Source organism: Dromaius novaehollandiae, chromosome 32 (genome assembly GCF_036370855.1).
Source record: "Dromaius novaehollandiae isolate bDroNov1 chromosome 32, bDroNov1.hap1, whole genome shotgun sequence".
Taxonomy (NCBI): Eukaryota; Metazoa; Chordata; class Aves; order Casuariiformes; family Dromaiidae; genus Dromaius; species Dromaius novaehollandiae.
The window spans coordinates 1-64,866 of NC_088131.1; the positions used below are offsets into that span (position 1 = coordinate 1).

At 72.6% G+C, this 64,866-nt stretch overlaps 7 protein-coding genes across 10 annotated transcripts in view; 4 read left to right on the forward strand and 3 right to left on the reverse strand.

The window, feature by feature from the left end:
* Positions 1-544: 544 nt before the first annotated feature.
* On the reverse strand, positions 545-5,533 carry LOC135324524 (kinesin-like protein KIF1C; the record flags this gene model as incomplete). Its single annotated transcript, XM_064501077.1, has 5 exons — positions 5,326-5,533; positions 2,783-2,898; positions 1,912-1,988; positions 1,655-1,834; positions 545-700 (listed from the first exon to the last, which is right to left on the reverse strand). Coding segments are annotated over exons 2-5 (519 nt in total), but the record flags the coding sequence as incomplete, so codon positions are not given.
* A 7,585-nt stretch (positions 5,534-13,118) lies between these two features.
* Positions 13,119-28,953, forward strand: LOC135324525 (calmodulin-binding transcription activator 2-like). The gene is given in 24 exon segments (XM_064501078.1): positions 13,119-13,278; positions 13,373-13,473; positions 14,780-14,847; positions 14,932-15,067; positions 15,159-15,230; positions 16,079-16,232; positions 16,313-16,435; positions 16,514-17,265; positions 17,798-17,924; positions 18,590-18,676; positions 18,679-18,723; positions 19,706-19,824; positions 20,690-20,919; positions 22,325-22,403; positions 22,489-22,714; positions 25,420-25,466; positions 25,469-25,640; positions 25,710-25,905; positions 25,997-26,150; positions 26,989-27,060; positions 27,335-27,355; positions 27,629-27,822; positions 28,222-28,296; positions 28,410-28,953. Coding segments are annotated over 24 exon segments (3,345 nt in total). The 5' UTR covers positions 13,119-13,247; the 3' UTR covers positions 28,474-28,953.
* Positions 28,954-29,670: 717 nt separating this feature from the next.
* Positions 29,671-33,414, forward strand: SPAG7 (sperm associated antigen 7). Its single transcript, XM_064501144.1, has 7 exons — positions 29,671-29,826; positions 30,861-30,928; positions 31,072-31,160; positions 31,396-31,480; positions 31,594-31,683; positions 32,152-32,308; positions 33,192-33,414. Exons 1-7 carry the CDS (start codon positions 29,736-29,738, stop codon positions 33,308-33,310), a joined length of 699 nt encoding a protein of 232 aa, XP_064357214.1. The 5' UTR covers positions 29,671-29,735; the 3' UTR covers positions 33,311-33,414.
* A 495-nt stretch (positions 33,415-33,909) lies between these two features.
* Positions 33,910-42,529, reverse strand: LOC135324516 (beta-enolase). The gene is made up of 12 exons (XM_064501063.1): positions 42,491-42,529; positions 40,632-40,718; positions 40,311-40,406; positions 39,662-39,720; positions 39,487-39,556; positions 39,260-39,393; positions 38,194-38,416; positions 37,208-37,405; positions 36,478-36,679; positions 35,527-35,635; positions 35,052-35,110; positions 33,910-34,131 (listed from the first exon to the last, which is right to left on the reverse strand). The coding sequence occupies exons 2-12, from the start codon at positions 40,714-40,716 to the stop codon at positions 34,062-34,064; spliced, it is 1,305 nt and encodes a 434-aa protein (XP_064357133.1). The 5' UTR covers positions 40,717-40,718; positions 42,491-42,529; the 3' UTR covers positions 33,910-34,061.
* Positions 42,530-45,341: 2,812 nt separating this feature from the next.
* Positions 45,342-51,158, forward strand: PFN1 (profilin 1). The gene is made up of 3 exons (XM_064501122.1): positions 45,342-45,607; positions 47,732-47,924; positions 51,039-51,158. The coding sequence occupies exons 1-3, from the start codon at positions 45,476-45,478 to the stop codon at positions 51,134-51,136; spliced, it is 423 nt and encodes a 140-aa protein (XP_064357192.1). The 5' UTR covers positions 45,342-45,475; the 3' UTR covers positions 51,137-51,158.
* Positions 51,159-52,790: 1,632 nt separating this feature from the next.
* LOC135324558 (E3 ubiquitin-protein ligase RNF167-like) lies at positions 52,791-58,300 on the reverse strand. Of its 4 annotated transcripts, none has more exons than XM_064501139.1 (10): positions 58,171-58,294; positions 57,401-57,493; positions 57,180-57,260; positions 56,984-57,103; positions 56,815-56,902; positions 54,653-54,743; positions 54,441-54,546; positions 53,773-53,866; positions 53,141-53,221; positions 52,791-53,050 (listed from the first exon to the last, which is right to left on the reverse strand). In XM_064501139.1, exons 2-10 carry the CDS (start codon positions 57,473-57,475, stop codon positions 52,857-52,859), a joined length of 930 nt encoding a protein of 309 aa, XP_064357209.1. In that variant the 5' UTR covers positions 57,476-57,493; positions 58,171-58,294; the 3' UTR covers positions 52,791-52,856. The 4 variants fall into 4 exon arrangements, with proteins under 4 accessions (XP_064357209.1, XP_064357207.1, XP_064357210.1 ...); XM_064501137.1 differs by having other exon boundaries at positions 58,133-58,294; XM_064501140.1 differs by lacking the exon at positions 58,171-58,294 and adding an exon at positions 57,817-57,967.
* A 1,663-nt stretch (positions 58,301-59,963) lies between these two features.
* SLC25A11 (solute carrier family 25 member 11) overlaps positions 59,964-64,866 on the forward strand; it is an 8,644-nt gene continuing 3,741 nt past the window's right edge. The window contains exons 1-4 of the mRNA XM_064501121.1: positions 59,964-60,180; positions 61,828-61,980; positions 64,451-64,657; positions 64,742-64,832. Of these exons, the coding sequence (XP_064357191.1) occupies positions 60,104-60,180; positions 61,828-61,980; positions 64,451-64,657; positions 64,742-64,832 (528 nt within the window). The 5' untranslated portion in view covers positions 59,964-60,103. The remainder of the gene's footprint in view (positions 60,181-61,827; positions 61,981-64,450; positions 64,658-64,741; positions 64,833-64,866) is intronic.

Here is a 64,866-nt window from a genome sequence, read left to right on the forward strand (position 1 = left end):
AGGGGGACGGGAGTGCCGGGGGCTGGGAGCTGGGAGTGCTGTGGGGCCGGGAGTGCTGCGCTGTGGGGCTGGGAGCACCGTGGGGGCAGGAACTGGCAGGGCTGGGAGCACTGTGGGTCTGGGAGCCAGGAGCGCCGGGGGGCTGGGAGTGCCGCACCGTGGGGCTGGGAGCTGGCAGCGCTGGGGGCTGGGAGTGCTGTGCCGTGGGGCTGGGAGCGCCGTGGGGCCGGGAGCACCACGCCATGGGGCTGGGAGTGCTGTGGGGCTGGGAGCTGGGAGCGCTGTGGGGCTGGGAGCGCCGTGGGGCTGCGCCCTGAGGGCCATGGGGCCAGGAGCACTGTGGGACTGCGAGCGCCGTGGGGCCGGGAGCACCATGGGGCTGGGAGTGCCACAGGCTGCGAGTGCTGCGCTGTGGGGCCAGGAGCGCCGTGCCATGGGGCCGGGAGCACCATGGGGCCATGAGTGCTGTGGGGCTGTGAGTGCTGTGCCACGGGGCTGGGAATGCCACGCTGTGGGGCCAGGAGCACTGTGGGGCTGGGAACACCATGGGGCCGGGAGCGCCGTGGGGCCGGGAAGGCAGCACCGTGGGGCCGGGAGCGCCGCGCCGTGGGGCTGGAGCAGCGCGTGGCCTCACCTCCACGGAGTAGGCGAGGTCGGGGCAGCCGTTCTGGCGGACGCGGGCGAAGAGGTCGGCGCAGAGCTGCGGGGGGGGGGGGGGGGGGCGGCGCTGAGCTGGGGGGCTGGGCAGCCCCACGGCACCGAGGGGCCCCCCATAGCGTTGCGCAGCCCACGGCTCTGAGCAGCCCCCACGGCACCGAGGGGCCCCCCATAGCACCGCACAGCCCCCCACGGCTCCGAGCAGCCCCCACGGCACCGAGGGGCCCCCCATAGCACCGCGCAGCCCCCCACGGCGTCACGCAGCCCCCCACGGCACCGAGCAGCCCCCACAGCGTCACGCAGCCCCATGCGGCACCGAGGGGCCCCCACGGCGCCGCGCAGCCCCCCACGGCACCGAGCAGCCCCCCGCGGCATCACGCAGCCCCCCACGGCACCAAGCAGCCCCACGCGGCACCGAGCGGCCCCCCACGGCGCCGCGCAGCCCCCCACGGCACCAAGCAGCCCCCCACGGCGTCACGCAGCCCCACGCGGCACCAAGCAGCCCCACGCAGCACTGAGGGGCCCCCCACGGCGTCACGCAGCCGCCCACGGCACCAAGCAGCCCCCCACGGCACCACGCAGCCCCCCACAGCGTCACGCAGCCCCCCACGGCACCAAGCAGCCCCACGCGACGTCACGCAGCCCCCCACGGCACCAAGCAGCCCCACGCGGCACCGAGCAGCCCCCCGCGGCACCGAGCAGCCCCCCACGGCACCAAGCAGCCCCCCACGGCGTCACGCAGCCCCACGCGGCACCAAGCAGCCCCACGCAGCACTGAGGGGCCCCCCACGGCGTCACGCAGCCGCCCACGGCACCAAGCAGCCCCCCACAGCGTCACGCAGCCCCCCACGGCACCAAGCAGCCCCACGCGACGTCACGCAGCCCCCCACGGCACCAAGCAGCCCCACGCGGCACCGAGCAGCCCCCCGCGGCACCGAGCAGCCCCCCACGGCACCGCGCAGCCCCCCGCGGCCCCCCCCCGCCCGCCCCCCCGCACCTGGGGGATGATGCCCTGCTGCCCGGGCTCCTGGCGGCCCATCATGGTGTAGGACTTGCCGGCGCCGGTCTGGCCGTAGGCGAAGATGCAGACGTTGTAGCCCTCGAAGGCGTGCAGCAGCATCTCCGCCCCGATGTCGCGGTACACCTGCCGCTGCGAGGCGAAGCGGGGGTCCTCCTCCTGCGGGGGGGGGGGGCGCGGCGGTGAGGGGGGGGCGCCGACACCCCCCCGCCGCCCCCCGCCGCCCCGCGACTCACCGACGTGTGCGACCAGTACGAGTAGTCGAAGGTGAAGTTCTTGGCGCCGTCCTTGGGCAGCCTGGGGTTGGTGATGCCTGCGGGCGGGGGGCACCGTGCCGGGGGGGGGCCGTGCCAGAGCCCCCCACGGCCCCTGCATGGCTGCCGGGATCCCGCCGGAGGCCCCGGAGCGGCGGCTCATTCCTCGCATAGCTCTCATAGCTGCGGCGCTCGGAGGCGCGGGGCGCCGTGGGGCACCGTTACGGGCACCGCCGCGCTGCCCGGGGCGCTTCCCCCTTCCTGGCACGCTTCCCAAGGCGCTTCCCGAGGCGCTTCCCGCTTCCTGGGGTGCTTCCCGGCATGCTTCCCACTTCCCGGGGTGCTTCCTGCTTCCCGGGGCGCTTCCCACTTCCCAGCACGCTTCCCGGGGTGCTTCCCAAGGCGCTTCCCGCTTCCCGGGGTGCTTCCCGCTTCCTGGCACGCTTCCTGCTTCCCAGTGAGCTACCCAGGGCACTTCCCGCTTCCCGGGGCGCTTCTCGGCACGCTTCCCGCTTCCTGGGGCACTTCCTGGCATGCTTCCCACTTCCCAGGGTGCTTCCTGCTTCCTGGCACGCTTCCCGGCATGCTTCCCACTTCCCAGGGTGCTTCCCGCTTCCCAGTGCGCTTCCCGGGGTGCTTCCTGGGGCGCTTTCCACTTCCCAGGGCGCTTCCCACTTCCTGGCATGCTTCCCACTTCCCAGGGCGCTTCCCGACGCGCTTCCCAGGGTGCTTCCCGCTTCCTGAGGTGCTTCCCACTTCCCGCTTCCCGGGGCGCTTCCCGAGGCGCTTCCCGCTTCCCGACGCGCTTCCCAGGGCGCTTCCCGCTTCCCGGGGCGCTTCCCGGGGCACTCACAGGTGGTCCTGCCCTGCATCTGGATGACGCACTTGGCGTCGCGGCTGCTCTCGCGGGAGCTGAAGGGCCGGACCCGCACGGCCACCTTCACCGAGGCGCCCGCCATGGCGGCTACCCTGCGGGCGGCACACGGCGTCGGCACCGGCACCGGCACCGGCATGGCGAGCCCGGAGCCCGGAGCCCGGAGGCGGGAAGCGCCGGGCACTCGGCAGCGCCGGCTCCGCGGGTTTTCCCGGCCCGACGTTCGCGCTGCCCTCGCACCGGCACCGGCTCGGAGCCGCCGGCACACGCACACACATCCACGCGGATCCGGGCGCGCGGCGCCGTTCCGGGGCGTTTTGCCGGATTAACCGCCGTTTCCCACCGGGGGTTTCCCGCCCGGATGCGAAAGCGGCGCCCGGGAAAGGGAGGCGGACGCCGGCGCGGCACGGAGCGGCACGGAGCGGCACGGAGCAGCACGGAGCGGCACGGAGCGGCACGGAGCGGCACGGAGCGGCACGGAGCGGCGGCGTTTGCCGAGGGAGGCGGCGGCACGCGGAGCTGGCCGGCGGCCAGGGAGGGTGACGGGGCCCTTCCCTTCTTTGGGAAGCGGCCGCGCCGGCATCGCTCCGGCGTCGCTCCGGCGTCGCTCCGGCGTCACCCCGGCTCCCGGCCCCCCGCCGAGCAGATCCGGGTCGCGGCAGCGGGAAGCAGGAAGCGGCCAGGCCCCGGCGGGATCCGCGGCGTTCCCGGCCGGCGGGAGGGGGCCGGGGGGGCCCCGGCGCTGTAACCCAAGCCGCGAGCGGCGCCGGAGCCGGCGGCATTCCGGGCAGAGGGCGCCGCGCGGACACGGCTAATTCGGGCCACCGGCGCGTGACCCCCGCGGCGGCCGCCCCGGCACGGCGCCGGCAGCGGACGGTTCTCCGAGGAAAAGGCGGACGCGGAGCCGGCGTCCCGGCTCTGCCCCCGGGACCGGGGACCGGGGACCGGTTCGGTTCGGCGGCTCCGCTCGGGGCCCCGGGACGACCCCGGAGCCGGAGGGATCCGAATCCCGGCGGCTTCCCGAGCCGCGCTCCGGCCCGGAGCAGGCCGAGGCGACGCCGGCCCCGGTGACCTCCGCGGCTCGGAGGCCGAGCTCGGCCTCGGCGTTCCCGGCGGCCGCTCCGGAGACGGGAGCGGGGAAACGGGCGGTTTCCCCGGAAAACCCGGCGCCTCCGGTGCCGCCGCGGCTGTGCCGGGACCGGCGGTGCCCCCCCCGCGGCCCCCCCCCGCCCCGCGCCCGGCGCTGACCTGATCCCCGAGGGTCGGCGGCCCCCGGAGCCGCCCGTGCCGGAGCCGCCGGAGCCAGAGCCGGAGCCGCTCCGGGTCTGATGAATCAGAGGGCAAAGGGAGGAGGGAGCCGCGGGGGGGGGCGGGGGGGGGGCGAGGAAAGGGCACCCGGCGCTAAAAATAACCCCGCGGCCGCGACGGCCCCCCCCCCCCCCCCCCCCGCCGCGCCCGGCTCAAGGGCACCCGGGGGCACCCGGCGCGGCCCCCCCCCTGCGGCCCCCGGTGCCCCCCCCGCGGTCCCCGCCCCCCCCCGCGGAGCTTTTCCGGCGCCGGCGTCGCCCCCGAAGTGTCCCGGCCCCCCCCGAAAGGTCCCACTTACCTGCTGCTCCCCCATACAGGGGTTGACCCCCCCCCCGGGCCCCCCCGACCTGCCCTCCGGGCCCCTAAGGCTGCCCCACACCTGGCCTGACCCCCCCCAACCTGCCCCCCAGCCTCCTGGGGCCCCCCCACACCTGGCTCAGCCCCCCCAAACCCCCCAGCCTGCCCCCTGGGCCCCTAAGGCTGCCCCACACCTGGCCTGACCCCCCCACCCTGCCCCCCATGTTCCTAATGTCCCCCCACACCTGGATTGACCCCGCTGGACCCCCCCAACCTGCCCCCCAGCCGCCTGGGGCCCCCCCACACCTGGATTGACCCCCCCAAACCCCCCAGCCTGCCCCCCGGGCCCCCCTAAGGCTGCCCCACACCTGGATCGACCCCCCCCCAAACCTGGCCCCTGTTTTCCTAAGGCTGCCCCACACCTGCATCAGCCTCCCCATCCTGCCCCCCCCATCCCTAAAGCTCCCCCCACACCTGGATTGACCCCCCCCAACCTGCCCCCCAGCCTCCTGGGGCCCCCCCACACCTGGATCAGCCCCCCCAAACCCCCCGACCTGCCCCCCGGGCCCCTAAGGCTGCCCCACACCTGGATCAGCCCCCCCGGATCCCCCCAACCTGCCCCCCTCCATCCTACGGCTCCCCCACACCTGGATCAGCCCCCCCGGATCCCCCCAACCTGCCCCCCTCCATCCTACGGCTCCCCCACACCTGGATCGACCCCCCCAACCTGCCCCCGCTACCCTAAGGCTCCCCCCCCCGATGGAGCCCCCCGGGACCCCTCGACCTGCCCCCCACATCCCCACGGCTCCCCCCGCCTGGATCGGCCCCCCCAGTCCTCAGGCCCCCCCTCACCTGCTGCCCCCCGCCACCCGGATCAGCCCCCCCCGGGCGCGGTGCCCGCCGAGCCGGTCGCTCACCTGCCCCGCGGCCCCTCATGGCCTCCGGCCCGCAGCGGGCCGATCCCCGGCGCTAGCCCCGCCCGCGGCCCCGCGGCTGCGGCTGCGGCATCGGCATCGCCCCCGGGGCGCGGCGCGAGCGGGGCGGGCGGCAGCGGCGGGAGCGGCGGGGCCGGGCCGGGCCGGGCCGAGCGGCGGCGGCGGCGGGGCGGGGCGGGGCGGGGCCGCGCGCGCGCCAGGGGGCGGGGCCGGGGAGGAGCCACGCCCCCTCCGGCCGTTAAAGGGGCAACGGGAAACGGGGGGGAGGTGGGGCCCACCGTTTGTGTGTGCGTGCGTGCGTGCGTGCGTGCGTGCGTGCGTGCGTGCGTGTGTGTCTGTCTGTCTGTCTGTCTGTCTGTCTGTGTGTACATGTGTACGTACTACGTATGTGTGTACACGCGCATCTGTGTGCACACGCATGTGTGTGTACATGCACACCTGTGTGCACGTGTGTATCTGTGTGTACACGTGCGTCTGTGTGCACGTGTGTGTACATGCACATCTGTGCGCATGTGTGTGTGCACACGGACATCTGTGTGCACACGTGCATGTACATGCGCACCTGTGTGCACGCGTTGCGTGTGCGTGCACGGCAGCAGCATCACGCATGAAGCGTGCACGTGTAGGGCACTGTGTGTGTTGTAAGCGTGTGCATGTGTACACCCATGGGGGGGGCCGCGTGTGCACAGCTTGCGTCGTGCGTCGCGTGTGCGCACACGGCAGCAGCACCACGCGTGAAGCGCGCACATGTGGGGCATCACGTGTGTAAGCGTGTGCGTGCGTGCACACCTTGCGTCGTGCATCACGCGTGCGACACGCACACACGTGGGCAGCGTCACGGGTGTTGTCACACGTGTGTGCACACGTACCTGTGCCCGGGTCCACCTGGGCTCGCGTCCGGGGGGACGAGAGGCTCCGCGGGAAGGAGCCGCTCCCCCCTGCGCCGCGTTTGGGGACTTTTCCTGCGGCTGGAAATGCTCCTTTTCTGACGGCAGGTCGGAAAATGGGCTGAAGCCCAGCAAAGGGGCGGCGGAGACGCCCGGGTGCCGGCGCAGGGTTCTGACATCTAGCGAACGGCGCGGCTGCTCCGTCAGCGACGCGCGGATCCGTCCCGGAGACGGACCCTGCTCCTGCCGGACGGCAGGCAGTTTTCAGAAAAAAGGTAGAAATTGGATGAGGTTTTTGAGCAGGATCTGAGCAGCACGGCCGATGAGGCCACCAGCACATGCCCGGGGTCCAGCTCCAGGTCCCATCCGATGGGAAGGAGCCCGGAGCGGAGGGCTCTCCAACGGTGTCCGAGGAAATCCACTGCATTTCCTCTGGGCAGCGACAGGGCAGGAAACACATGGCGCGGGGAGATGTTTGCCTGTAAAGTGCCTAAAAATCACTTTTGAGGTGGCCCCGGAGGGTCAGTCCCTGTTCCCCGCCGGCTTTCCCTCGTGTTCCCGACCCTGCTCCTGCCGTCGTTCCGGATGTTGAACGCCGCAGATGCTCCGGCTTTCCCACCTTCGCGCGGACAGGTCGACCCCGCGGTTCCCCCCGTTTCCCTGCCACGCGTTTCCCTCCATTTCCCCTCCTTTCCCTTACGCTTTCCTTTCATTTTCCTGGAGCACTTTTCCCTCCCTTTTCCCACCACACTTTTTCCTTCTTTCCCTCTGTTTTCCTGTCACACGTTCCCCTCCATTTTCCCTCCTTTCCTTCACATTTTCCCTCCTTTCCCTCACATCTTCCCTCCTTTTTCCTGTCACGCTTTTCCCTCCCTTTTCCCTCACACTCTTCCCTCCATTTCCTTTCTTTTCCCTCATACCTTCCTTCTCTTTTCCTGACAGTTTTCCCTCCATTCTCCGTTTCTCTGCAACACTTTTCCTTCCATTTTCCCTCCATCTTCCCACCCCACATTCTCTCCCTTTTCCTTCTCTCTCTTCCATTTCCCTGCCACACTTTTCCCTCACACTTTTCCCTCCCTTTTCCCTCACACTTTTCCCTCCCTTTTCCCTCACATTTTTCCCTCCCTTTTCCCTCACACTTTTCCCTCCCTTTTCCTGACACACTTGTCCCTTCATTCTCTCTGCTTCTCTGCAACATTTTCCCTCCTTCCCCTTCATTTTCCCTCCTTTGCCTCCCACACATTTCCCTCCATTTCCCTGTAACACTTTTCCCTCCGTCCCCTTTTCCTCTCACACTTTTCCCTCCGTTTTCCCTCCTTACCTCATACTTTCTCTCCACTTTCCTGTCACACTTTCCCTCCATTTTCCTGTCACACTTTTCCCTCCATTTTCCCTCCATTTCCTCTCACACTCTTCCATTTTCCTGTCACACTTTCCCTCCATTTTCCTGTCACACTTTTCCCTCCATTTCCCCTCCATTGTCCCTCCTTTCCCTCACACTTTCTTTCCATTTTCTCTCCATTTTCCTGTCACACTTTTCCCATTTTCCTCCCATATTCCTTTTCCTCATACTTTTCCTCCCTTTTCCTGACACACCTTCCCTCCATTTTCTCTCCTTTCCCTCACTCTTCCCTCCATTTTCCCTCCTTTTCCTCCTACCTTTCTTCCATTTTCCTGACACACTTTCCCTCCATTCTCTCTCCTTTCCCTCACACTTTCCTTCCAGTTTCCTGTCACACTCTTCCCTCCATTTTCCCTCCTTTCTCTCACATTTTTCTCATTTTCCCTTTCCCCTCACACTCTTCCCTCCATTTTCCTGTCACACTTTTCCCTCCACTTTTGTATCCCATTTTCCCTCCATTTTCCCTCCTTACCTCATACCTTCCTTCCATTTTCCTGACACACCTTCCCTCCATTTTCCCTCCTTTCCCTCACACTCTTTCCTCCATTTTCCCTCCTTACCTCATACCTTCCCTCCATTTTCCCTCCTTTCCCTCACATTCTTCCCATTTTCCCTCTTTTCCCTCATACCTCCTGTTTTCCTGTCACACTCTTCTCTCCGTTTTGCTGTGTTACCTCATACCTTCCCTCCATTTCCCCTCACTCTTCCATTTTCCTGTCACACTTTCCCTCCATTTTCCCTCCTTTCCCTCACATTCTTCCCTCCATTTTCCCTCTTTTCTCTCATACTTTCTCCTAATTCATTTCTCTCACACTTTCTCCCTCATTCATTCTTCCCTCCATTTTCCTGTCACACCTTCCCTCCATTTTCCCTCCTTACCTCACACCTTTCCTCCATTTTCTCTCACACTTTTCCCTCCATTTTCCTGTCACATTTTCCTTCCATTTTCCTTCCTTATTTTATACCTTCCCTCTATTTTCCTGTCATACTTTTTTCTCCATTCTCTCTCCTTAGCTCATACTTTCCCTCCATTTTCCTGTCACACCTTCCCTCCATTTTCCCTCCACAGTCCCTCCTTTCCCTCACACTTTCCCTCCATTTTCCCTCCCTCACATTCCCTCCATTTTCCGCCAACCTTTTCCCTCGCGTTTCCCTCGCGTTTCCCCTCCGTCCCCCGGCAGCATCACGAACGACATGGCGCGCCGGCCCCACGCCGCCTTCGGCCCCTCCATGAGCTACGTCGGCCCCGGGCATCACCGCGGTGAGTCGGGGGAATAAATACGGGTTTCGCGGAGGTTTTTTCTCCGGGGACGACGGGGCAGAGGGAGGGGAGGCGGCGAGGAAGGACATTTTGCGCGCCGGGTCCCTAGAAAGCGCTTCCAGCAGGTGGCACGGATGAGTCGAAGCTGCCGGGAATGGAAACACCACCGCGCCGGCGCCAAACGCCTCCCGGTTCCCCTCCGCCCCGGCCACAACCGGCGATTTCTGCACCGGCCACCAGAAAGGGAGATAAACAGGGGAAGAAAACAAAAAAAAGCCACGGGGAAAGGCCAAACTCCACGTTGCTGCGGCAGACGAGGGGGAAGGAGCCTCCTCGTTTAATGATTAAGTGCCATTAAACGTAATGGCTCCATAAAGTAATAGCGGCTCTCAAGGAAGCGCAGAAATAGCTTTACAGCCCGTATCCTGGCGCCGGGGAGCGGCAGGACGGGTTTCGTACGCCCAGAGTCGATTTTCCTCGTGTCTCCTTCGATTTGGAATAAGCGATTCCCAATCCGCGTTAAGGAAACAGAGCTTTGAAAGCCCCAAAAGAAAGAAAAAACATAATTGAATCTGAGCTCACACATAACGCTGCCAGAAACACTTCCCCCGTTTGCTGCTGGTTTTAAGTCCAACGACTTTTGCCGAGTTAAAACATTTTCCATCAAGGCGGCCGGGAAAGGGGCACATTTTTTCTTGTTTATTCAGTTTTTGAGCAACCTGCTCGTTAAAAGCCTGTTTTTAATTTCCAACGTGAATCCAGCTGCTTTCCCCCGGCCAGACCGTCTCGGTGTTCTGCAACGCCAGCCCGGTGCGGTGGTTTTGTCCCCATTATTATGTTTTTAAGCCCAGTTTTTCTTCCAGTCTGGCCTGCCGGAAACACTGATGTGAGGAATACCCCTTTCCTGCCCCGTGCCGGCGCGGGGAGCACCAAACGCTGCCTCCGGCGATGACCGAAGCCGCCGTGAGTCACGCGAACGCACCCGTGTCAGCTTGTGGATCGCCCTAACCCCGCTTTTCCGACCCCAAAAGCCAGCCCGAGCTGCATGGCCCCCCCCCCCCGCTCCATGTCATCACCTCTAATCGACGGGGAGGCGAGGAAGGCCGGGAGAGCCGCCTCCAGCTCCTGCCGAGGCCGTGAGGGCGCAGAGCTGAGCGCCGGCGGGTGGGAAAACGGGCCGAAAGCGGGAAATTGGGGGTGGGAAAGCCGGCTACTGCCCACGGCTCTGTGGTCTGCTCCACGTGGAGACCGGCTGCTTCGCCAGCTTGCACGAGGGCCCGCAGCCATCTCACATGGAGGCCTGGCTCGCACGAGGGCCCGCAGCCATCTTGTACGAGGTCTTGGCTTGCACGAGGGCCTGGCTTGCACGAGGGCCCGCAGCCATCTCGCACGAGTGCCTGGCTCACACGAGGGCCTGGCTCGCACGAGGGCCCGCAGCCATCTCGCACGAGGGCCCGGCTCGCACGAGGGCCCGCAGCCATCTCGCACGAGGGCCCGGCTCACACGAGGGCCCGTGGCCACCTCACACGAGGTCCCAGCTCGCACGAGGGCCCGCAGCCATCTCGCACGAGGGCCCGCAGCCAGTGACCACCTCCCCCGCGGCCTGGCTCTTCCCCCCCCCCCCCGCAGCCCCCAAAGCTGCGCTTTCCACCCCAAAACGACCGCTCCGCGCCGAGCACACGGGGGCGGGGGGGGAGGAGACACAGGGCGCGGAGCCCCGCCCACCCCACCGAGGCCCCGCCCACCCCACCGAGGCCCCGCCCCCGCCGCGGAGGCCCCGCCCCGCCGTGCGCGCTGAGGTCACGCGCCGGCGGCGCTGTCACCGCGCGGCGCCGGCGGCGCGGGAACATGGCGGCCGGCGGCGGCGGCGGCGGCGGCAGCCCCGGAGGAGGCGGCGGCGGCGGCGGCGGCGGCGGCGCCCCATTGCCGGCAGGTGGGGCGGGGCCGCGGGGCGGGGACGTGGGCCGGGCCCGGCGCGGGTGCGGGGGGCTGCGATGCCGGGGCCGGGGCCGGGGGGGGGAGCCGTGGGGCAGGCGTGTGGGGCAGGGAATGAGGGGGGTCAGTGCATGAGGTGCTGTGGGGCGGGGATGTGGGGCGGGGATGTGGGGCAGGGAATGAGGGGGGTCAGTGCATGAGGTGCTGTGGGGCAGGCGTGTGGGGCAGGGAATGAGGGGGGTCAGTGCGTGAGGTGCTGTGGGGCGGGGATGTGGGGCAGGGAATGAGGGGGGTCAGTGCGTGAGGTGCTGTGGGGCGGGGATGTGGGGCAGGGAATGAGAGGGGTCAGTGCGTGAGGTGCTGTGGGGCGGGGATGTGGGGCAGGGAATGAGGGGGGTCAGTGCGTGAGGTGCTGTGGGGCGGGGATGTGGGGCAGGGAATGAGAGGGGTCAGTGCGTGAGGTGCTGTGGGGCGGGGATGTGGGGCAGGGAATGAGGGGGGTCAGTGCATGGGGTGCTGTGGGGCGGGGATGTGGGGCAGGGAATGAGGGGGGTCAGTGCATGAGGTGCTGTGGGGCGGGGATGTGGGGCAGGGAATGAGGGGGGTCAGTGCGTGAGGTGCTGTGGGGCGGGGATGTGGGGCAGGGAATGAGGGGGGTCAGTGCGTGAGGTGCTGTGGGGCGGGGATGTGGGGCAGGGAATGAGGGGGGTCAGTGCGTGAGGTGCTGTGGGGCGGGGATGTGGGGCAGGGAATGAGGGGGGTCAGTGCGTGAGGTGCTGTGGGGCGGGGATGTGGGGCAGGGAATGAGGGGGGTCAGTGCGTGAGGTGCTGTGGGGCGGGGATGTGGGGCAGGGAATGAGGGGGGTCAGTGCGTGAGGTGCTGTGGGGCGGGGATGTGGGGCAGGGAATGAGGGGGGTCAGTGCGTGAGGTGCTGTGGGGCGGGGATGTGGGGCAGGGAATGAGGGGGGTCAGTGCGTGAGGTGCTGTGGGGCGGGGATGTGGGGCAGGGAATGAGGGGGGTCAGTGCGTGAGGTGCTGTGGGGCGGGGATGTGGGGCAGGGAATGAGAGGGATCAGTGCATGAGGTGCTGTGGGGCAGGGATGTGGGGCAGGGATGTGGGGTGGGGAATGAGGGGGATCAGTGCATAGGGAGCCATGGGGCTGGGATCTGGGGCGCCGTGGGGCAGGGATCTGGGGTGCCGTGGGGCAGGCAGTGAGGGGGATCAGTGCATGGGGAGTCATGGGGCGGGGATGTGGGGTGCTGTGGGGCGGGGATGTGGGGCAGGGATGGGGGGTCTCCTGGGGGGGATGTGGAGGTGTGGGGCAGGGATCCTGGGGGTTTGGGGCAGGGATGTGGGGCAGGGCTCTGGGGTGCCGTGGGGCGGGGATGTGGGGTGCCGTGGGGCGGGGATGTGGGGCAGGGATGGGGGGTCTCCTGGGGGGGATGTGGAGGTGTGGGGCAGGGATCCTGGGGGTTTGGGGCAGGGATGTGGGGCAGGGCTCTGGGGTGCCGTGGGGCGGGGATGTGGGGTGCCGTGGGGCGGGGATGTGGGGCAGGGATGGGGGGTCTCCTGGGGGGGATGTGGAGGTGTGGGGCAGGGATCCTGGGGGTTTGGGGCAGGGATGATGTGGGGCGCCGTGGGGCAGGGATGTGGGGCAGGGAAGGAGGGGCATCAGCACATGGGTGTCCCCCCCGGTGTCCCCGTGTCCCCCCCCCCCCGTCCCCACCGGCCCCAGTGCCGCCCCCTGCGTCGGACCACCGTCCCCCCCGTGCTGGGGGGGACACGCTGGGGACACGGGGGGGGGACACACCGCCGCGGGGGGGTGACGGGGGGGTGACAGGGAGGTGACAGGGGGTGACATTGCCCCCCCAGGAGCCATCCGGTCCCCCGCGCCCCCCCCCCCGGCGGAGCCGCCCCGGCCCGGCGCGCTGAGGCACCTCGGTGACGGGGGGGTGACACCACCCTGGGGGGGTGACAGGGAGGTGACAGGGGGTGACAGGGGGTGACATTGCCCCCCCACCCAGGAGCCATCCGGTCCCCCGCGCCCCCCCGGCGGAGCCGCCCCGGCCCGGCGCGCTGAGGCACCTCGGTGTCGGGGGGTGACGGGGGGTGACACCACCCTGGGGGGGTGACAGGGAGGTGACAGGAGGTGACAGGGGGTGACATTGCCCCCCCACCCAGGAGCCATCCGGTCCCCCGCGCCCCCCCGGCGGAGCCGCCCCGGCCCGGCGCGCTGAGGCACCTCGGTGTCGGGGGGTGACGGGGGGGTGACACCACCCTGGGGGGTGACAGGGAGGTGACAGGAGGTGACAGGGGGTGACATTGCCCCCCCACCCAGGAGCCATCCGGTCCCCCGCGCCCCCCCCCCGGCGGAGCCGCCCCGGCCCGGCGCGCTGAGGCGCCGGCGCAGCCCCGCCATGAGCAGCAAGGAGCCCGCGGAGCTGCCCGGTGAGCGCCCCGCCGCGGGGGGGGGGGGGGCAGGGGGGGCCCAGGCGTCCGGCCCCCCTCACCCCCCCCCTTTCCCGCCCCCCCCCCCCCGCAGAGAGGCCCCCCCTGAAGGTGTTCCTGCCGCGGCAGCTGGTGGAGAGTCTGCCCAAGTGCCCCGTGCTGCCGGCGGAGCGCCTGCGCTGGAACACCAACGAGGTGCCGGCGGGGACGCGGGGACACGGGGACAGCGGGGACACGGGGACATGGGGTGACGGGGACAGCAGGGTGATGGGGACACGGGGACAGCGGGGTGACGGGGACGTGGGGACATGGGGTGACAGGGACAGCAGGGTGACGGGGACACGGGGAAAGCGGGGACACGGGGATGTGGGGACATGGGGTGACAGGGACAGCCGGGTGATGGGGACACAGGGACGTGGGGACATGGGGTGACAGGGACAGCAGGGTGATGGGGACACAGGGACAGCAGGGACACAGGGACGTGGAGACATGGGGTGACAGGGACAGCAGGGTGACGGGGACACGGGGAAAGCGGGGACACGGGGACGTGGGGACATGGAGACATGGGGTGACAGGGACAGCGGGGTGATGGGGTCACAGGGACAGCGGGGACACGGGGACATGGGGTCACGGGGACATGGGGTGACGGGGACAGCGGGGTGATGGGGACACGGGGACAGCGGGGATACGGGGACGTGGGGACATGGGGTGACAGGGACAGCAGGGTGACGGGGACACGGGGAAAGCGGGGACACGGGGATGTGGGGACATGGGGTGACAGGGACAGCCGGGTGATGGGGACACGGGGACAGCAGGGACACGGGGACATGGAGACATGGAGACATGGGGTGACAGGGACAGCGGGGTGATGGGGTCACAGGGACAGCGGGGACACGGGGATATGGGGACAGGGGCACAGGGGCCTTGGGGACACGGGGATGGGGGACGGTAGGGCCTTGGGGACATGCTGACAGGGACATGGGGGCTTTGGGGACACAGTGGCAGGGCCCAGCAGGGCCTTGGGGGACACTGGGGCACCAGGGATGGGGCCTTGGGGGACACTGGGGCCTTGGGGACATGATGACAGGGGCCAGCAGGGCCTTGGGGACAGGGTGAGGGAGGACATGGGGGCCTTGGGACACAGTGACAGGGACATGGGCATCTTGGGGTCGTGGTGATGGGGGACAGCAGGGCACCAGCGACAGGGAGCCGGGGGACAGAGGAGTCTTGGGGACATGGTGACAGGGACAGGGGGCCTCGGGGACATGGCGATGGGGGACACGGGGGCCTCGGGGACAGGGTGGGGGGGACACGGGGGCCTCGGGGACATGGTGACGGGGACATGAGCTCGAGGACATGATGATGGGGGACACGGGGGCCTGGGGGACACGGGGACCCCCAGGACATGGCGATGGGGGACACGGGGGCCTTGGGGACACGGTGACAGGGACACGGGGGCCTCGGGGCCGGGGGGGGCCGCCCTCACACCCCCCCCCCCCAGGAGATCGCCTCCTACCTCATCACCTTCGAGAAGCACGAGGAGTGGCTGTGCTGCGCGCCCCGCACCAGGTGGGCCGGGGGGGGGCCGGGGGGGTCCCAGCGCGCCGGGGGGGGGCCGCCCGGCCTCACCCGCCCCCCCCGCGCCCCCCCCAGGCCCCCCAACGGCTCCCTGCTGCTCTACAACCGCAAGAAGGTGAAGTACCGCAAGGACGGCTACTGCTGGAAGAAGCGCCGCGACGGCAAGACCACGCGCGAGGACCACATGAAGCTCAAGGTGCAGGGCGTGGAGGTAGGCCGGGGGGGGCCGGGGGGGCCGCACGGCGCGGGGGGGGCCCGGGGGGGCCCTCGAACCGGCCCCCACCCCCCCCCGTGCCCCGCAGTGCCTCTACGGCTGCTACGTGCACTCCTCCATCGTCCCCACCTTCCACCGCCGCTGCTACTGGCTGCTGCAGGTACCGGGGGGGGGGGGGGGGCGTGGGGGGTCCTTGGCACCCGGGGGGGGTGCGGGGGGGGGTCCTCGGCACGCGGGGGTTGCAGGAGGGGCCCAGGCGGCCCTAATCCCCCCCCAAAACCCTCGGGAAGGACCCAGGGGTCCTTATAGCCCCCCCAGGAGGGTCCCAGGGGTCCTTATACCCCCCCCAGCCCCCCCACGAGGGTCCTAGGTGCCCTTTTACCCCCCAGCCCCTGCCAGGAGGGTCCCAGAGGTCCTTATAGCCCCCCAACACCCCCCCGGGAGGGACCCAGGCGGCCCTAATCCCCCCCCAGCACCCTGGGGAGGGTCCTAGGTGCCCTTTTACCCCCCAGCCCCCCCCAGGAGGAACCTAGGGGTCCTTATAGCCCCCCGGGAGGGACCCAGGCGGCCCTAATCCCCCCCCCAGCCCCCCCACGAGGGTCCTAGGTGCCCTTTTACCCCCCAGCCCCCGCCAGGAGGGTCCCAGAGGTCCTTATAGCCCCCCAACACCCCCCCGGGAGGGACCCAGGCGGCCCTAATCCCCCCCCAGCCCCCCCCAGGCGGGTCCCAGGGGTCCTTATAGCCCCCCAACACCCCCCCGGGAGGGACCCTGGGGTCCTTATCACCCCCCCAGGAGGGGCCCGGTGGTCCTGACACCCCCCCAGCCCCCCCAGGAGGGACCCAGGGGTCCTTATAGCCCCCCAACCCCCCCCAGCCCCTCCCAGGGGTCCTTATAGCCCCCCAACACCCCCCTGGGAGGGACCCAGGCGTCCGGGGCCCTGCGGGGAGGGACCCAGGTGTCCGGGGCGCCCGTGGGGGGGGTCCCAGGCGTGCCCCCCCCCCCCGCAGAACCCGGACATCGTGCTGGTGCACTACCTGAACGTGCCGGCGGCGGAGGAGGGGGGCAAGGCCTGCGCCCCCCCGCTCTGCGCCCCCGGCCCCGAGCGCCGCGAGTGGCTGCGCTGGTCCCAGGAGGAGCTCGTCGCCCAGCTCCGCCCCATGTGTAAGCGCACGGGGGGGGGGGCCCAAGGGGGCCGGGGGGGGTGCGCTGGCCCCCCCTGACCCCCCCGTGCCCCCCCCCAGTCCACGGGGTGAAGTGGGCGTGCGGCCCCGGCGGCGGCGTCTCGCTGGAGCAGGCGGTGCGGCAGGCGCTGGAGAGCCAGCGGGCCCGGCCCGCGCCCCGCACCCACGCCTGCCTCTGCCCCGGTGAGTGCGGCGCCGGGGGGGGGGGGGCCACGCCGCGCCCCCCCGCCCCCCCTGACCCCCCTGACCCCCCCGCCGCAGGCGCCCCCGGGCACAGCTGCAGCAGCACCAAACACCGCATCATCTCGCCCAAAACGGAGGCCTGCGCCAAGCCGGGGGGGCCCAAGGCGCCGTCGTCGCCCGACACCACGCAGCCCTCGCCCGGGGGGGGGGCACCCCCCCCGCCCCCGCCGCCGCCCCCCCCCGGCGCCCCCGCCGTGGCCCTGGGGCTGCCGCTGCTGCTGGTGGCCCCCCCCCCGCCGCCGCCGCCGCCCCCCCCGCCGCCCCCCCCCAAGCCGCTGGGGCTGACGCCCAGCCAGCACCTGGTGGCGGGGGAGGCCGGCGGCGGGGGGGGCGCGGCGGCGGTGGCGGTGGCGGTGGCGGTGGCCCCCCCCGGTGCGGCGGTGCCGGAGCCGGAGCCGGAGCCGGGGGGGGCCTCGGCCTTCGACCCCGACCGCTTCCTCAACAGCCCGCGGCGGGGGCAGACGTACGGGCGCGAGGGGGGGGGCGGGGGGGGGCCACCCGCCCCCCGGCCCCCCCCCGCCGCCGAGGCCGCCGGCCCCCCCCCGGCCAAGGCGCTGCCGCTCGACGGCCTCCTCGCAGAGCTGCTGGCGGAGGGCGGGGGCTGCGCGCGCCCCCCCCGCGCCCCCCCCGGCGGCCCCCCCCCGGCGGCGGCGGCGCCCCCCCCGCGCGGCCCCCCCCCCGCCGCCGCCACCGCCACCCCCGGCGGCCCCGCCGAGCCCCCCGCGCTCGTGGCCATCACCGACTTCTCCCCGGAGTGGTCCTACCCCGAGGCGAGCGCCCGGAGCGGGAGCGGGATCAGGGAGCGGGGAGCGGGGTCGGGATGGGATCAGGATCGGGGATCGGGATCGGGAATCGGGAGCGGGATGGGATCAGGATCGGGGATCGGGATCAGGGATCGGGAATCGGGAGCGGGATGGGATCAGGATCAGGGATTGGAGATCGGGGATCGGGATGGGATCAGGGAGCGAGGATCGGGATCGGAGATCGGGGATGGGATCAGGATCGGGGATGGGCCTCGGGGATGAGGTGGGGGATCAGAATTAGGGATTGGGAATGGGATCAGGATCAGGGGTTGGAGATCAGGATGGGATCAGGGATGGGGCCGGGGGGGCTCTGACACCCCGTGTCCCCCCCCGTTGCGCGCAGGGCGGCGTCAAGGTGCTGATCACGGGGCCCTGGGCCGAGGCTGGGTTGGGAATGGGGATGGGATCAGGGATGGGGCTGGGGGAGATGGGATGGGGCCGGGGGGGGGCCGGGGGGGCTCTGACACCCCGTGTCCTCCCCCGGCCCCCCCCCGCGCAGGGCGGCGTCAAGGTGCTGATCACGGGGCCCTGGGCCGAGGGCGCCGGCGCCTACAGCTGCCTCTTCGACCGCCTCGCGGTGCCGGCGGCCCTGGTGCAGCCCGGCGTGCTGCGCTGCTACTGCCCGCGTGAGTGCCGGGAACAACGCCGGGAACAACGCCGGGAACAACGCCGGGAACAACGCCGGGAGCGGGGCGGGAACGCCGGGATCAAGGCGGGGAAACACCGGGTATCGGGTGGGGGAAGATGCTGGGATCGAGGTGGGAAAAACACCGGGATCAGGGTGGGAAACGCTGGGATCAGGGCGGGAAAAATGCCGGGATTGGGGAGGGGGGGAGATGCTGGGATCCAGGTGGGAAAAACACCGGGATCAGGGTGGGAAAAATACTGGGACTGGGCGGGGGGGAATACTGAAATCGGGGAGGAAACGCTGGGATGGGGGTGGGAAAAATACCGAGATTGAGGAGGAAACACTGGGATGGAGGGGGAAACGGGGATGGGGGGAAATGCCGGGATGGGGGAACGCCGGGATGGGGGAACGCTGGGATGGAGGGATGCCGGGATGAGGGAACGCCAGGATGGAGGGAATGCTGGGATGGAGGGATGCCAGGATGGGGGAAACGCTGGGATGGAGGGAACGCCGGGATGGAGGGATGCCGGGATGGAGGGATGCCGGGATGGGGAAACGCCAGGATGGAGGGATGCCGGGATGGAGGGATGCCGGGATGGAGGGATGCTGGGATGAGGATGCCGGGATGAGGGAACGCCGGTGCTGACGTCGCGGCGTTGGCAGCGCACGAGGCCGGCCCTGCTGCCCTGCGCGTGGCCGTTGCCGCCCGGCTGCTCTCGGCGCCGGCGCCCTTCGAGTACCGGCCCCGCGGCCCCCCCCGCCGCCCGGCGCCCCCCTCGACTGGCTCTCGCTCGACGGTGCGTGCCGCGCCCGGACGCCTGGGCCCCGCGGGGGGGGAGCCTGCAATCGCCCTTATCCCCCGCGCCCGGACGCCTGGGCCCCGCTGGGGGGGGACCCCAAAACCGCCCTTATCCCCTGCGCCCGGACGCCTGGGCCCCGCTGGGGGGGGGACCCCAAAACCGCCCTTATCCCCTGCGCCCGGACGCCTGGGCCCCGCTGGGGGGGGGGGCCCGGAATCGTCTTTATCCCCCGCACCCGGACGCCTGGGCCCCGCTGGGGGGGGACCCCAAAACCGCCCTTATCCCCTGCGCCCGGACGCCTGGGCCCCGCTGGGGGGGGACCCCAAAACCGCCCTTATCCCCCGCGCCCGGACGCCTGGGCCCCGCTGGGGGGGGGGACCCCAAAACCGCCCTTATCCCCCGCGCCCGGACGCCTGGGCCCCGCTGGGGGGGACCCCAAAACCGCCCTTATCCCCCGCGCCCGGATGCCTGGGCCCCACTGGGGGGGGGACCCCAAAACCGCCCTTATCCCCTGCGCCCGGACGCCTGGGCCCCGCTGGGGGGGGGGACCCCAAAACCGCCCTTATCCCCCGCGCCCGGACGCCTGGGCCCTGCTGGGGGGGGACCCCAAAACCGCCCTTATCCCCTGCGCCCGGACGCCTGGGCCCCGCTGGGGGGGGACCCCAAAACCGCCCTTATCCCCCGCGCCCGGACGCCTGGGCCCTGCTGGGGGGGGACCCCAAAACCACCCTTATCCCCTGCGCCCGAACGCCTGGGCCCTCTCGCAGCAGGGAGCGGGTGCGTGGGGGGGTCACCCGGACGCCTGGGCCCTCTCACAGCGGGGAGGGGGCGCGTGGGGGGGTCACCCGGACGCCTGGGCCCTCTCACAGCGGGGAGGGGGCGCGTGGGGGGGTCGCCCGGACGCCTGGGCCCTCTCGCAGCGGGGAGGGGGCACGTGGGGGGGTCGCCCGGATGCCTGGGCCCTCACCCCCCCCCCCAGACAACCAGTTCCGGATGTCGATCCTGGAGCGCCTGGAGCAGATGGAGAAGCGCCTGGCCGAGATGGCGGCCGGGGCCCAGGGGCCGCGGGGGGGCCCCGGCGACCCCCCCCCGGGGCAGGTGAGGCCGTGCGGCGCCCGGACGCCTGGGCCCCTTCCCGGGGGTTTCGGGGGGTTCCAGGGGTTTCGGGGGGTTTTTCCAGGGGGTTTCTGGGGGGGGTTTGGGGGGTTCCCGGGGGTTTTCCGGGGGGGTTTCTGCAGGTTTTCCGGGGGGTTTCTGGGGGATTTTCCGGGGGGTTTCTTGGGGGTTTTCTGGGGGGTTCCTGGGGGTTTCTGGGGTTTCCTGGGGGCTTCTGGGGGGTTTTCCTGGGGGTTTTGGGGGGGTTCTGGGTAGTTTTCTGGGGGTTTTCCTGGGGGTTTTCTGGGGGTTTTCCTGGGGGCTTCTGGGGGGCTTCCAGGGGGTTTCTGGGGTTTCCAGCAGGTTTTCCGGGGGTTTCCCAGGGTTTTCCGGGGGGTTTCCTGGGGGTTTCCCAGGGCTTTTCCAGGGTTTTGGGGGGTTTCTGGGGTTTCCCAGGAGTTTCCGGGGGTTTTCTGGGGGGGTTCCTGGGGGTTTTCTGGGGTTTCCCAGGGTTTTCTGGGGGGCTTTGGGGGACTTTCTTGGGGGGTTTCCGTGCGGTTTCCTGAGTGTTTTCCGGGGGGTTTTCCGGCGGTTTCTGGGGGGGTTTTCCGGGGTTTTCCCAGGGGGTTTCTGGGGGCGTTTTTTGGGGTTTTCCCGGGGGATTTCTGGGGGTTTCTGGGGGGTTTTCCGGGTGGTTTCTGGGGGGGTTTCCGGGGGTTTCTGGGGGGGTTTTCCGGGGGTTTCCCGGGGGATTTCTGGGGGTTTTCCCGGGGGGTTTCTGGGGGGTTTCCGGGTGGTTTCCCGGCGTTTTCCGGGGTGGTTTCGCGGGGTCCGCGCCGCGGTCGTGGTGGCTGACGGGCGTGTGCAGGGGCCGGGGCCGGGGCCGGGCGACGCCTTCGAGCGGCGGGTGGTGGCCGTGTGCGAGGCGCTGATGGCGCGGGGGGGCCGCCCGGGCCCCGTTGCTGTCCCCGGCCCCGCTGTTGTCCCCGGCCCCGCTGTTGTCCCCGGCCCCGCGGCCGCCCGCCGCGGCCTGACGCTGCTGCACCTGGCGGCTGCCCAGGGCTACGCCGGCCTCGTCGACACCCTGCGCCGCTGGAGGTGGGGACGGCGCGGCGACGGCGGCACGGGGACCGGGAAACGGGCGTGGAAACCAGGGAAACGGGGACGGGGACGGGGACGGGGGACGGAAATGGGGACGGGGGAAACGGGGGAACAGGGACAGACTGGGGAAACGGGGACGGGGACGGGGGACGGAAATGGAGAAACGGGGGTGGAAACAGGGGAAACGGGGACGGGGAAACAGGGACGGGGAAACAGGGATGGAAACGGGGACGGAAATGGGGACGGGGGAAACGGGGGAACAGGGACAGACTGGGGAAACGGGGACGGGGATGGGGGGGGACGGGGAAACAGGGATGGAAACAAGGGAAACGGGGACGGGGAAACGGGGGAAACGGGGACAGGGAAACGGGGGAAATGGGAAATGGAGACAGGGACAGAAACGGGGATGGAAATGGGGGAAACGGGGATGGGGACATGGGAAATGGAGACAGAAACGGGAAACGGGGATGGTGGAACAGGGACAGAAACAAGGGAAACGGGCGGAAACAGGGACGGGGAAATGGGGACGGAAATGGGGGAAATGGCGACAGGGAAATGGGGACGGGGACGGAAACGGGGGAAATGGGGACGGAAACGGGGATGGGGAAATGGGATGGAAATGGAGGAAACGGGGACGGAAACAAGGGAAACAGGGACGGGGGAAACGGGGATGGAAACAAGGATGGACGAGGGGAAACTGGGATGGAAACGGGGACGGAAATGGGGGAAACAGGGACAGAGAAGGGGATGGGGACAGACGGGGAAACGGGGATGGAGATGGGGATGGAAACAAGGGAAATGGGGATGGAGGTGGAAACGGGGGAAACAGGGACAGAAATGGGGATGGGGATGGAAATGGGGGAAATGGGAACGGGGAAATGAGGATGGGGACAGACGGGGGAAACAGGGACAGACGGGCGGAAATGGGATGGACATAGGAACAGATGGGGGAAATGGAGACAAAAATGGGGGAAAACGGGGACGGATGGGGGAAATGGATGGGGATGGATGGAAACGGGGACGGGGGAAATGGGGACGGACGGGGTGGAAACAGGGATGAGGACGGATGGGGGAAACAGGGACAGGGATGGAGGAGGGGGACGGAGACGAAGGGGGGAAACTGGGGACGAATGGGGGAAACAGGGACGGATCCGGAGGGGGAGAAATGGGAACCACGAGGACAGATCCGGCCGGGGGGAGACGGGGAGGGACCCGGAGAGGGGAAACGGCGCTGGATCCCGCCGGGGGGATGGGAAATGGGGCTGGATCCAGCCGGGGAGAGACAGGGAGGGACCCGGAGGCGGGAAACGGGGCTGGATCCCGCCGGGGAGGTCGGGAAACGGGGCTGGGGCTGGGGATATCCGCCGGGATCGTCCCTCACCCCCTCCGTCCCCCCCGGCAGGGCGCTGGCGGCCGAGAGCCCGGACCTGGAGCGGGAGGTCGACCCGCTCGGCGTGGACCACTTCCGCTGCACGCCCCTGGTGAGACGCACGGACACGGGGCGCGGGGGGGGGGCACGCACGGACACGGGGGGGCCGCTGACCGCTGTGTCCCCCCCCCCCGCAGATGTGGGCCTGCGCCCTGGGGCAGCGGGAGGCGGCGGTGCGGCTGGCGCGCTGGGAGCGGCGGGCGCTGGCGGTGCCGGACGCCCTGGGCCGCCTGCCGCTGAGCCTCGCCCGCGCCCGCGGCCACCGGGGCCTGGCCGCCCGCCTGGAGCGGCTGCAGCGCCGCCGCCGGCCCCCCCGCCGCCCCCCCCGCCTGCCCTCCCCGCTCGCCCCCAGCCCCGACACAGGTACGGACGACGGCGACGCTCCCCCGGGTCCCGCCGCGACGTCCCCGAGGTCCCGCTGGGGTGTCCCCGAGCTCCCCCGGCCGCTCTGGGGTGTCCCTGGGCCCATCTGGGGTGTCCCCAAGGTCCCCCAGCCACTCTGGGGTGTCCCTGCGCCCATCTGGGGTGTCCCCAAGGTCCCCCGGCCGCTCTGGGGTGTCCCCGGGCCCATCTGGGGTGTCCCCGGGGTCCCACTGGGGTGTCCCCGAGGTCCCCTGGCCACTCTGGGGTGTCCCTGCGCCCATCTGGGGTGTCCCCAAGGTCCCCCGGCCGCTCTGGGGTGTCCCCGGGCCCATCTGGGGTGTCCCCGGGGTCCCACTGGGGTGTCCCCGAGGTCCCCCGGCCGCTCTGGGGTGTCCCTGCGCCCATCTGGGTTGTCCCCAAGGTCCCCTGGCCACTCTGGGGTGCCCCCAGGTCCATCCGGGGCGTCCCCAAGGTCCCCTGGCCACTCCGGAGCATCCCTGGGCCCATCTGGGGTGTCCCCAAGGTCCTCTGGCCACTTCAGAGTGTCCCCAGGCCCATCCAGGGTGTCCCCGAGGTCCCACTGGGGTGTCCCTGAGGTCCCCTGGCCTCTCTGGGGTGTCCCCAAGGTCCCCTGGCTGCACTGGGGTGTCCCTGGGCCCATCCGGGGTGTCCCCAACGTCCCCCGGCCACTCTGAGGTGTCCCCGGGCCCATCCGGGGTGTCCCCAAGGTTCCCTGGCCACTCCGGAGCATCCCTGGGCCCATCCGGCGTGTCCCCAAGGTCCCCTGGCCACTCCAGAGTGTCCCCAGGGCCATCCAGGGTGTCCCAGAGTCCCTCAGGGGTGTCCCTGAGGTCCCCTGGCTGCTCTGGGGTGTCCCCAGGCCCATCCGGGGTGTCCCCAAGGTCCCCCAGCCACTCCGGAGCATCCCTGGGCCCATCTGGGGTGTCCCCAAGGTCCTCTGGCCACTGCAGAGTGTCCCCAGGCCCATCCAGGGTGTCCCCGAGGTCCCCTGGCCGCTCTGGGGTGTCCCCGGGCCCATCTGGGGTGTCCCCAAGGTCCCCCGGCCACTCTGAGGTGTCCCCAGGCCCATCCGGGGAGTCCCCAGGTCCCTCAGGGGCGTCCTCACATCTCTCGGGGGTGTCCCTGAGGTCCCCTGGCCGCTCTGGGGTGTCCCTGGGCCCATCTGGGGTGTCCCCAGGTCCCTCAGGGGTGTCCCCAAGGTTCCCTGGCCACTCCGGAGCATCCCTGGGCCCATCCGGCGTGTCCCCAAGGTCCCCTGGCCACTCCAGAGTGTCCCCAGGCCCATCCAGGGTGTCCCCAAGGTCCTGCTGGGGTGTCCCCGAGGTCCCCTGGCCACTCTGAGGTGTCCCTGGGCCCATCTGGGGTGTCCCCAAGGTCCCCTGGCCACTCCAGAGTGTCCCCAAGGCATCCAGTGTGTCCCCGAGGTCCCACGGGGGTGTCCCCCAGGTCCCCTGGCTGCTCTGAGGTGTCCCCGGGCCCATCTGGGGTGTCCCCAAGGTCCCCTGGCCACTCCGGAGCATCCCTGGGCCCATCCGGCGTGTCCCCAAGGTCCCCTGGCCACTCCAGAGTGTCCCCAGGGCCATCCAGGGTGTCCCTGAGTCCCTCAGGGGTGTCCCTGAGGTCCCCTGGCTGCTCTGGGGTGTCCCCAGGCCCATCCAGAGCGTCCCCAAGCCCATCCAGGGTGTCCCCGAGGTCCCCCAGCTGCTCCAGAGCATCCCTGGGCCCATCCGGGGTGTCCCCAAGGTCCCCTGGCCACTCCAGGGTGTCCCCAGGCCCATCCAGGGTGTCCCCAAGGTCCTGCTGGGGTGTCCCCGAGGTCCCCTGGCCACTCTGAGGTGTCCCTGGGCCCATCTGGGGTGTCCCCAAGGTCCCCTGGCCACTCCAGAGTGTCCCCAAGGCATCCAGTGTGTCCCCGAGGTCCCACGGGGGTGTCCCCCAGGTCCCCTGGCTGCTCTGAGGTGTCCCCGGGCCCATCTGGGGTGTCCCCAAGGTCCCCTGGCCACTCCGGAGCATCCCTGGGCCCATCCGGCGTGTCCCCAAGGTCCCCTGGCCACTCCAGAGTGTCCCCAAGGCCATCCAGGGTGTCCCTGAGTCCCTCAGGGGTGTCCCTGAGGTCCCCTGGCTGCTCTGGGGTGTCCCCAGGCCCATCCAGAGCGTCCCCAAGCCCATCCAGGGTGTCCCCGAGGTCTCCCAGCTGCTCCAGAGCATCCCTGGGCCCATCCGGGGCGTCCCCAAGGTCCCCCGGCCACTCCAGGGTGTCCCCAAGGCCATCCGGGGCGTCCCCAAGGTCCCCCGGCCACTCCAGGGTGTCCCCAAGCCCATCCGGGGTGTCCCCGAGGTCCCCCAGCTGCTCCAGAGCATCCCTGGGCCCATCCGGGGCGTCCCCAAGGTCCCCTGGCCGCTCCGGGGTGTCCCCAAGGCCATCCGGGGCGTCCCCGAGGTCCCCCAGCTGCTCCAGAGCATCCCTGGGCCCATCCGGGTCATCCCCAAGGTCCCCTGGCCACTCCAGGGTGTCCCCAAGGCCATCTGGGTCATCCCCAAGGTCCCCCGGCCACTCCAGGGTGTCCCCAAGGCCATCCGGGGTGTCCCCGAGGTCCCCCAGCCGCTCCGGAGCCCCTCGGGGTGCCCCCGTCCCCCTCGGGGCGTCCCCGGGCGCCCCGACGGCCCTGGCGTCCCCCCCGCAGGGCTCAGCACCGCCAGCAGCGTCTCGTCGCCCTCGGAGCTGTCGGACGGATCCGGCTGCGGCTGCGGATCCAGCTGCGGCTGCGGCTGCGGCTGCGGCTGCGTTCGGCGCAGCTCGGCCTGCTCCAGCGCCTCGGCCGCCCGCCCCTCGCCGGCCCCCAGCCCCGAGAGCCCCATGGAGCTGGGGGGGCCGCCCAGCCCCGCCCTCGCCGACGGCGCGCAGGTAGGGCGTGGGGGGCGGGGGGGGGCCCAGGCGTCCGGGCCGGCGGCGCGGCTCACCCCCTCGGCGCAGGTGGACGTGGCGGCGCTGGCGCGGCAGGTCCTCGAGGCGACGCCGGAGCGCATCAAGCACGAGGCGGCGGCGGCCCCGGCGCCGGGGGGGAGCGGGAGCGGGAGCGCCCGGCCCCGGGGGGGCTCGGCGCCGCCATGGCCTGGCTGGCCCCCTACCTGGAGGGGGCCGACCGCCCGCCCGGGGCCCCCCAGCGCAGGTAGGGCGACGCGGCGGCGGCGGGGGGGCGTGGGGGGGGATGTGTGGGGCGCGCCGTGGGGCGGCCCCGGTCCCACGCCGCCCCCCCGCAGCCCCCCGGAGACCCCCGGCTGGGCCGAGTTCCTGCGGGCGTCGGCGGGCGGCCGGGTGGAGCGCGACCTGGCGCTGCTGACGCTCTCGGACCGCGAGCAGCGCCAGCTCTACGAGGCCGCCCGCGTCATCCAGAGCGCCTTCCGCAAGTACAAGGTGACCCCCCCGGCCTGACACCCCCCCCACACGCCCCGGCGCGGACGCGGGATCCCCCCGGCGCGGCCCCACGACCCTCCCCGGCATGGTGGGATCCCCCCCGGCACGGCCCCGGGATCTGCCCGGCATGGTGACAGGATCCCCCCCGGCACGGCCCCGGGATCTGCCCGGCATGGTGACAGGATCCCCCCCGGCACGGCCCCGGGATCTGCCCGGCATGGTGACAGGATCCCCCCCGGCACGGCCCCGGGATCCCCCCCGGCACAGCGGGATCCCCCTCGGCATGGCCACAGGATCCCCCCAGCACAGCCAGAGGATCCCCCCCGGCACAGTGGGATCCCCCTCAGCACGGCCATGGGATCCCCCTCGGCACGATAGCGGGATCCCTCCCCCCGGCACAGCGGGATCCCCCTCGGCATGGCCACAGGATCCCCCCAGCACAGCCAGAGGATCCCCCCCGGCACAGTGGGATCCCCCTCAGCACGGCCACGGGATCCCCCTCGGCACGATAGCGGGATCCCTCCCCCCGACACAGCGGGATCCCCCTCAGCATGGCCCTGCAATCCCCCCCGGCACGGCCACAGGATCCCCCCCAGCATGGCAGCAGGATCCCCCCCCCAGCACAGCGGGATCCCCCCCAGCACAGCAGGATCCCCCCCAGCACAGCGGGATCCCCCCCAGCACAGCAGGATCCCCCTCAGCACAGCCCTGCGATCCCCCCCAGCACAGCCACAGGATCCCCCCCCAGCACAGCCATGGGATCCCCCCCGGCAATGCAGCGGGATCCCCCCCAGCACGGTGGGATCCCCCGGCTCTCACCTGTCCCCCCCCCCCCCAGGGCCGGCGGCTGAAGGAGCAGCAGGAAATGGCTGCGGCCGTGATCCAGCGCTGCTACCGCAAGTACAAGCAGGTAACGGGGCTTGGGGCCCCCCGGATCCCCTGGATCCCCCCTCAGATCCCCCTGGATCCCCTCAGATCCCCCCTCAGATCCCCCTAGATCCCTCTGGATCCCCCCCAGATTCCCCCTGGACACCCACCCCCTTGAGATCCCCCCAGATTCCCCCTGGACACCCACCCCCTATGGATGCCCCTGGACCCCCCCTCCAGATCCCCCTGGATCCCCCCTTGGATCCCCCCGGATCCCTCCCGGCCCCCGCTAACCCCCTCTCTCTCTGTCCCGCAAGCTCACCTGGATTGCTCTGAAGGTAACGGGGACGCCGGGGCCCCGCCGGGGCTGGGGGGGCGGCGCCCGGACGCCTGGGCCCCTCCTCGAGGGCTGGGGGTCACCCAGATGCCGGGGCCCCGCCGGGAGGGTGGTGGGGTTCGCCCGGACGCCTGGGCCCCTCCCCAAGGGCCACCCGGATGCCGGGGCCCCCCGCGTTGGCTGGGGGCTCCCCCGGACACCTGGGCCCCCCCCGCTGAGGGCCGCCCGGACGCCGGGGCCCGCTGACCCCCCCCCCGCCGTGCCCCCCCCGCAGTACGCGCTGTACCAGCGGATGACGCGGGCGGCCATCCTGATCCAGAGCAAGTTCCGCAGCTACTCGGAGCAGAAGAAGTTCCAGCGGCGCCGGCGGGCGGCCGTGCGCATCCAGCAGTGCTACCGCAGCCACCGCGCCCAGCGCCAGGGCCCCCCCCGCGCCCCCCCCGCGCCCCCCCCGCCCCCCCGCCCCAGGTGAGACACACACACCCCCCCCCCCCGCCCGGACACCAGGGCCCTCCCGTGCGCGCCGCCCGGACGCTGGGGCCCTCCCCGGCCGGGGGTGCTCAGACGCCTGGGCCCTGCGGGGTGGGGGGGCACTCGGACGCCTGGGCCCTGCAGGGTGGGGGGTGCCCGGACTCCTGGGCCCTCCCTGGGCAGGGGGCACCTGGCCACTTGGATCCCCTCGGGGGGGGGGGGGGGCACCTGGACGCCTGGGCCCCATGGGGGTGGGGGGGGGACGCCCGGACACCTGGGCCCCACAGGGCGGGGTGGGGGCGTGGGGGGGTGCTCGGACACCCGGGTGTCCCGCGGGCGGGTGAGGGGGGGGCCCGGACGCCTGGGCCCTCACCCGCCCCCCTCTCCCCCCCCCAGGGGCACCTTCCTCACCAAGAAGCAGGACCAGGCGGCGCGCAAGATCATGCAGTTCCTGCGGCGCTGCCGGCACCGGTGCGGGGGGGGGACGGGGGGCTGGGGGGGCTGCGGGGGGGCGGATTCGGGGCTGGGGGGGCCGGGGGGGGTTTCCCCACATCTCACCCCCCCCTTTTCTCCCCCCCTCCCAGGATGAAGGAGCTGAAGCAGAGCAGAGAGCTGGAAAGTTTACAGAAGCAGGGCCTGGCCTCGTAACCCCCACGCCGGGGGCCCAGGCGTCCGGGGCTGCCCCCCCCCCCGCCCCGCACCAGGGACCCAGGCATCCGGGGCCATCGCCCCCCCCACAAGCAGCATGGACCCAGGCGGCCGGGGACGTCACCGTGGGCCCAGGCGGCCGGGGCCATCGCCCCCCCCACGGACCTGGCCTGCTGCACCAGGGACCCAGGCGTCCGGGGACGGTTCCCCCCCCCCCCCAGCATGGACCCAGGCGTCCGGGGACGGTTCCCCCCCGCACCATGGACCCAGGCGTCCGGGCCCCCCCCCGGCTTTGCCTTATCTCTGGTGCCAAGCGCCCCCGTCCTGCTGCCGCCGGGGGTGGGGGGGTGGTTTGGGGGCCCGGACGCCTGGGCCCATGGGGGCGGGGCCGCCCCCCCCCCCCGCTGCCTGTACATACGCTGCCGCCGCGGCCCCGGCCGCCTTTGTACAAATTTCCATTAAAAACGACAAAACGGCAAAGAGGAGAAGAGTGGGGGGGGGGCCAGGACGGGGGGGGGGGGGGCACACGCGGCGGGGGGGGGACGGGAAACCCCTGGGCTGCCCCTTTAAGAGCCCCTCTGCCCTCGCCTTTAAGGAGGTTCTGCCCCTTTAAGGGCAGGTCACCCTGGTTTTATCCCCCCCGAAAAAGGGGTCTGTTCCCCTTTAAGGCCATGGGGGGGGGGGGCAGAGGTGTGCCTGCACCTTTAAGACCTGCGCCTTTAAGACCTATGCCCTTAAGTCTTGTGCCTTTAAGAGCTGTGCCTTTAAGGCCTGCGCCTTTAATACCTGTGCCCTTAAGCCCTATGGCTTTAAGGCTTGTGCCTTTAAGCCCTGCGCCTTTAAGACCTGCACCTTTAAGACCTATGCCCTTAAGTCTTGTGCCTTTAAGAGCTGTGCCTTTAAGGCCTGCGCCTTTAATACCTGTGCCCTTAAGCCCTATGGCTTTAAGGCTTGTGCCTTTAAGCCCTGCGCCTTTAAGGCCTGCACCTTTAAGGCCTGTGCCCTCAAGCCCTGCGCCTTTAAGACGGTCCCCGCGCCGTTAGGCCCGCTTGAGGGTTTAATCCCCTCCGACAGCTCCTTAAAGGGCGGTGTGGGTGGGTGGGGGGGTCGTATCCCTTTAAGCACGCCCGTTGGGGGTGGTGGTTTCCTTTTTTATCCCTCCGACAGCGGAATAGGGGCGCGGCGCCTTTAAGGCGCGCGGTGACGCGCGCGTGACGCGCGCGGTGGGCGGGGCGCGGCGGCGGCGGCGGCGGCGTCCCAAGATGGCGGAGCTGGACCTGCTGGGCTCCATCCTGAGCGCCATGGAGCGCCCGCCCGGCCTGGCCGACGGCGAGGCGCGGCGGCGCGCGCGGGGTCAGCGCGGGGGCGCCCCGGGGTCACCAACGGCCGCCGCGGGGTCACCAACGGCCGCCGAGGGCGCGCGCGCGGCACCCGGCTCCCTCCTCCCCCCCCCCCCCGCCCGCCCTGGCCACGCCCCCTCGCGGGTTAAGGGGGGGCGGGAGGTTGTCGGCCACGCCCCTCCCCCTGCGCGCTTAGCCACGCCCCCCCGCGGACCCGCCCCGGGGGGACCCTGCTGTGCTGCTTGGGGGGGGGCTTCGCCCACAGGCCCCTCTTAGCCCCGCCCACAGGAGCATGCCCAGCCCTGGCCCCACCCCCTCAGGTCTTGACCCTGCCCCCAGGACCCCCCCAGCTCTGACCCCGCCTCTTCAGGTCCTGACCCCGCCCCCAGGACCCCCCCAGCTCTGGCCCCACCCCTTCAGGTCCTGACCCCGCCCCCAGGACCCCCCCAGCTCTGACCCCACCCCTTCAGGTCCTGACCCCGCCCCCAGGACCCCCCCAGCTCTGGCCCCACCCCTTCAGGTCCTGACCCCGCCCCCAGGACCCCCTCCAGCTCTGACCCCGCCTCTTCAGGTCCTGACCCCGCCCCCAGGACCCCCCCCAGATCTGGCCCCACCCCTTCAGGTCCTAACCCCGCCCCCCAGGACCCCCTCCAGCTCTGACCCCGCCTCTTCAGGTCCTGACCCCGCCCCCAGGACCCCCCCAGATCTGGCCCCGCCTCTTCAGGTCCTAACCCCGCCCCCCAGGACCCCCCCAGCTCTGGCCCCGCCTCTTCAGGTCCTGACCCCGCCCCCAGGACCCCCCCAGCTCTGGCCCCACCCCTTTATGTCCTGGCTCCACCCCCAAGACCCTCTTAATCCCGCCCCCAGGGTCACCCCCAGCCTTGACCCCGCCCCTTTGGGCCCTGACCCCGCCCCCAGGACCCCCCATACCCCCATCCCGGAGGCCCTGGCCCCGCCCCTGCGACCCCCTTAGCCCCACCCCTGAGGTGGGGGCAGGGCGGGGATGGGCCCAGGCGTCCGAGCCCCCCCACAACCCCCCCCCCCCAGAACAAGCCGCTCGGGTGAAGAAGCTGCAGGAGCAGGAGAAGCGACAGAAGGTCGAGTTCAGGAAGCGGGTGAGTGTCGGGCCGGACGCCTGGGCCCCTCCTGCCCGGACGCCTGGGCCCCCTCCCGGCCCGGACACCTGGGCCCCCTCCCGCCCGGACGCCTGGGCCCCTCCCGCCCGGACGCCTGGGCCCTGACGCGGCGCCGCCCGCAGATGGAGCAGGAGGTGTCCGAGTTCATCCAGGCCAGCGGGGAGCCGCGGCGGCGCTTCCAGCCCATGAGCAAGATCGAGAGGAGCATCCTGTGAGGGGGGGCGCCGGGGGGGGCGCCGGGGGGGTCAGGGACCCCGGGGGGGACGTTGGGGGGGCTCAGGGGCCGCTGGGACGGGGGGGGCCCAGGGGGCTGCTCTGCCGGGGGGCAGGAGGGGATCCGCCGGGGCAGTTCCCCCCGAGGGGGGCGGTTGTTGCCCCCCCCCGGGGCAGTTTCCCCCCCCCGGGGGCATTCCCCCCCCCCGGCGGCGGCTGACGCCCTCCCGCAGCCACGACGTGGTGGAGGTGGCCGGGCTGACGTCCTTCTCCTTCGGCGACGACGAGGAGAGCCGCTACGTCATGGTCTTCAAGAAGGTGCGTGGGCGGGGCTGGGGGGGGCCCAGGTGTCCCGGGGGGGGACCCAGGCGTCCGGGGGGGGGCCCAGGCGTCCGGGAGGGGCCCAGGCGTCCGGGTGCCTCCCCGCGCAGGAGTTCGCCCCCTCGGACGAGGAGCTGGAGGCCTATCGCCGCGGCGAGGAGTGGGACCCGCAGCGGGCCGAGGAGAAGCGGCGCCTCCGGGTGAGGGGGCGGGGCCTGCGCCCAGGGGGCGGGGCTTGGGAGCGAGGGGGCGGGGCCTATGGCTCAAGGGGGAGGGGTCTGGGGTGATGGGGTGGGGCTTGTCTTGGGGGGGCGGAGCCTGCAATGGCAGCTGGGGCCCATTGTAGGGTGCTGCTGGGGGTGTGGGTGGGGCTTGTGGAGGGGGCGGGGCTTATGGGAAAGGGCGTGGCTGCAGGGGAGGAGCTGGGGGTGGGGCTTGCTGGGGGAGGTGGAGCTATGGGGCAGGGAGAGCCTATCAGAAGGGGCATTACCATAGAAGGTAAGGGGGTGGGGCTTCCTGAGGGGGTGGAGCCAGCAGAGTGGGTGGGGCTTGAGACGACAGCTGTTCCTGAACAGGAGCCAGCAGGAGGGTGGGGCTTGCTGAGGGCGTGGCTCCAGGGGGGCGTGGCCTCCCCGGGGTGGGCGTGGCGGTGACGGCCCCGCCCCCAGGAGCTGGCGGCGCAGCAGGAGGAGGCGGAGCTCCGCCGCGGCCCCGCCCCCGTGAGCCCCCTCAGCGACTACAAGGACAAGTACCGGCACCTCATCGGCACCGCCGCCGCCAAGGCCGCCGCCCGCACCATGGAGGCCAACAAGGCCTACGGCTGCGGTGAGCCCCCACGCCGGGGCCCCCCCGGGACGCCGGGACCCCCCCGGGGCGCCTGGGACCCTTCCGGGGCGCCTGGGACTCCCCCGGGACGCCGGGACCCCCCCGGGGCACCTGGGACCCTTTCGGGGCGCCTGGGACCCCCCCGGGACGCCGGGACCCCCCCAGGGCTTCTGGGACTCCTATGGGGCCCCTGGGACCCCCCCGGACGCCAGGGCCCCCCCGGGGATGTCTGGGACCCTTCCGGGGCGCCTGGGACTCCCCCCGGACGCCAGGGCCCCCTGGATGCCAGGGCCCCCCCGGGAATGCCTGGGACCCCTATGGGGCCCCTGGGACCCCCCCCGGACGCCAGGGCCCCCCCGGATGCCTGGGCCCCCCCGGGGACGCCTGGGTCCTCTATGGGGCTCCCAGGACCCCCCCAGGGTACCTGGACGTCTCAGACACCCCCCCGGACACATGGGACCCCCCCCCCGGGGCGCCTGGGTCCTCTATGGGACCCCCAGACACTGGGGCCCCCCCACTCCGGACACCTGAGTCCCCCCCAGGGCGCCTGGGTCCCCTATGGGGTGCCCGGACGCCTGGGCCCCTCCTGGGGTTCCCAGAACCCTCCCAGAGCCCCCGGACACCTGGGACCCGCCCCAGGACGCCTGGGCCCCCCCGGGGCGCCTGGATACCTGGGACCCCCATGGGGGGGGGGGATGCCAGAGTCCCTGGGGGGGGGACAGGGGGTGCCTGGGTCCCTGGCTGGGTCCTCGTGGGGGGCAGAGAGAGACCAGACGCCTGGGCCCCCTGGGGGGGGTGGGGGGGTGTCTGGACGCCTGGGTGCCCTGGGGAGGGGGGTGCCCGGACGCCTGGGCCCCCTGTCACCCCCGCGTCCCCCCCCCAGTGCCGGTGGCCAACAAGCGGGACACGCGCTCCATCGAGGAGGCCATGAACGAGATCCGGGCCAAGAAGCGGCTGCGGCAGGCGGAGGACGAGGGCGGCGCCGGCGGAGCCTCGGCCTAGGGGGGCCCAGGAGTCCGGGGGCGAGGGGGGGGGCGGGGGGGGGGCCAGGGGCGGCGCGGGGCCGCGGGGCTTCCGCTTGCGCCCATAAACCGTCTCTGCTTGAACCCAACCGCCTGTGTCTGCTGGGGGGCCCCAGGAGTCCTGGCGCCGTTTGGGGGGGCCCAGGAGTCCTGGTGGCATTGTGGGGGGGCCCAGGAGTCTTGGTGACATCATTGGGGGGGGCCCAGGAGTTCTGGTGACATTGGGAGGGGCCCAGGAGTCCTGGTGACACCATGGGTGACCCAGGAGTTCTGGTGACATCAGGAGGGGCCCAGGAGTCCTGGTGGCATCGTGGGGGGGCCCAGGAGTCCTGGTGACACCAGGGGGGGCCCAGGAGTCCTGGTGGCATTGTGGGGGGGCCCAGGACTCTTGGTGACATCATTGGGGGGGGCCCAGGAGTTCTGGTGACATCAGGAGGGGCCCAAGAGTCCTGGTGACATCATGGGGGGCCCAGGAGTCCTGGTGACACCAGGGGGGGCCCAGGACTCTTGGTGACATCGTGGGGGGGCCCAGGAGTCCTGCCCGCGTCCCCCCCCCCCCCCAGTAACGAGGCGGCTCCGTCGGCTCCGGGTCATTTATTGAGCAGGTTTGGCGACACCGGGGGGGCGTCGCGGCCGTCCCAGGGGGGGACGCGGTGGCCCTGGTGGCCCCGGGGGGACGCGGTGGCCCCGGGGAGGGGGGGGGACACACGGTGGCCCCGGCCGCCCCCGTCCTACTTGGCCCGGGGGTTCCTGAACTTGCGCCCGGCGAAGGTGGCCTTGTCACCCAGCGCCTCCTCGATCCTGGGGGACGGCGGTGAGCGGGGGGACACGGGGGGGGACACGGGGGGACACGGGGGGGTGGCTTGGCGGGGACGCAGGGGTGGGGACGGTCCCCTGGGGGACACGGGGACAGGGATGGACCTGGGGGACAGCGATGGTCCTGGAGGGGACGTGGGGACAAGGAGGGACCTGGGAGGATGAGGATGGTCCCGGGGGGGACACGGGGACAAGGATGGACCTGGGGGACATGCAAGGACACGGATGGGCCTGGTAGGGTGACGTGGGGACAGGGATGGGCTTGGGAGGACGAGGATGGTCCCAGAGGGGACATGGGGACAGGGAGGGACCTGGTGGGGTGACATGGGGACAAGGATGGGGCTGGGAGGACAAGGATGGTCTTGGGGGACAAGGACAGTCCCAGAGGGGGGGCATGGGGACAGGGATGGACCTGGGGGACATGGGGACAGGGATGGTCCCGGTGGGGTGATGTGGGGACAGGGACGGACCTGGGGGGACGAGGATGGTCCTGGGGGACAAGGACAGTCCCGGGGGGGACATGGGGACGAGGACGGTCCTGGAGGGGACATGGGGACAGGGACGGACCTGAGGGGACAAGGATGGACTTGGGGGGGACGTGGGGACAGGGATGGTCCTGGGGGACAGGGAGGGTCCCAGTGGGGCCATGGGGACAGGGATGGACCTGGGGGGGTGACATGGGGACAAGGATGGGCCTGGGGGACACGGGGACAGGGATGGACCCGGGCGTCCTGGTGGCATCGGGGGGAGCCGGGGTGGGACACGGGGACAAGGACGGTCTGGGGGGGCCGGTCCTGCGGGGTGGGGGTGGGTCTGGGGGGCACAGGGTGGCCATGGGGACATGTGGGGACACGAGGGGACACGCGGGGACATGAGGGGACATGAGGGGACACGAGGGGACCAACCTCATGAGCTGGTTGTACTTGGCCAGGCGCTCGGAGCGGCACGGGGCGCCCGTCTTGATCTGGGGGGACACGGGGGGGTCAGGGACAGGGGGACACGGGGACATGGGGACATGGGGGGGTCAGGGACACGGGGACACGGGGGGGTCAGGGACACGGGGACATGGGGACATGGGGACATGGGGGGGTCAGGGACGTGGGGACATGGGGGGGTCAGGGACATGGGGACATGGGGACACGGGACATGGGGACACGGGGACATGGGGGGTCATGGACACGGGGACACAGAGATATGGGGACATGGGGGCACGGGACATGGGGGGGGTCAGGGACGTGGGGACACGGGGACACGGGGACATGGGGACATTGGGGGGTCAGGGACATGGGGACACAGGGGGGTCACGGACATCAGGACATGGGGACACAGGGATATGGGGAGGACCCGGGGGGGGATGCGGGGGGGCCCCGGCGCCCTGACCTGCCCGGTGCAGAGCCCCACGACGAGGTCGGCGATGAAGGTGTCCTCGGTCTCGCCCGAGCGGTGACTCACCATGACGCCCCAGCCGTGGCTCTGCGCCAGCTTGCACCTGCCACGCACGACGGTCGCACGAGGGCTCGCACGACGGCCGTGCACGGCTTGCACGAGGGCTCGCGTGGGGCTTGCACGAGGGTCGCACGAGGGCTCGCACAGGGCACGTGCATGGCTTGCACGAGGACTTGCACGAGGGCTCGCACGAGGGCCACGCACGGGGCACGTGCATGGCTTGCACGAGGGGTGCCCGAGGGGTTGCACGAGGGCTGTGCAGGGGGCTTGCGTGGGGGCTCGCACGGGGGGGTCACATGGGGGCTCGCACAAGGGGCCGTGCACAAGGGGCTTGCACGAGGGCCGTGCACGAGGGCCTTGCACGAGGGGTCTCACGGGGGGGGCTGTGCCCAGGGGCCCACGCACGGGGGGCCCTGCGCAAGAGAGCTCGCACGGGGGATCCTTGCACGGGGGATCCTTGCACGGGGGGGCCTTGCATGGGGGATCTCGCATGGGGGATCTTGCACGAGGGCCTGGCACGGGGGATCTCGCATGGGGGATCTTGCACGGGGGCTCTTGCACGAGGGCCTTGCACAAGGGCTCTTGCATGGGGGATCTTGCATGGGGGATCTTGCATGGGGGATCTTGCACGAGGGCCTTGCACAAGGGCTCTTGCATGGGGGATCTTGCATGGGGGATCTTGCATGGGGGATCTTGCACAAGGGCCTGGCACAAGGGCTCTTGCACGAGGGCCTTGCACAAGGGCCTGGCACAAGGGCTCTTGCATGGGGGATCTTGCACGGGGGGCTGCACACGCAGGGCCTCGCACAAGGGCTCTTGCACAAGGGCCTGGCACAGGGGCTCTTGCACGAGGGCCTGGCACGGGGGCGGCGGGGGGGCACTCACGCCTGGATGGACTCGGTGACGGAGCCGATCTGGTTGACCTTGAGCAGGAGGCAGTTGCAGGCGCGGAGCTCGGCCGCGCGCTGGATGCGCCGCGGGTTGGTCACCGTCAGGTCGTCGCCCACCACCTGGACGCCCACCTGGGCCACGAAGCGCGTCCAGGCCTCCCAGTCGTCCTGGTCGAAGGGGTCCTCGATGGAGACCACTGCAGCGCCCGGCCGCCGTCAGAGCCGGCCCCCCCCCCCCGCCCGGCCCCGTATCGGACCCCCGAGAATCCACCGCCCCCTTCACACCCTGGTCCCCCCGGTCCTCCCAGTGTGTCCTGCTCTTCCCAGTGCCCCCAGCCCCCCGTTAGAGCCCATTTCCCCTTCCCCACCCCCTGCACAACCCTATACGAGACACCTGAGAATCCACCGCTTTCCTTTCTATCCCAGTCTCCCCAGTCCGCCCCAGTTCCCCTCAGTCCCCCCAGTGCCTCCAGCCCCCTCCCAGCCCTGGAGTAGAGGCCACCCCGCCCCACACCCCCCCTGCACAACCCTATACGAGACACTAGAGAATCCACCACTTTCCTTTCTATCCCAGTGCCCCCAGTCTCCCCAGTTCCCCCAGCCCCCCCCCAGCCCTCCCAGTCCCCCCAGTGCCCCCCAGCCCCCTCCCAGCCCCGGGGGAGAGACCACCCCCCCCCCGCACAACCCCATACGAGACCCCGGAGACCCCCCGGCCCCCCGCGCACCGGGGTAGTCCTTGATGAAGCCCTGGTAGAGCTGCCCCAGCTGCTCCCCCGAGATGAGGCGCCCGGCATCCGGCGGCGACTTGAAGTCGAGGTCGTAGCGGCCGCCGCGGCAGAACTCGGAGGCGGCCACGTCCATGCCGATGACCACGCGGTCGGCGTACCCGGCCTGCGCGATGGCCGCCTTCAGCAGCTCCAGCGCTGCGGGAGGGCGTCAGCCACCGCCCGACGCACCCCCGGCCGGGGGGGCCAGGGGGACGGAGAACCCCCCCGGCCGGGGGCCCTGGTGTCCGGGTGACAACCCCACCTCGGGGACCCAGGCGTCCGGGTGACACCCCCGCCCCAGGGACCCAGGCGTCCGGGATCCCCCCACCTTGGGGACCCAGGCGTCCGGGTGACGCCCTGCTCTGGGGACCCAGGCGTCCGGGATCCCCCCAGCCAGGGGCCCAGGCGTCCGGGTGACACCCTGCTCCGGGGACCCAGGCGTCCGGGATCCCCCTGGCCAGGGGCCCAGGCGTCCGGGTGACACCCCGCCCCAGGGACCCAGGTGTCCAGGTGACCCCCCACTCTGGGGACCCAGGTGTCCGGGATCATCCCCCCCCCCCCCAGCATTCCCCAGGGACCCAGGTGTCCGGGTGATGCCCTGCTCCAAGGACCCAGGCGTCCGGGTCCCCGTTTCCCCCCCCCCCGCGAGGGCCCAGGCATCCGGGTCCCCGTCCCCCCCCCCCACCCCCGCCCACGAGGGCCCAGGCGTCCGGGGCCCCCTGCCCTTTGCCGCCCCCCCGGGCGCCCTCGTAGCCTTTCTCCGGTTACGGCCGCGGCGGCTAATTATGGCCGCAACATTTAACGAGGGGGCTGGAAACCCAACCCGGGGCGGGGGGGGGCGGGGGCTATAAGTAGCTCCACGGTCCCCCGACCCGGCGAGGACCCAGGCGTCCGGGGCCGGGGGGGTGGGGAGCCGGCGGGGCCCAGGCGTCCGGGGCCGGTACCTTCGTTGTTCTCCAGGATGTTGGGGGCGAAGCCGCCCTCGTCGCCCACGTTGGTGGCGTCTTTGCCGTACTTGGCCTTGATGACGCCCTTGAGGCTGTGGTAGACCTCGGCGCCGATGCGCATGGCCTCCCGGAAGGACCCCGCGCCCACCGGCAGGATCATGAACTCCTGCATGGCCAGCTTGTTCCCCGCGTGCGACCCGCCGTTGATCACGTTGAAGGCCTGCGCCGAGGGGCCCAGGTGTCCGGGAGGCGCTCCTCCTCCAAGACCCTCCCTCCACCACCCGAAAGACCCAACCGGGTCCTCCGAAACCCAGCAGGTCCCCCAAGACCCAACTGGGTCCTCCAAGACCCAACCGAGTCTCCCAAGACCCAACCGAGTCTCCCAAGACCCAGCTGGGTCCTCCAAAAGCCAACGATCCCCTCCAAGACCCAACAGATCCTTCAAGACCCAATGATGCCTCCAAGACCTCAGCAGAGTCCCCCAAGACCCAATAAATCCCCCAAGACCCAACCAGGTCCTTCAAAACCCAACCGAGACCCCCCAAAACCCAACCAAGTCCCCCAAGACCCAACTGGGTCCTCTGAAACCCCACTGGGTCCTCTGAAACCCAACCGAGTCCCCCAAGACCCAACTGGATCCTCCAAGACCCAACTGGGTCCTCTGAAACCCAACGATCCCCCAAGACCCAACTGGGTCCTTCAAAACCCATCCGAGCCCCCCAAGACCCAACTGGATCCTTCAAAACCCAACAACCCCCCAAGACCCAATTGGGTCCTTGAAAACCCAACTGGGTCCTCTGAAACTCAACGACCCCCCAAGACCCAACGGGGACCCCAAGACCCACTTGGGTCCCTGCAAGACCCAACGGGGACCCCAAGACCCACCTGGGTCTCTCCAAGACCCAAGGGGACCCCAAGACCCATCAACAACCCCAAGACCCAACCGGGTCCTCCAAAACCCAACGACCCCCCCAAGACCTCAATGGAGACCCCAAGACCTGACACCCCCCCAGGAGCCCTCCCTGCCCCCCGCCGCGGCAGGACCCAGGCGTCCAGGCCTCACCGGCACGGGCAGGATGAGGTCGGTGTTGCCGGCCAGGTCGGCAATGTGCCGGTAGAGCGGGACGCCCTTCTCAGCCGCCCCGGCCTTGCAGACGGCCAGCGACACCCCCAAGATGGCGTTGGCCCCGAACTTGGCTGCCGAAGGAGGGGAGGGGGTGAGCGGGGCGGGGGGCCCAGGCGTCCGGGCTGGGGTGGGGGGGGGACGGACGGGGGGGGACGCAGGCTCACATTTGTTCTCGGTGCCATCCATGTCGATCATGAGCTTGTCGATCTTCTCCTGCTCCACCACGCTGATTTTCTGGGGTGGGGGGGGATGTGAGTTGGGGGCTGGGGGCTGGGGGGGTCTGAGCCCCCCACCCTGACCCCCACCCCACCCCCCTGCCCCACGCGGGGCCGCGCTGACCTTCTCCACCAAGGCGGGTCCGAGGGTCTTGTTGATGTGCTCCACCGCCTTCAGCACACCTGGGGGCACGGCGGGGGTCAGGGGGGGCGACCCCCCCCGCTCCAGGGGCACCGTCACCCACCCATGGGGGGGGAATGGAGGGGGAGACAGGGGTGGGGGGCAGAGCGGGGTGGACGGGGATTCGGGGGTCTTGGGGGGGCGCTGGGTCTTGGGGGACCCAGTTGGGTCTTGGGGGACTCGGTTGGGTCTTGGGGGGTGTCACCGGGTCTTGGGGGACCCAGTTGGGTCTTGGAGAACCCAGTTGGGTCTTGGGGGGGATCGTTGGGTCTTGGGGGACCCAGTTGGGTCTTGGGGGGACTCAATAGAGTCTTGGGGGGGTCGTTGAGTTTTGGGGGCACCCGGTTGGGTCTTGAGGGACCCGGTTGGGTCTTGGGGGGGTCATTGGGTCCTGGGGGACTCAGTTGGGTCTTGAGGGACCTGGTTGGGTCTTGGGGGACCCGGCTGGGTCCTGGGGGGGGTCATTGGGTCTTGAGGGACCTGGTTGGGCCCTGGGGGGATCGTTGGGTCCTGGGGACCCTGGTTGGGTCCTGGGGGCCCCAGTTGGGTCCTGGGGGGCTGCTGGGTCTGGGGGCCCCCCCGGGGGTCTCACCTTTGCCCAGGTAGCGGCTCTTGTCGCCATCGCGGAGCTCCAGAGCTTCATGGATCCCCGTGGAGGCGCCGCTGGGGACGGCGGCGCGGAAGCGACCTGGGGGACCGGGGTGAGCTGGGGGGGGGGCCGCGACCCCCCCATGGCCCCCCCTGCCCCTCCGCATCCCCCCAGGACCCACCGCAGCCCCACACGTCCCCCAGGACCTCCCACGTCCACCTGCGTCCCACCATCTACCCGCGTCCCACCACCCCCGTGTCCCCCCGTGCCCCCCCCGTGTCCCCCCCCGTGTCCCCCCCGTGTCCCCCCCGTCCCCGTGCCCACCCTTGGCCGTGTGCAGGTCGACCTCCACCGTGGGGTTCCCCCGGGAGTCGAGGATCTCCCGCGCGTGGATCTTCTGGATGGACATGGCTGCCGGCGGGGGGCGGGCGTCAGTGCCGGGGGGGCCCAGGCGTCCGGGCGCTGCCCCCCGCCACGCCGCCCCCCACCACACCAGGGGGCCCAGGCGTCCGGGCGCTGCCCCCCGCCACGCCGCCCCCCACCACACCAGGGGGCCCAGGCGTCCGGGCGCCAGCCTTCCCTGCGCATCCCACCCCGCCGGGGGGCCCAGGCGTCCGGGCGGCCCCGCTCTTCCCTGTAGAACCCGCTGCCTCCAGGGGGCCCAGGCGTCCGGGGGGGGCCCAGGCGTCCGGGCGGCCCTGCTCTACCCTATAGACCACACAACCCCCGGGGGGGCCCGGGCGTCCGGGCGGCCCCGCTCTTCCCTATAGACCCCGCTGCCCCCAGGGGACCCAGGCGTCCGGGAGGGGCCCAGGCGTCCGGGCGCTGCTGCTCACTGGCGCTGGTCGGGCTCCAGGTGACCCGGGGGGGCCCCGAGGGCCCTTTTATGCCCATCCCCCGCCTCCCCTCTCCCCCCACCCAGGGACCGTCTGCAAATGTGGGGCCCAGGCGTCCGGGCGCCCCCCCTCCCCCCCCCCCCGCACCCTGCAGGGGCCCAGGCGTCCGGGCGCGGGCGGCCCCGGTGGCACTTTGCGACGGCCCCTGACACACCCCTCCCCCCCCCCCGGGGCCTATTTTTAGCCCCCCCAAAAGGTCGGAGCTCGAGGAAAGGACACGGTAACACGAGACGCCCGGACGCCTGGGCCCCTCTGGGGATGGGGGCACCTGGACGCCTGGGTCCCCCCCGGACGCCTGGGCCCCTCTGGGCTGGGGGTGCCCGGACGCCTGGGCCCCCCAGATGCCTGGGCCCCTCCAGGGCTGGGGGCAGCCGGACGCCTGGGCCCCCCGGACGCCTGGGCCCCTCCAGGGATGGGGGCAGCCGGACGCCTGGGCCCCCCGGACGCCTGGACCCCTCTGGGGATGGGGGCGCCCGGATGCCTGGGCCCCCCGGACGCCTGGACCCCTCCGGGGATGGGGGCACCCGGACGCCTGGGTCCCCCCGGACGCCTGGGCCCCTTGGGACTGGGCCTCCCGGACGCCTGGGTCCCCACCGCATGGGGGCGCCCAGACACCTGGGCCCTCGGTGGGGGGGGGGAGGGGAGCACCCGGACACCTGGGCCCCCCCGGCCACACGGGGGCGCCCGGACGCCTGGGCCCCGGGCGTGGGGGGAGGGGGAGGCACCCGGACGCCTGGGTCCCTCCGGGGTGGGGGGGGCGACGTCTGGCGGCTGCGCCGGGAACGGCACCGGCCCTATGGGATCCATAGGGGCCTGGGGGGGGGGGAAGGGGCCCTATAGGATCCATAGGGGCCTGGGGGGGGGAAGGGGCCCTATGGAGCCCATAGGGGAGGAGGGGGAGGGGTCCTACGGGATCCATAGGGGCCATGGGGGGGAAGGGGCCCTATAGGGGACCCGGGAGGGGGGAGCTGGGCCCTATGGGGCCTATAGGGGACGCTGGGGGGGGGGTCGGGCCCTATGGAGTCCATAGGGGAGGCGGGGGAGGGGCGGCGGCGCTGCCGGCTGCGAGAAAAACCCACTTCCCGGGGAAGTTCCCGCGGCGGCGGCGCGGGGGAGGGGCGGCCCGGACGCCTGGGCCCCTGGGCGGGGGGGGGGGGGGCAGGGTCCCCGGACGCCTGGGCCCCATGGGGGGGGGGGTCCCGGATGCCTGGGCCCCTGCCGGGGGGGGGGGGTCAGGGCCCCCCCGGACGCCTGGGCCCCTTGGCCGGGCCGAGCCCGTTCCCTGACCTCCCCCAATTTCCCACGATGCCCCGGGGTTGGCGTGAGCGGGGGGCGGGGGGGGGCTGCGGTGGCGACACTGTCAGAGGAAGTTCACAGCCCCGGGGGGGGGGGCAGGCAGACGCCTGGGCCCCTCCCGGACGCCTGGGCCCTCGGACGCCTGGGCCCCCGCAACATCTGGGTCCATCCCGGACGCCTGGGCCCTCCTGGACGCCTGGGCCCCTCGGACGCCTGGGCCCCCCGGCCGCCCCCCCCGCCGGGCGCTCGGGCCCCCTCCCCCGCCCGGGGCAGGAAGTGAAACCGCCGCCCCTCCCCCCTCCCCCCCTTCCCCCCCCCCCGGAAAGTCCCGCCCGGGGCTGAGTCAAGGCGCGGAGCCGGCGCTGCCTGCGCGATCGCACACGCGTGTGCGCGGGGGCGGGGGGGCCGCGGGGGGGGGGAGGGAGCGCGTCCGGGCCCTGGCGCCCTGCACGGGGGGGGGGAGCTGCACGGGGGTGCATTGCCCCGGGAATTGCATTGCCCCCGGGGTTGCATTGCCCCGGGAATTGCATTGCACGAGGAGTTGCATTGCCCCGGGGTTGCATTGCCTTGGGAATTGCATTGCACGGGGGGTTGCATTGCACGGGGGCACACATTGCACCAGGGTTGCATTGCCCCGGGAATTGCATTGCCCTGGGAATTGCATTGCAAGGGGAGCTGCATTGCACCGGGAGTGCATTGCACGGGAGCACACCTTGCACGGGGGATGCGTTGCACTGGGAATTGCATTCCACCGGGAATGGCATTGCCCCGGGAATTGCATTGACCAGGAGTTGCATTGCCCTGGGAATTGCATTGCACGGGGGATGCGTTGCACGAGGGTCACGTTGCACGAGGTTGCGTTGCACGGGGGCACACCTTGCACGGGGGATGCGTTGCACGAGGGTCACGTTGCACAAGGGTCGCGTTGCACGGGGGCACACCTTGCACGGGGGATGCGTTGCACGAGGGTCGCGTTGCACGGGGGGTGCGTTGCACGGGGGCACACCTTGCATGGGGGATGCGTTGCATGAGGGATGCGTTGCCCGGGGGATGCGTTGCACGGGGGCACACCTTGCACGGGGGATGCGTTGCACGAGGGTCGCGTTGCACGGGGGATGCGTTGCACGGGGGCACACCTTGCATGGGGGGGGTTGCATGGGGGATGCGTTGCACGAGGGTCGCGTTGCACGGGGGCACAGATTGCACGGGGGGGGGGTTGCATTGCCCCGGGAATTGCATTGCACGGGGGGGTCCATTGCCCCAGGGCGCACACTGCATGGGGGGGCATTGCACGGGGGGGCATTGCACGGGGGGGGGGGCACGGCCTGCACGTGGCTCCCTGCCTGCACGAGGCCCCTTGGGGGGGGGGGACGTGTGAAGGGCCCCGGGGTGCAGGGAGCAGCCAGGGCGCCGCGGGGGGGGCGGGGGGCCGGGGGGCCGCGGGCTGGCGGTGCGGCGGCGGCAGGAAGCGCCGGGTGCGAGGAGCAGGGAGGGGCCGGGCGCGGGGGGGGGCGCGGGGGGGCGCGGGGGGTCCCTGCACGGTGCCCGGGGGGGTGCGATGCCCGGGGGGGGGGGCAGGCAGGGGGGGTGCATGTGACACACGGGGGGCCATGTGCACCTGTACGAGCCCGGGGGGGGGGGGCAATGCCGGGGGGGGGGGGCCATGTGCCTGTGCACGGGCCTGGGGCTGCGTGTGATGCCGGGGGGGGCAAAGGCCGGGGGAGACGGGCAGCACCGGGGGGGGGGCGATGCCCCGGGGTGCAGCCCCCAGGCCTGTGTGCACCCCCCCCCGGGGGGGGCAATGTCCCCGGGCTGGGGGGGGCAATGCACGTGGATGCGATGCCTGGGCCGGGGGGGGGCAATGCCGGGGGGGGGCAATGCATGAGGATGCGATGGCCGGGGGGGGGCAATGCCGGGGGGGGGCAATGCATGAGGATGCGATGGCCGGGGGGGGGCAATGCCGGGGGGGGGGCAATGCATGAGGATGCGATGGCCGGGGGGGGGGCAATGCCGGGCGGGGGGCAATGCATGAGGATGCGATGGCCGGGGGGGGGGCAATGCCGGGGGGGGGGGCAATGCATGAGGATGCGATGGCCGGGGGGGGGCAATGCCGGGGGGGGGGGGGCAATGCATGAGGATGCGATGGCCGGGGGGGGGCAATGCCGGGGGGGGGGGGCAATGCATGAGGATGCGATGGCCGGGGGGGGCAATGCCGGGGGGGGGGGGCAATGCATGAGGATGCGATGGCCGGGGGGGGGCAATGCCGGGGGGGGGGGCAATGCATGAGGATGCAACACCCGGTGGTGTGCGCAATGCCCCGGGGGGGGGGGGAGGCAACGTCCGGGGGGGGAGAAGTGCCTGGGCTGGGGGGGTCAATGCACGTGGATGCAATGCCGGGGGGGGGGGGCCTGCAATGCCCGGGGGGGGCTGCAATGCCGGGGGGGGGGTTGCAATGCCGGGGGGGGGGCTGCAATGCCGGGGGGGGCTACAGTCCCCTCGCTCCCCCCCCCGGGTTGGGGGTCGGGGGGGGGTCGCAGCACCCGGGGCCGCAGCCGCCGCTCCCGCCCGGCGGGAGGGGCGTGGCCGAGCAGCAGGGGCGTGGCCGAGCAGCAGGGGGCGTGGCCGAGCACCGTGGGAGCGGCCGCGCGGCGTGGGCGTGGTCTGTCGTCTGCAGGGGCGTGGCCTGTCTGCAGGGGCGTGGCCTCTCGCCGGGCGGGCGGGGCGGAGCCAGGCGCGGCGGAAAGCGCGGCGGGGCATGGGGAGGGGGCGTGTCCCCTGCAGGCCCCGCCCCCCGCCTCGGCCCCGCCCCCGGCGGCCCCGCCCCCGGCGGCCCCGCTATGAAAGGCGGCGCGCGGCCCCGTCGCGGGGCCCCGTCTCGCGCCCGCCGCCCGCTCCGCGCACGCGCCGCCGCCGCCTCGCCGGCCCCGCCCACCGGCCCCGCCCCGCCCGGCCCGCGCCGCCGCCGCCGCCGCCGCCATGAGCGGGTGGGCGCCCTACGTGGAGAGCCTCATGGCGGACGGGACCTGCCAGGACGCCGCCATCGTCGGCTACAAGGACACCCCCGCCGTGTGGGCCGCCACCCCCGGCAAGACCTTCGCCAACATCACGGTGGGCACCGGGGGCGCGGGGAGCGCTCGCTGGGGGGGGGGGAGCGCTCGCTGAGGGGAGAAAACGCTCGCTGAGGGGGGGCGAACGCTCGCTGAGGGGAGAAAACGCTCCCTGACGGGGAGCGGTCTCTGAGGGGGGAAAACGCTCCCTGACGGGGAGAAACGCTCGCTGAGGGGGAAGCGCTTGCTGAGGAGGAGCAAACGGCCGCTGAGGGGGAGCGAACGCTCGCTGACAGGGGGAAACGGCGGCGGAGGGCGGGAAACGCCGCCGGGGGGGGGGCGGGGAGGAAGCGCGCGTGGAGGGGCGGGAAACGGCGGGCGCCGGCGGGGGGAAACGGCCGCGAGCGGCGGGAAACGCTGCCCCCGGTGGGGGGGGGGCAGGAACGCGCCCTGCGGGGCGGGAAACGCTCCCGGGGGGGGGAGAAACGCTCCGGGACGGGGGGAAACGGCGGCACCGGGGCGGGGGGGGGGCGGCGATGCCCGGGGCCGTTTCCCGGAAGGCGGCGGCCGCGGTGGGGGGGGGGCGGCGGCGCTTCCCTCGCGGTTTTGGGGCGATTTCGCCGAGTTTTGGGGCGATCCCCCCGACGAGGCGCCCCCCCTCCCCGGGCATCCAGCCCCCCCCCTCCCGGGGGCACCGGGGCCCCCGCGACCCTCCCCGGGGCGCGGCCCCTCCCCACCCCCCGCCGGCAGGAAGTGACGGGGGGGCCGGATCCGCCCGCCCCCCCCGCCGCGCCCCCCCTCCCCCCCCCCCGGTCCCAATCGGGACAAAAAAGGGAAAAAAATGTGTCCGGGAGCCGACGCGGCCGGTGCCAGCGTGGCCCGGCCCCCCCCCCCCCCCCCCCCCCCGCCGGCGGGGCCCAGGCGTCCGGGCACGCGGGGGGGCCCAGGCGTCCCAGCTCCAACCCCCCCCCCACGAGGAGGGGGCCCAGGCGTCCCGGCTCCCGCTGCCGGGGGGGCCCAGGTGTCCTGATTCCCCCCCCCCCCCCCCCCAACGCAAGGAGGGGGCCCAGGCGTCCGGGCCGGGCGAGCACGTGGCTGGGGTGGGGGGGGGGGAAGGGGGGCGACCCGGACGCCTGGGCCCTCTCCCTGCCCGGGTTGGGGGGGGGGGGGGTCGCCGGTTCCCCCCCCCCCCCCCCCAAGGCACAAAAATGTGCGGAATGTGGCAACTTCCCCCCGGCGGGGGAGGGGCTTCCTGTGGGGGAGGGGCGCCCGGACGCCTGGGCCCCCTGCGCGGCTGCTCGAGGGGCGCCCGGACGCCTGGGCCCCTCTGTGCGAGGCCGAAGCGGCTCCCGGACGCCTGGGCCCCGCGCGGGGGGTTGAGGGGGCGCCCGGACGCCTGGGCCCCTTGTGCAGAGCCGAAGCGGCTCCCGGACGCCTGGGCCCCGCACGGAGCTGCCGCCGGCTCCGGGGCGCCCCGGACGCCTGGGTCCCCGGCGGGGCGTTGGGCGGCTCCCGGACGCCTGGGCCCCTCCCGTCCCGTCCCGTCCCGTGCACGGCGGTGGCAGGGGATGCCCCGGACGCCTGGGCCCGCCCGCGGAGGGAGCTGGGGTGGGGGCCCGGACGCCTGGGCCCCGGGGGGGGCGTGGGGCCACTCCTGGGCCCCCCCTTGCCGGACGCCTGGGCCCCCCCTGCCCGGACGCCTGGGCCCCTGGGGGGGTGTGGGGACACTCCTGGGCCCCCCTGCCCGGACGCCTGGGCCCCTGGGGGGTGTCAGGGCACTCCTGGGCCCGCCCACCTGGACGCCTGGGCCCCCCACCCGGACGCCTGGGCCCCTGGGGGGGTGTGGGGACACTCCTGGGCCCCCTTGCCGGACGCCTGGGCCCCGGGGGGGTGTCAGGGCACTTCTGGGCTCGCCCACCTGGATGCCTGGGCCTCGGGGGGGGGGGCGTGGGGGCACTCCTGGGCCCCCCCGTCCGGACGCCTGGGCCCCTGGGGGGTGTGGGGACATTCATGGGCCCCCCCGCCCGGACGCCTGGGCCCCGGGGGGGCGTGGGGGCACTCCTGGGCCCTCTATGCGGCAGGTGGGGGCACTCCCGGGCCCCGCCATGTGGCGTGGCTGGTGCGGGGGGGCCGGGGGACGCCTGGCCGCCCCCCCGTGACGCCATTTCTTTGGGGGGGGGGGCAGGCGGCGGAGGTGGCGGCGCTGGTGGGGAAGGACCGCGGCAGCCTCCTGGTGAACGGGCTGACGCTGGGGGGGCAGCGCTGCTCCGTCATCCGCGACTCGCTGCTGGTGGAGGGCGAGCACAGCATGGACCTGCGCACCAAGAGCGCCGCCGGGGCGCCCACCTTCAACGTCACCGCCACCATCACCAACAAGAGTGAGTCGGGGGGACGCCGGGGCCCCTCGCGCCAACCCCACCGCGCTCGCGCCAACCCCCGACCCCCCCGCGCCGACCCCCGACCTCCCCCCGTCCCCCCGTGCGCGTTGTTGCAACACCCACCTTCAACGTCACCGCCACCATCACCAACAAGAGTGAGTGGGGGACGCCGGGGCCCCTCGCGCCAACCCCGCCGCGCTCGCGCCAACCCCCGACCCCCCCGCGCCGACCCCCGACCTCCCCCCGTCCCCCCCGTGCGCGTTGTTGCAACACCCACCTTCAACGTCACCGCCACCATCACCAACAAGAGTGAGTCGGGGGGACGCCGGGGCCCCTCGCGCCAACCCCGACCCCCCCGCGCCGACCCCCGACCTCCCCCCGTCCCCCCCGTGCGCGTTGTTGCAACGCCCACCTTCAACGTCACCGCCACCATCACCAACAAGAGTGAGTGGGGCACGCCGGGGCCCCTCGCGCCAACCCCCACCCCCCCGCGCCGACCCCCGACCTCCCCCCGTCCCCCCCGTGCGCGTTGTTGCAACACCCACCTTCAACGTCACCGCCACCATCACCAACAAGAGTGAGTGGGGGACACGCCGGGGCCCCTCGCGCCAACCCTGACCCCCCCGCGCCGACCCCCGACCCCCCCGCGCCGACCCCCAACCTCCCCCCGTCCCCCCCGTGCACGTTGTTGCAACGCCCACCTTCAACGTCACTGCTACCGTCGCCAACAAGAGTGAGTGGGGGACGCCGGGGCCCCTCGCGCCAACCCCGCCGCGCTCGCGCCAACCCCCGACCCCCCCGCGCCGACCCCCGACCTCCCCCCGTCCCCCCCGTGCGCGTTGTTGCAACACCCACCTTCAACGTCACCGCCACCGTCACCAACAAGAGTGAGTGGGGGGGACGCCGGGGCCCCTCGCGCCAACCCCGCCACGCTCGCGCCGACCCCCGACCCCCCCGTGCCGACCCCCGACCCCCCCGCGCCGACCCCCGACCTCCCCCCGTCCCCCCCGTGCGCGTTGTTGCAACACCCACCTTCAACGTCACCGCCACCATCACCAACAAGAGTGAGTGGGGGACGCCGGGGCCCCTCGCGCCAACCCCGCCGCGCTCGCGCCAACCCCCGACCCCCCCGCGCCGACCCCCGACCTCCCCCCGTCCCCCCCGTGCGCGTTGTTGCAACACCCACCTTCAACGTCACCGCCACCATCACCAACAAGAGTGAGTCGGGGGGACGCCGGGGCCCCTCGCGCCAACCCCGACCCCCCCGCGCCGACCCCCGACCTCCCCCCGTCCCCCCCGTGCGCGTTGTTGCAACGCCCACCTTCAACGTCACCGCCACCATCACCAACAAGAGTGAGTGGGGCACGCCGGGGCCCCTCGCGCCAACCCCCACCCCCCCGCGCCGACCCCCGACCTCCCCCCGTCCCCCCCGTGCGCGTTGTTGCAACACCCACCTTCAACGTCACCGCCACCATCACCAACAAGAGTGAGTGGGGGACACGCCGGGGCCCCTCGCGCCAACCCTGACCCCCCCGCGCCGACCCCCGACCCCCCCGCGCCGACCCCCAACCTCCCCCCGTCCCCCCCGTGCACGTTGTTGCAACGCCCACCTTCAACGTCACTGCTACCGTCGCCAACAAGAGTGAGTGGGGGACGCCGGGGCCCCTCGCGCCAACCCCGCCGCGCTCGCGCCAACCCCCGACCCCCCCGCGCCGACCCCCGACCTCCCCCCGTCCCCCCCGTGCGCGTTGTTGCAACACCCACCTTCAACGTCACCGCCACCGTCACCAACAAGAGTGAGTGGGGGGGACGCCGGGGCCCCTCGCGCCAACCCCGCCACGCTCGCGCCGACCCCCGACCCCCCCGCGCCGACCCCCGACCTCCCCCCGTCCCCCCCGTGCGCGTTGTTGCAACGCCCACCTTCAACGTCACCGCCACCATCACCAACAAGAGTGAGTGGGGGACACCGGGGCCCCTCGCGCCAACCCCGCTGTGCTAACGCCGACCCCCGACCCCCCCGCGCCAACCCCCGACCTCCCCCCGTCCCCCCCGTGCGCGTTGTTGCAACACCCACCTTCAGCGTCACCGCCACCATCACCAACAAGAGTGAGTCGGGGGCACGCCGGGGCCCCTCGCGCCAACCCCGCCGCGCTCGCGCCAACCCCCGACCCCCAACCTCCCCCCGTCCCCCCCGTGCGCGTTGTTGCAACACCCACCTTCAACGTCACCGCCACCATCACCAACAAGAGTGAGTGGGGGCCACGCCGGGGCCCCTCGCGCCAACCCCGCCGCGCTAACGCCAACCCCCGACCCCCCCGCGCCGACCCCCGACCTCCCCCCGTCCCCCCCGTGCGCGTTGTTGCAACGCCCACCTTCAACGTCACCGCCACCATCACCAACAAGAGTGAGTGGGGGGGACACCGGGGCCCCTCGCGCCAACCCCGCCGCGCTCGCGCCAACCCCCGACCCCCCCACGCCGACCCTGTGCACCCCACACGTCCCCCCCGGACACCGGGGCCCCCCCTCCGCGCCCCCTCCACGTCCCCTTGCGCCTCCCCCGGACGCCGGGGCCCCTCGCGCCAACCCCTGCGCCATCCCCGGACGCCTGGGTCCGCTCTCTGCTTCCTCCCGGACACCTGGGTCCCTTTCCCATCCCTCCCCCCGCCGTTGCTCTGTCCCCGGACGCCTGGGCCCCCTCTGCTGCCCCCCCCCCCCCCCCAGCTGTCGTGGGATGGGGCAGCTGTTGCCCTCCCGGAGCAGCTGCGCCCGGACGCCTGGGCCCCCTCTGCCTGCTGGGGGGGGGGCAGCCCGGACGCCTGGGCCCCTTGGTGGGGATCCCCGGACACCTGGGTCCCCTGGGGGGGGGGGTCAGGGGTCACCCGGACACCTGGGCCCCCGCTGACCCCCCCCACGTTCCCCCCCCCCCCCCCCCCCGCAGCGATCGTGCTGGTGATGGGCAAGGAGGGCGTCCACGGGGCGGGGGGTGGCCGGTTGCCCGGACGCCTGGGCCCCTTGGCGGGGATCCCCGGACACCTGGGTCCCCTCGTGGGGGGGTCGGCGGGTGCCTGGACGCCTGGGCCCCCGCTGACCCCCCCCCGCGTCCCCCCCCCGCAGCGATCGTGCTGGTGATGGGCAAGGAGGGCGTCCACGGCGGCTGCGTCAACAAGAAGTGCTACGAGATGGCGGCGCATCTGCGGCGCTCCCAGTACTGACCAATAAAGGCGCCGCCCCCGCCCCCGCCTGCGCCTGTAACTGGGGGGGGACACGGGGGGGACATGGGGACACTGGGGGGGACACAGGGACACCGGGGGGGACACGGGGGGGGCGACGCCGGGGCCCTCTCTGCGTCTGTGACGGGGACGCCGGGGCCCGCCCGGGGTCAGAGTCCGGCCCTGTCGGCTCCCGGGGGGGGGTGGGGCACCCTTGGGTGCTGCAGCACCTTTGGGTGCTGGAGAGCAACTGGGTGCTGGGTTTGGGGGGGGCCCAGGCGCCTTTGGGTGCCGGAGCTGGGTCTGGGGGTCCCTGAGCACCTTTGGGTGCTGGAGACCAGCGTGGGCACCGGGTCTGGGGGTCCCAGAGCCCCTTTGGGTGCTGGAGACCAGCGTGGGCACCGGGTCTGGGGGTCCCAGAGCACCTTTGGGTGCTGGAAGGAGGTGGGTGGTGGGTCTGGGGGTCCCAGAGCACCTTTGGGTGCCAGAGCCCCTTTGGGTGCCACAGGGAGGTGGGTGGTGGGTGCTGGAGCCCCTTTGGGTGCTGGAGACCAGTGTGGACACTGGATTTGGGGGTCCCGGAGCCCCTTTGGGTGCTGGAGCCGGGTCGAGGGAGCTGGAGACCGACGTGGGCACCAGGTTTAGGGGGTCCCTGAGCACTTTTGGGTGCTGGAGCTGGATTTGGGGGGTCCCTGAGCCCCTTTGGGTGCCAAAGGGAGGTGGGTGCTGGAGCTGGGTGGGGGGATCCTGGAGCCCCTTTGGGTGCTGGAGACCAACGTGGATGCCGAGTCTGGGGGTCCCAGAGCACCTTTGGGTGCCAGAGGAAAGTGGGTGCTGGGGCCCCTTTGGGTGCTGGAGCTGGAGACCAACATGGGCACCAGGTTTGGGGGTCTCTGAGCTCCTTTGGGTGCTAGAACCAGGTGGGGGGATCCTGGAGCCCCTTTGGGTGCTGGAGCTGGGATGAAGGTGCTGGAGACCAGCGTGGGTGCTGGGTCTGGGGGTCCCCAAGCACCTCTGGGTGCCAGAGGGAGGTGGGTGGTGGGTGCCAGAGCCCCTTTGGGTGCTGGAGACCAATGTGGGCACCAGGTTTGGGGGCTCCCAGAGCCCCTTTGGGTGCTGGAGCCGGATTGGGGGGGTCCCTGAGCTCCTTTGGGTGCTGGAGACCAACGTGGGCACCAGGTTTGGGGCGTACCCAAGCACCTTTGGGTGCCAGAGCCGGGTTTGGGGGGTCCTGGAGCCCCTTTGGGTGCCGGAGCTGGGTGGGGGGATCCTGGGGCCCCTTTGGGTGCTGGAGATCAACATGGGCACCGGATTTGGGGCTCCCAGAGCCCCTTTGGGTGCCGAAACCGGGGTCAAGGTGCTGGAGACCAGCGTGGGCACTGGGTTTCGGGGGTCCCCAAGCACCTTTGGGTGCCGGAGCCAGATTTGGGGGGTCCCTGAGCTCCTTTGGGTGCTGGAGACCAACGTGGGCACCGGGTCTGGGGGTCCCCGAGCACCTCTGGGTGCCAGAGGGAGGTGGGTGCTGGGTGCTGGAGCTGGGTCTGGGGGTCCCAGAGCCCCTTTGGGTGCCGGAGCCGGCTGGGGGGTGCCGGACCCCCACTCGGGCGCTCGCCGTGGGGCACCCATGGGTGCCCCCCCCCCCAAGAAGAGCCAGAGCCGAGTTGGCCACGAGCCTTTATTTGGGGGGTGGGGGTGGGGGCGCAGAGGGGCCCCGGCGTCCGGGTCAGACGGGGGCGGGGGGCAGCAGCGGGGTGCGCTCGGAGGCAGCACCCAGGGGGGGCCCCCCCGCCGCCCTCCCCGCCCCCACGTCGCCCTCGGGTGCCGCCTCCTCGGCGCCCGGCGGCACCCGCTGCTTGCAGACGGGGCAGGTGCGGCGGGTGCGGGTCAGCCAGGGGTCCACGCAGCGGCTGTGGAAGGCTGGGGGGGGGCAAGGGGGGGCGGTCAGGGGGGGCCCAGGCGTCCGGGGGGGCCCAGGCGTCCCCGTTCCCCCCCCCCCGGGGCGCTCACCGTGGGCGCAGGGCAGCACCCGCAGCCGGTCGCCCTCCTCGTACTCGTCCAGGCAGATGGCGCAGACCTCGTACTCGTCCCCTGCGCAGCCGCGTCACCCGCGGGCCCAGGCGTCCGGGCGGTGCCCCCGGGGTGAGCCAGGCCATGGGCCCAGGCGTCCGGGTCGCCCAGGGGCCCAGGCATCCGGGGGGGGGGCCCAGGTGTCCGGGCGCGCGGGGCGGAAGCGGGTGCCGGGGGGGGGGGTTTGGGGCCGGCGCCCGCCAGGGCCTTATAAGGGCAGCGACGGCGGCGACGGCGCTTCCTCCCCCCCCCCCGGCGCTGACTCACCCGCCGCCGCACCCGCCCGGACGCCTGGGTCCCACGCGCGGGGGAGGGGCCCCCGCCAAGGCTCCCGGCACGCCCCGTGGCGAGGGCCCAGGCGTCCGGGCGGCTCCGGCGAGCGCTAGGCCGCGGCGGGGGGGGGGGGGGGGAGGATGCGAGGGAGGCCGCGGGGGTTCCTGAGGCCGCTGCCCCGGGGCCCAGGCGTCCCCCCGCCCAGGGGCCCAGGCGTCCCCACCCAGGGGACCAGGCGTCCCCCCGCCCAGGGGCCCAGGCGTCCCCCCCCAGGGGCCCAGGCGTCCCCGCGGCGGTACCTTTCCGGTACCGGTGCACCGGGATCTTGCTGAGCTGCTCCTGCGACAGCCGGTTCCGCCGCAGCCGCTTGCGGTGCTGGAGGCAGCGCACGACCTGCGGGGCGACAGGGGCCCAGGCGTCCGGGGCCGCCCCACCCCCTCCCACCCCCCACCCCGAGCAAGGGGGGCCCAGGCGTCCGGGGCCGCAATCCCCGTCCCAGGGGGCCCAGGTGTCCTTGCCCCCTTTCCCCACCCCATGGAGGGGGCCCAGGCGTCCCCCGCGCAGCCCGGGAGGGGCCCAGGCGTCCCTGTGCGGCAGGGTGGGGCCCAGGCGTCCCCGTGTGGCCTGCGAGGGGCCCAGGCGTCCCCGTGTGGTGCAGCGGGGCCCAGGCGTCCCCGTGTGGTGCAGCGGGGCCCAGGCGTCCCCGTGTGGTACAGCGGGGCATGGGCGTCCCTGTGTGGCCTGCGAGGGGCCCAGGCGTCCCCGCGTGGCCCGGGAGGGGCCCAGGCGTCCCCGTGTGGCCTGGGAAGGGCCCAGGCGTCCCCGCGTGCTGCAGCGGGGCCCAGGCGTCCCCGTGTGGTGCAGCAGGGCATGGGCGTCCCCGTGTGGTGCAGCGGGGCCCAGGCGTCCCCGCGTGGCCCGCGAGGGGCCCAGGCGTCCCCGGGCGGGGCCCAGGCGTCCGGCTCACCAGCACGGTGCACATGACGGCCACGACGACGCCCACGACGCCGGTGAAGGGCACCAGGTAGTAGCCCAGGGGGAAGACGTACTCGGGGACGAGGACGACGTGGGCCCTGCGGGGACAGCGGCTGCTGGGCGCCCGCCCGGGGCGGGCCCAGGCGTCCGGGCGGGGGGCCCAGGCGTCCGGGGGGGGCCCAGGCGTCCGGGGGGGGGCCCTACCCGCGGGCGTAGCTGAAGGTGTCGCGGAGGAAGGCGGCGGCGCGCTGCCCCACGAACACGGCCGGGATGGCGATCTGCTCCCGCAGCCGCTCTGCAGCGAGAGACGCCTCAGACGGGGCCACCGCGGCCACCACGGGGCCACCGCGGCCACCACAGGGTGACAATGGCCACCACGAGGCCACGACGGCCACCACGGGGCCATGATGGCCACCACAGGGCCACCATGGCCATGACAGGGCCACCATGGCCACCATGGAGCCACTACGGGGCTGTGATGGCCACCATAGGGCCACCATGGCCATGATGGGGCCACCACGGCCACCATGGAGCCACCACGGGGCTGTGATGGCCACCATAGGGCCACCATGGCCACCATGGGGCCACCACGGGGCTGTGATGGCCACCATGGCCATGACGGGGACACCACGGCCACCATGGAGCCACCACGAGGCCACAATGGCCACCACGGGGCCACCACGGCCACCACAGGGTGACAATGGCCACCATGGGGCCACCATCGGGCTGTGATGGCCACCACGGGGCCACAATGGCCACCACGGGTCCACGATGGCCACTATGGCTCCACAATGGCCACCACGGGGCTATGATGGCCACCATGGGGCCACCATGGCCATGACGGGGCCACCACGGCCACCATGGGGCCACCACGGGGCCATGGCATGGCCACAGCGGCCACCATGGGGCCATGACGGGGCCATGATGGCCATGACAGAGCCATGATGGGCTCATGACGGCGACAACGGGCCATGACGGCCACCATGGGGGCCACGACAGGTCCGCGATGGCCATGGTGGGGCCACGATGGAGCAGTGATGGGGTGTGACAGCCACGATGGCCGCCGTGGGGCCACGATGGCCATGAGGGGCCACAACGGAGCCACGATGGCCACGACGGGGCCACGATGGCCACAGCAGGGCACGGCAGAACCTCAACGGCCCCAACGAGGCCACGATGGAGCCACGACAGGGCCACAGCGGCCATGATGGAGCCATGATGGCCACAACAAAGCCATGATGACCACGATGGAACCATGATGACCACAACGGAGCCACGATGGCCATGACAGAGGCGTGATGGCCACAACAAAGCCATGATGACCACGATGGAGCCACAGTGGCCATGACGGAGCCACAGTGGCCATGATGGAGCTGTGACAGGCCACAACGGAGCCACGATGGCCACGGTGGAGCCATGATGGCCACAACAAAGCCATGATGGCCACAACGGAGCCATGATGGCCACAACGGAGCCATGATGGCCACAGTAGAGCCATGATGGCCACAACAAAGCCATGATGGCCACAACGGAGCCATGATGGCCATGGTGGAGCCAAGATGGCCACAACAAAGCCATGATGGCCATGATAGAGCCATGATGGCCACGGTGGAGCTGTTACGGACCACAGTGCAGCCATGATGGAGCTGTGACAGGCCACAGCGGAGCCATGATGGCCATGATGGTCATGGTGGAGCTGTGACAGGCCACAACGGAGCCACGATGGCCATGGTGGAGCCATGATGGCCATGATGGAGCCATGATGGCCACAGTGGAGCTGTTACGGACCACAATGAAGCCATGATGGCCATGATGGAGCTGTGACAGGCCACAGTGGAGCCATGATGGCCACAACGGAGCCATGATGGCCATGGTGGAGCTGTGATGGCCACAATGGAGCTGTGACAGGCCACAACAGAGCCATGATGGCCATGACGGAGCCATGTTGGCTATGGTGGAGGTGTTATGGACCACAACGAAGCCAGGATGGCCATGATGGAGCCATGATGGCCTCGGTGGAACCATGATGGCCACAACAAAGCCATGATGGCCACAGTGGAGCCACGATGGCCATGACGGAGCCAAGATAGCCGTGGTGGAGCTGTGATGGACCACAAGGGAGCCATGATGGCCATGATGGAGCCATGATGGCCATGATGGAGCTGTGACAGGCCACAGCGGAGCCATGATGGCCACAATGGAGCCACGATGGCCATGATGGAGCTGTGACAGGCCAAAACGGAGCCACGATGGCCACGGTGGAGCTGTTATGGGCCACAGTGGAGCCACGATGGCCACAATGGACCCATGATGGCCACGGCGGAGCTGTGACAGGCCACGATGGAGCCACGATGGCCGCCGCTCACCGTCGTTCCAGACCATGTTGAGCAGCTTCTCCGAGTCCACGTTGTGCACCACGGCGGCGCCGAAGCCGGCCTGCTGCGCGTGCAGCACCTGCGCGGGGGGGGGACGGAGCGTCAGAGGGGTGTGGGGGACGCCTGGGCCCCTCCGCCCCCCCCCCGGTGCCCCCCCCACCTTGACGTCGAAGTCGCAGTCGTAGCGGCGCACCAGGGCGATGAAGACGCTGCCGTTGGCGCCGGGCGCCGGGGCGATGGGCCGGCAGGCGTTGCTGGGCCGCGCCTCCACCACGAAGCCCTGCCGGGGGGGGACACACGGACGCGTCAGGGGCCCAGGCGTCCGGGGGGCCCAGGCGTCCGGGGCGGCCACCCACCAGGAGGCCTTCGCGAGGCAGCGGGGCGCCGAAGAGCGCCGGAAGGTCCGAGAACTCCATGGTGGCGTTGGGGTCCAGCACCTGCCGGGGGAGAGGGCAGCGGCATCAGCGAGCGCCCAAAACGGCCCCGAAACCCCCGGAAACGGCCCCAAAACCCCCGGAAACGGCCCCGAAACCCCGGAAACGGCCCCGAAACCCCCGGAAACGGCCCCGAAACTCACCGCGTGGATGTAGGCCTCGGCGGGCAGCAGCAGCGCGGCGGCGGCGGTCAGGAGGGCGACGGGGCCCGGCCGCATCGCGGAGACGGCCACGACCTGGAAGATGGCGGCGGTGATGGTGGGGGGGGACGTGGGTCAGGCCGGCGCGGCCCCAGACGCCTGGGCTCGCTCTGTGATGGGGGGGGCCCAGGCGTCCGGGGTGGCGGCATGGATTGGCGTGACCCGGCTTGGCGTGACCCAACTTGGCGTGACCGGCTTGGCGTGACCGCCTTGGCGTGACCGCCTTGGCGTGACGCAACATGTCACGGCATGCTGGGTGACACCGGGGTGTCCCCCCCCCCTCCCCCAACCGCCCCAGCTCCAGGGGGCCCAGGCGTCCGGCCCCCCCCACCGCCCCCAATCCCCCCCCCCGGGCTTACCTGGGGCGGGGGGGGCTCAGTGCCGTCCCATGGGGCCGTGGGGCGGCCGCGTGCCCCCCGCGCCCGGGGGGGGGGGGGGGGTCGCTGTGTTTACACCCGGCCTCCCCGCGACATGGCTGGGCGCTCTCGCGAGAGGAGGAGGAGGAGGAGGAGGAGGAGGAGCCGCCGCGCTCCGCCCCGGACGCCTGGGCCCCCCTGCCCGGGAAGGGCGGGGGGGCGGCCGGGCCCTGCCTCCGTTCCCCCCCCCATGGCCTCCATGGCGCTGGGGGACCCCCGTGCACGGGGGCAACCGCGTTACCCCCCCCGCCGGCGGTACCTCCGATGGTACTTCCCCGGGGCGGCGCGCGGCGGTACCTGGGCTCCAGGGCGAGCGTTTGGGGGTGCTCCTGGAGAGGGGTGCCGGGGGGGCTCCTTCCCGGGGTGGTGCTCGGCGGTACTCCTCCTCGGGGGTGGTGCTTGGGCGGTACCTGGGCGGTACTTGGGCGGTACCTGGGTGGTACTCGGGCGGTACTCCTCCTCGGGGGTGGTACTTGGGTGGTACCTGGGCGGTACTTGGGTGGTACCTGGGCGGTACTCCTCCTTGGGGGTGGTATTCAGGCGGTACTCCTCCTCGGGGGCGGTACTTGGGTGGTACTTGGGCAGTACCCCTCCCTAGGGGTGGTACTTGGGTGGTACCTCTCCTCGGGGGTGGTATTTGGGTGGTACTCGGGTGGTACTCCTCCCCGGGGGTGGTACTTGGGTGGTACCTCTCCTCGGGGGTGGTACTCGTGTGGTATTTGGGTGGTACCACTCCTCGGGGGTGGTATTTGGGTGGTACTCGGGTGGTACTCCTCCCCAGGGGTGGTACTTGGGTGGTACCACTCCTCGGGGGTGGTATTTGGGTGGTACTCGGGTGGTACTCCTCCCCGGGGGTGGTACTTGGGTGGTACCTCTCCTCGGGGGTGGTACTCGGGCGGTGCCCCTCCTCGTGCCTGGCACTTCCCGGCACGCCGCGGTACCCTCCTCGGGGCGGTACCGGGGCACTCGGGCGGTGCCCCTCAGCAGAGGCGGCATTTCGCGGTACTTCCCGTGGGGGTGGTACTCTGCGGTACCCCGGGGGGGGTAACGACTGTGGTACCCTTTGGGGGGTACTTGGCGGTACTCCTCCCCTGCGGTGGTACTCTGGTACTCCGGGGGTGCCACTCTGCGGTACTCCTCCTCAGGGGTGTTGCTCTGGCGCTCCTGGGGGTGTTGCTCCGTGGTGCTCCTGGGGGGTGTTATGCTGTGGTACCCCCCCTCAGGGGTGTTACTCCATGGTACTTTGCCTCGTGCATGGTACTCTGGCTCTCTTGTGGGGTGTTACACCGTGGTACTTCTGGGGGGGGTGTTACCCCATGGTACCCCTTTTCTGGAGGAGGCTGTTACCCCGTGGTACTCCTCCTCCTCCTCCTCCTCCTCAGGGCTGTTACCCCGTCGTACTCTTCCTCGAGGGGAGGGTATTACCCCGTGGTACCCCTCCTGGGGGGGTGTTACCCCACGGCACCCCTCCTGGAGGTGTTGTTACCCCACGGCACCCCTCCTGGGGGGGTGTTACCCGGTGGTACCCCTCCTGGAGGTGTTGTTACCCCAACGGCACCCCTCCTGGGGGGGGTGTTACCCGGTGGTACCCCTCCTGGAGGTGTTGTTACCCCACGGCACCCCTCCTGGGGGGGTGTTACCTCATGGTACCCCTCCTGGGGGGTTGTCACCCCACGGTACCCCTCCTGGGGGGGGGTGTTACCCCGTGGTACCCCTCTTGGGGGGGTGTTACCCCGTGGTACCCCTCCCCCGGGGGGGGGTTGTTACCCCGTGGTACCCCTCCTGGGTGGGGGTGTTACCCCGTGGTACCCCTCCTGGGGGGGGTTGTTACCCCGCCGTCCCCCCTCCCCCCCCCCTCAGCGCTGTTACCTCGCGGTACCTCAGCGGCGTCACCGCCGGCGCTTCCCGCCAAAACCGCCGCCAGCCAATGGGCGGCCGCCGGGGGGCGCGCGAGCGCGCCGTCCCCCTGCCCGGCCCCGCCCCCCGGCCGTCCCGGCCCCGCCCCCCGGGCGCGCGCAGGCGCCGCGCGCAGGCGCAGTGCGGCGCGGCGGCGCGGCTGCGCGCGCAGCTCCCTCCCCCCCCCCTCCCTCCCCCGCCGCCGCCGCCCCCCCCGCCCCGGAGTCACCTTGGTGCCGGGCGGCGGCACCGGATCGGACCCGCCCCGGCCCCGGCCCCGGCCTCGGCCTCGGCCTCGGCCCCGCTAGCGGTACCGGTACCGTCCGCGGCCGAGATGGCGGCGGCGCCGGCGGCCGAGAAGCCCAAAACCTCCCCCAAGTCCGTCAAGTTCCTCTTCGGCGGCCTGGCCGGGTGAGCGACCCGCCACGGGGGGGCCCCGCCGCCCCCCGGCACCCCCGCGACCCCCCCGCGACCCCCCCGCGACCCCCCCAGGCTCCCCGCCGCCCCCCGCCCCCCCGCGACCCCCCCGCGACCCCCCCGGGACCCCCCCAGGCTCCCCGCCGCCCCCCGCCCCCCCGCGACCCCCCCGCGACCCCCCCAGGCCCCCCGCCCCCCCGCGACCCCCCCGCGACCCCCCCGCGACCCCCCCAGGCCCCCCGCCGCCCCCCGCACCCCCGCGACCCCCCCGCGACCCCCCCGGGACCCCCCCAGGCTCCCCGCCGCCCCCCGCACCCCCGCGACCCCCCCGCGACCCCCCCAGGCTCCCCGCCGCCCCCCGCACACCCGCGACCCCCGCGACCCCTTGGGGACCCCCCCAGACCCCTCGGGACCCCCCTTGACCCCTTAATGCCCCCCCGAGACCCCCTTAGGCTCCCCGCCGCCCCCAGGACCCCCGGGACCCCCATAGGCCCCTTAATGCCCCCCCCAGACCCCTTGGGGACCCCCCCGGGGACCCCATAGACCCCTTGGGACCCCCCCAGCCCCTCTGGGGTCACCCACAGACCTCCCCAGGCACCTGGGCCCACCCCAGGGACCCCCCAGGACCCCCATGGCCCCTTCAGGACCCTCGTGGTGCCCTCAGGGACCCCCACAGCCCCCTTGGGGACCCCCCACGGTGCCCTCAGGACCCCCCTGATCCCTTCAGGACCCCCCACGGCCCCCTCAGGACCCCCACAGCCCCCTTGGGGACCCCCACAGCCCCCTTGGGGACCCCCACGGTGCCCTCAGGACCCCCCTGATCCCTTCAGGACCCCCCACGGCCCCCTCAGGACCCCCACGGTGCCCTCAGGGACCCCCACAGCCCCCTTGGGGACCCCCACAGACCCCCCAGGACCCCCCACGGCCCCTTCAGGACCCCCCACGGCCCCCTCAGGACCCCCACGGTGCCCTCAGGGACCCCCCGATCCCTTTAGGCCCCCCACAACCCCTTCAGGACCCCCCACAGCCCCCGCGGAGCCCCCACCATCCCTCAGCACCCCCCACAGCCCCTTCAGGGACCCCCACGGTGCCCTCAGGACCCCCCACACCCCCCCGGGGCCCCCCACAACCCCTTCAGCACCCCCCACAGCCCCCTTGGGGCCCCCCACGGTGCCCTCAGGACCCCCCACTCCCCCCCTGGGGCCCCCCACGATCCCTTCAGGACCCCCACAGCCCCCTGGGAGCCCCCACAACCCCTTCAGGACCCCCACAGCCCCCTGGGAGCCCCCACCATCCCTCAGCACCCCCCACAGCCCCCTCGGGCCCCCCACGGTGCTCTCAGGACCCCCCACAACCCCCCTGGGGCCCCCCACAATCCCTTCAGGGACCCCCACAGCCCCCTGGGGGCCCCCACAACCCCCTCGGGCCCCCCACGGTGCCCTCAGGACCCCCCCACGCCCCCCCCGAGACCCCAACCCCCTTCTCCCCGCTGCCCCTCCTTCCTGGCACCAGGTCCCGGTGCTGGGGGGGGGGTCCCGGTACTGGGGGTCTCGGCGCTTTGGGGGGGGGTTCCCGGCGCCGGGGGGGGCCGTGGGGGGGGGGGGGTCGCCCGGGCGCTGGAGCCGCCCCCCCTGCCCGCAGCATGGGGGCCACGGTGTTCGTGCAGCCGCTGGACCTGGTGAAGAACCGCATGCAGCTGAGCGGGGAGGGGGCCAAGCGCCGCGAGTACCGCACCAGCCTCCACGCCGTCGCCTCCATCCTGCGCCGCGAGGGCCTGCGCGGCATCTACACCGGGTAGGGGGGCCGGGGGGGCACGGGGGGGGCCCCGGGGGGGTCCCGGGGGGGTCCCGGGGTGCGGGGAGGGGGCCGAGCGCCCCGAGTCCCGCAGCAGCCTGCGCGCCGTCGCCTCCATCCTGCGCCGTGAGGGGGGCCGGGGGGGCACCGGGGGGGCTGTGGGGCTCCGGGGGGGGCTGTGGGGCACTGGGGGTGCTGGGGGGCACCACAGGGGGCTGGGGGGGGCACCAGGGGGGCAGCGAGACCCACAAGTCCGTCACCATCCCGCGCCACGAGGGGCTGCGGGGCATCTGCACCGGGTAGGGGGGCTGTGGGGGGCCGGGGGGGCACCGTGGGGTGCTGGGGGGCTCCGTGGGGCTCTGTGGGGCACTGTGGGGTGCTATGGGGCACCGTAGGGTGCTGGGGGGGCCGGGGGGGGCACTGGGGGGGCACCGAGACCCACAACTCCCGCTCCATCCTGCGCCGTGAGGGGCTGCGGGGCATCTGCACCGGGTCGGGGGGCCCTGGGGGTGCTGGGGGGCTCCGTGGGGCTCGGGGGGGGGGGCTGTGGGGCACCGTGGGGCTCGGGGGGGGCACTGGGGGGGAACCGAGACCCACAAGTCCTGCACCATCCTGCTCCGCGAGGGGCTGCGGGGCATCTGCACCGGGTCGGGGGCCCTGGGGGGGCACCGTAGGGCTCCATGGGGTGCTGTGGGGCTCTGGGGGGGGCCATGGGGCACCATGGGGTGCTGTGGGGCACCGTGGGGCTCGGGGGGGGCACCGAGACCCACAAGTCCCGCTCCATCCTGCCGCGTGAGGGGCTGCGGGGCATCTGCACCGGGTCGGGGGGGCCCTGGGGGTGCTGGGGGGGCACCGTGGGGCTCGGGGGGGGGCTGTGGGGCTCAGGGGGGGCACTGGGGGGGCAGCGAGACCCACAAGTCCCGCTCCATCCTGTGCTGTGAGGGGCTGCGGGGCATCTGCACCAGGTCGGGGGGTGCTGGGGGGCTCCTTGGGGCTCGGGGGGGGCACTGGGGGGGCACCGAGACCCACAAGTCCCGCTCCATCCTGCTCCGCGAGGGGCTGCGGGGCATCTGCACCGGGTCGGGGGGCCCTGGGGGTGCTGGGGGGCTCCGTGGGGCTCCGTGGGGCTCGGGGGGGGGGGGCTGTGGGGCACCGTGGGGCTCGGGGGGGGCACTGGGGGGGCACCGAGACCCACAACTCCCGCTCCATCCTGCGCCGTGAGGGGCTGTGGGGCATCTGCACCGGGTCGGGGGGCCCTGGGGGTGCTGGGGGGCTCCGTGGGGCTCGGGGGGGGGGGCTGTGGGGCACCGTGGGGCTCGGGGGGGGCACTGGGGGGGCACCAAGACCCACAAGTCCCGCTCCATCCTGCGCCGTGAGGGGCTGCGGGGCATCTACACTGGGTTGGGGGGCCCTGGGGGGGCACCGTAGGGCTCCATGGGGTGCTGTGGGGCTCTGGGGGGGGCCATGGGGCACCATGGGGTGCTGTGGGGCACCGTGGGGCTCGGGGGGGGCACCGAGACCCACAAGTCCCGCTCCATCCTGCTCCGTGAGGGGCTGCGGGGCATCTGCACCGGGTCGGGGGGCCCTGGGGGTGCTGGGGGGGCACCGTGGGGCTCCGTGGGGCTCGGGGGGGGGGCTGTGGGGCTCGGGGGGGGCACTGGGGGGGCACCGAGACCCACAACTCCCGCTCCATCCTGCGCCGTGAGGGGCTGCGGGGCATCTACACTGGGTTGGGGGGCCCTGGGGGGGCACCATAGGGCTCCATGGGGTGCTGTGGGGCTCTGGGGGGGGCCATGGGGCACCATGGGGTGCTGTGGGGCACCGTGGGGCTCGGGGGGGGCACCGAGACCCACAAGTCCCGCTCCATCCTGCTCCGTGAGGGGCTGCGGGGCATCTGCACCGGGTCGGGGGGCCCTGGGGGTGCTGGGGGGCTCCGTGGGGCTCGGGGGGGGGCTGTGGGGCACCGTGGGGCTTGGGGGGGGCACTGAGACCCACAAGTCCTGCACCATCCTGCTCCGCGAGGGGCTGCGGGGCATCTGCACCGGGTCGGGGGCCCTGGGGGGGCACCGTAGGGCTCCATGGGGTGCTGTGGGGCTCTGGGGGGGGCCATGGGGCACCATGGGGTGCTGTGGGGCTCGGGGGGGGCACTGGGGGGGCACCGAGACCCACAAGTCCCGCTCCATCCTGCTCCGCGAGGGGCTGCGGGGCATCTGCACCGGGTCAGGGGGCCCTGGGGGTGCTGGGGGGCTCCGTGGGGCTCCGTGGGGCTCGGGGGGGGGTGCTGTGGGGCTCGGGGGGGGCACTGGGGGGGCACCGAGACCCACAAGTCCCGCTCCATCCTGCGCCGTGAGGGGCCGCGGGGCATCTGCACCGGGTCGGGGGGCCCGGGCGTACCGTGGGTCACCGTGGGTCACCGTGGGGCTCCGTGGGGCTCCGTGGGTCACCGTGGGGCCCCCCCCGCGCCCCCCAGGCTCTCGGCGGGGCTGCTGCGCCAGGCCACCTACACCACGACGCGCCTGGGCATCTACACGGTGCTGCTGGAGCGGCGGACGGGGGCGGCCGGGGCGCCGCCGCCCTTCGCCGTCAAGGCGCTGCTGGGCATGGCGGCGGGCGCTGCCGGCGCCTTCGTGGGCACCCCGGCCGAGGTGGCCCTCATCCGCATGACCGCCGACGGCAGGTGAGGCCACCGCCACGTCCCCGCCGTCCCCGCCGTCCCCGCGGCGCTGCCACCCCCCTCCTCTGTCCCCCCCCCTCCGCCCAGGCTGCCGCCCGCCGAGCGCCGCGGCTACCGCAACGTCTTCGACGCCCTGCTGAGGATCACGCGGGAGGAGGGCGTCCCCACGCTGTGGCGGGTACGGTGGTGTCCCCTGCGGTGTCACCTCCGCG

Bases quoted from the DNA above. Each gene is read 5' to 3' on its own strand.
- PFN1 (XM_064501122.1), top strand. From the start codon at position 45,476: ATGAGCGGGTGGGCGCCCTACGTGGAGAGCCTCATGGCGGACGGGACC. The intron at 45,608-47,731 runs GTGGGCACCGGG...GGGGGGGGGCAG, and splicing joins AGACCTTCGCCAACATCACG to GCGGCGGAGGTGGCGGCGCT. The intron at 47,925-51,038 runs GTGAGTCGGGGG...CCCCCCCCGCAG, and splicing joins CGCCACCATCACCAACAAGA to CGATCGTGCTGGTGATGGGC.
- SPAG7 (XM_064501144.1), top strand. From the start codon at position 29,736: ATGGCGGAGCTGGACCTGCTGGGCTCCATCCTGAGCGCCATGGAGCGC. The intron at 31,161-31,395 runs GTGAGGGGGGGC...GCCCTCCCGCAG, and splicing joins AAGATCGAGAGGAGCATCCT to CCACGACGTGGTGGAGGTGG. The intron at 31,684-32,151 runs GTGAGGGGGCGG...CCCCGCCCCCAG, and splicing joins AGGAGAAGCGGCGCCTCCGG to GAGCTGGCGGCGCAGCAGGA.
- LOC135324516 (XM_064501063.1), bottom strand. From the start codon at position 40,716: ATGTCCATCCAGAAGATCCACGCGCGGGAGATCCTCGACTCCCGGGGG. The intron at 39,394-39,486 runs GTGAGCCTGCGT...CTCCTTCGGCAG, and splicing joins GGATGGCACCGAGAACAAAT to CCAAGTTCGGGGCCAACGCC. The intron at 34,132-35,051 runs GTTGGTCCCCTC...GCCGTCCCCCAG, and splicing joins AAGTACAACCAGCTCATGAG to GATCGAGGAGGCGCTGGGTG.
- LOC135324558 (XM_064501139.1), bottom strand. From the start codon at position 57,475: ATGCGGCCGGGCCCCGTCGCCCTCCTGACCGCCGCCGCCGCGCTGCTG. The intron at 54,744-56,814 runs GTGAGCGGCGGC...CTCTCGCTGCAG, and splicing joins CAACATGGTCTGGAACGACG to AGCGGCTGCGGGAGCAGATC. The intron at 53,051-53,140 runs GTGAGCGCCCCG...GCCCCCCCCCAG, and splicing joins GGTGCTGCCCTGCGCCCACG to CCTTCCACAGCCGCTGCGTG.